The 72,089-nt window shown below is 33.1% G+C and overlaps 1 protein-coding gene across 1 annotated transcript; it reads left to right on the forward strand.

The window, feature by feature from the left end:
* The first annotated feature begins 17,910 nt into the window (after positions 1 to 17,910).
* Positions 17,911 to 43,117, forward strand: LOC117912470 (ras-related protein Rab5). Its single transcript, XM_034827052.1, has 8 exons — positions 17,911 to 18,119; positions 18,200 to 18,277; positions 18,616 to 18,783; positions 19,143 to 19,191; positions 20,948 to 21,021; positions 28,716 to 28,809; positions 42,632 to 42,732; positions 42,830 to 43,117. Exons 1-7 carry the CDS (start codon positions 18,081 to 18,083, stop codon positions 42,730 to 42,732), a joined length of 603 nt encoding a protein of 200 aa, XP_034682943.1. The 5' UTR covers positions 17,911 to 18,080; the 3' UTR covers positions 42,830 to 43,117.
* The last annotated feature ends 28,972 nt before the right edge of the window (positions 43,118 to 72,089 follow it).

The raw sequence follows: 72,089 nt of genomic DNA on the forward strand, positions 1-72,089 counted from the left end.
AATTAATTTTAATTATATTTAGTTTCATTTTGTATTTCTCATGGTTATAATATCTTACCAAAAAGCCAAAAATTGCCATCCTATACTATGGGAACTTTCCCAAAATAATTAAAAAAATTATATTGGAATACAACATAGAAGGAAAATCTTATACTATTAGTATATGTATAAAATTGTGTTCAATTTCATATGTGACAACTCTGTCAAAATCTCTTTGTGAATCAGACAAAAATCCACACAAATTAGATTTTTGTGTTAGGAAAATAAAAAAAAATGATAACTTAGAAAAGAGGGATCAAATTCAATATGAATTTCTTAATTAACGTTATAAATAAAAACCAATTAATTATATAATTAAATATAAATTATTTTGTTGGAAGAGGGAGGGAAGGGGAAGAAGTAAGAAATGAGGTCGTTTTTGGTCTCCGGAGTCGAGGTTCATATGCGCCCTTATATAGGGCTTGGGTCCTTACTTGACCAGTTCCCTTCCTATTATTGTCTTTAATTTTGACAATATGGCATTTCTTCCACATCTTTTTCAGCTCGGTTCTTTGGAAACTAGGGCGTATTTCTCCTTCGGGGCTTGTCAAATGCCAATATATCTCTCGGGTGGTGGTGGGCGAGAGTTGACAAGCTGAGAAGGAAGGTTAGTTGGCACATGCCTATCTCCACTAGCCTTTCATCTCTTAATTTATTTATCATGACATTTTTAATTAATAGTCTGAGTCTTTACAAGATTAAGAATACACTCAAATATATCCCAATCATGCCCACTAGATTTAGGTCATGATCATGATATCATTCATTCAATGACATCAATGTTTTTTTCTTATTCAATTTCCTCGATCCTCACGGCAGCATCTCACCCAAACCCATGAGAAGAGTGACAGCTGTTTGGCCCTGTGGAAAATGTCATATGGAAGTAGAAATGGACAAGAAAGTAGTTCCATGCCAAATATGATAAATAGAAATCAACAAGAAAATATTTTCATATCAAAATCTGTTACATAGGATAGGAGGAGAAAATATTTTGACACCAAAATACTTGTCTCATGCTGGTCCTTTCGGAGGGAAAGTGCTAAGTAGAAATGGACAAGAAAATATTTTTCCACTTAGGCACATTTAAGGTTAATATATCAACATTTGATAAAAGATATATATTAAAGTTTGTTTAACGGTTTTTCGTAAAAATAGTTTCCTATATATTTTTTTTCAAAGCCTAAGCCGATTTTATAAATTGAAAACAACTTTTGAAAGTTTATTTTAAAAACATGGTGATTTTTTAATATAAATTTTTTTTTGTACACATAAATTTCCCTTGAAAAAAAATGTGTCAAATTGAAGTGTGATTAATTTGGGGAATGAGATATAATTTATATTTGATCCTCTGATTATTCCAAGAAAGAATTTCTTGGGTCTTGATTTGGTTTGGGCATTTATGGATCTCGGATTTGGATTTGAGTTGAACTTTGGCATTTTCTGGGCTTGGGTTTGAATCTTAGCTCGGCTCATTTTTGAACTTGATTTTTGAATCTTCAAAATTGATCTTCAAATATTCAAGGTTGATGTTCAAAGATTTTGAAAAATTTTCTTGAATCCTTAAAGGGGTGTTTGGTACACGGAAATAGGGAGTGAGAATAGACATCTCATTCCTTTTCTCCCTTATTCCTATGTTTGGATAAATGTTAAAAAGGCGGAAATGAAATAAAACATTATTCCGGCAGAAATCAAATCCAACTTATGAGTCGGATTTGCATTCATTAAAAGTATGTGGTATTCTGATTCATTAAACCTATTTGATAATATAAAATAACCTAAATTACTATTTTACCCTCTTATCTTGTTTTTAAAACTCGATGTTTATCTTCTTTGTAAAGGTAGAGATCCATTCATCATCCACTTCTTATATTCTTTGCAAAGCTAGAGACCCACTCATCATCCAATTCTCTGCAACAAGTGATTCTTCCAAATTGAATCAATTAAACCTTCCACGATATTTAAAAAAAAAAAAAATCAATTTCTAATTTATAGGGTTTTGGATGTTCATTTTGATTGTTGGATCTAGGATTCGCCATTGTTTGCTGCAACTAAGTTCTGAAAACTCCCTTCTACATCTTCGATCAAGTTTACCTTATTTTCTCTTTCTTCTTCTACTTCTTTATATGTGTTTCTTCTTCTCTATAAATCGATTAATTTTTTTTTTATTAATTTATGTTTGGAATCTTTGATGTTTCTTTATCTTGTATTAATTGAAACTGGAGAGAAAAATTGAAATGGTTGGAAAAAGATTTTAAATATTATAATAAATATTTTTTTAAAAAAAAATGTAATTTTATAACTACTTAAGCATGACAAATTATTCAAATTTTTAATAAAAATAATAATTGAATATTTGTGCATTAGGGTTATACGATTTTTTATGGTTAATTTTTTATTTATTGAGTATATATATATTTTTTAGTCTTATTATTTAATAACAAAAAACCTCTCAAATTTTATTTTTTTTTTTAAATAAAAGTAAAAATAAAAAAATATTTTAAATTATATGTAAGGATATTATTGTAAATTTATTTCTTTTTCATTTCCATTCCTATTATTATCAAACATTGGAATGGAAACAAATAATCATTCCAATCTTGCATTCCTAAGTTCATCCAAATGCTAGAAATGGAATCATCAAATTCATTCCATTCCACTAAGAAATAGGAAAGGAAACAAAATATTATTTCCATTCCCTATTCCGACGTACCAAACACCCCCTAAAGGTAAATTTTCTCCAACTTTTTTCAAGTATAAAAGTATTTTGTATTGCATGATTTTGAAAGAAAGCTAAGGCGGCTCCTTATTTATTAAGGCTTTAGGAAAAACAAATTTCAATAGTTTTCTATGTAAATTTTATTTTTTTAAATCAAAGTTAACAATTTTTTAAAATTGAGATATATTTTGATGGTCTTGGCCCTTTAAATATTATTCTAATTAAAAATTAATTATTAGGAATCTTGACAAAACATATTTGGATGCTTGTTTTTAATTTTTTTTTTTTTTAAAATAAGAATTGATACTTACTTTTTAACTTATCAAATTTACTATTTTTAATTATTTTGATAATTATCAAAATTGTTATTTCTTCCTTTAATTTATCTTCTCCTGAATGAGCCTATGTGACATATGTTATAATTTTATTTGATGGGATTATTGTTTAGTAACAACTTTTATTTTGTTACACATGTTTTATCTGATATACTTTTGTATGAGACATGAATATTTTGTTACCCTATAATATAAATTAGTCAACAAATAGCATTAATTTTTCAAAGTTTCTTGAAAAAGCTTTGTTTTCTTTTAGAAATTAATGGCCATTTGATTGTATTTTCTAAAAAATTGTTTTTAAGATAGGGACAAAAAATAGTTTTACTATTTTTGAAAGGAAGAGTATTTACCCAATTATTTTTAAAAACAAAAAACAAAAACATGTTCGGAAAAAAGATTTCACTTTATTTTAAAAAACAATTTTATATAAAATAAATAAAGTTTAAATTATATATAAATTTAAAATAAATATTTTTATTATTATTAAACAATTTTTTTATTCTAATGAAAAAAAATTACTATAAAATTGAAAATAATTTTAATATTCACTTTTTAATGAGAGTTAAATAAGTAGTTGGATTGATTTTTTTTTTTTAATAAAAAAAAACAGTAAAAATGTTAAATTTAAAGTGTAGCAAAAATAATTGCAAACCAAGTATACACAAATTACTTCCAAGTCAATTATAATAATTAAACACGTTTTTACTATCCATAATATATTAAGACAACTATTTAACAATCAATGTTTACAAATTACTAACATAAGCATTTCATATCTGTTGTGAAATACGATCTTGATAAGCTGTCATAGTTATTGTTGTTTCATCTGATAAATTTGTTGCATGACTTATTTCAATTGTAACATCGTCTTTATCTTTAAATTCAAACTCTTCTTCTTCCTATTTTCTAAATATAACATCATTTTGAGTCCACTTATGAATGAAAATTATGAAGAGTATAACAAGTTATAACTATTAATGCTTGTCTATTTGGTTTGTAAGATGACATCATTTTTAAAATTGATAAGCATACTTTCAACATACTAAAACAACACTCAATTATATTTCTAAGTGGGAATGCTTATAATTAAAATTTTCTTTATAAGTCTTTGGTTGATGACCTCTACCACAATAATCTTGCAAATAATACATTTCACTTCAATATGGAGGAAGAAAATCCATAGTACAAAGGTATCCAAAATCAACAACGTAGCATTTACCTATTACTATGATACAACAAAAACAAAATAATAATCATATGGTTATACAAGTAATAAAATAGTAATTTAAATGAGTTAGTCATTTACCTTTTTTTCTTTCTTTTTTTTTGCGAAGGAAATTTATTTTTAGGTCTTGTAATTGCATTGAGAAAAACTCTTGAATCATTTGCAGTGTCTTTCCAACCTGTATAAACAAACATGAACATCATATGAAAATTGCATGCACATAAAACATTTTGAGTTATTACAACCTTTCTTCCTCTCTAGGTAACTTATTTTTCAATAGGAATTGATGCACTTGTATGTATGCCATCAATTGCACCATTGCATTTCCTTTTAACAAGAGAACACAATGACTTTGGTTTTAAAAGTGCAATATAATGTAATTAAAATACTAAAAAATTATATTATTTACATTTTAGAACCTTGGATAATACTTTGAATTGTTGATAACATGACAAGGCAATAGAGTTAGTATGAAAAATCGAATTCTTTACATGTTTACATATTTCCCTGAAAGTTAAATGAAATGTCTATCCATAGTATCAAGGGAATGCTGAAAACTATCCGCTATAACTCTCAATCCCACATTATGACCAACAATTATAAGAAACATAATAGGTGCTTCTTCAATTAAAACTTCTTTAATTTCTTTTAGATACCCTTTTACTTTTGACGTATACCAAAGGAGAAAGAAATCTAATTTTATCAATTCGAAACAATTCATAACATGTCCTTTCATGACCATTCAATAACTACTCCACAAAATCTTCACATCTCAAACTGGATGTCCTTTGAAGCATCTTATCCAAAAATATCTCATCATATTCACATAAATAAAGTAGCATCACAAAATCTTCAAAGTCATCACTACTTGAAGAAGATGACGAAGATGAATTAATAACATAACGTGAAAGTTATCATCCATTCAAAATTATTATTTTATCATATAATACATGTAAACATATTATCAATAACAACATAATAATCAATTATCAAGATAGAAGATAACAAGTTAAAATCCAAGTGCATTCAACCAATAAAAGTATCAAATATGTCATACTAAGTAAATCTATTCAATCACTTAAAATTTCAACAAATGCAGAGGCACGCTAATGAGTTGGGATAACAACCCATTGTTATCACACTAGTTGTTTTAAATTTCTATTACTTCGATTGTAAATGTTTTCTTATCTCTTTATAATTTAGGCCGTTATCTCTTATAGATTAACATATATATATATATATATATATATATATATATATATATATATATATATATCATATTGAATTGTATATGTGTGGTCTTTACCAATAACATGAGATCAAGGCATAGCAATTAGCAACTAACAGGGCTCCACATTGCCAGGTTGGCGCCTAAAAGTTCTCATTAGCGACTTAACACATAAAAAAATAAAATAATAATAATAAAAACGGTAGAAGCTTTAATCTTGTAAGAAGTTCTTTATAATAGAAGCCATTTTTTTAGCTTTTGTAAGAAGTTAGAGTATTTAAATTATTATTTTTTAAATGTTAATAATATCTCATAGTATTGACTTCAATTTTGGTTTATAATAAATAAATAAAAAATTATTCAAAATAGGCCAAACTGAAAAACATACCACCACATGTTCTATAATTTTGCATAAGATTTGAGATTGGATTGCGACATAAATGACTTCTCTCAATAAGAATCTCTTTCCAGCCTTGTTTTTTTTTTTTTTTTTGGAATTATGTTAATAACTTATCGACTATTTATAGATTATGATTATAAAGAATGTCTAGATGTCAAAATATTTGGAAAAAAAAAAAAAAAACACGTGTACTCATATACAAGCTTTCTTTCAATTATTTCAAAATAAAAAATATAGAATGCTATAAACACAAAATAAATCACTCTCAAACAATCATATTGTTTTTAATGGTTAAGCCTACTTGGTTTGAACTACTCTCATGTCGTATGATAAAAGCCAACCATAAAAAGAATTTCGAAATTTTTGTGGAAATATTTATGATAAGAAAGTTCTCTTTTGAAATTTATTAATTTTTTAATAGTGAAATTACTCAAGTCCCTTTTAATATGCACTTTTATCTTTTTATTTTCTAGAAAAAAAAAAGGTTGGAATTTTAGGTCTGTTTAGTTGTGTTTTTTTTTTTTTTTTATGCTTGTTTTAAAAATTATTTTTAAGTTAAAGAAAAAAAAATGTTTTTTAGTATTTTATAAAAATAAAAGTGTTTGACAAATTGTTTTTAAAAATAATTTAAAAAAAAAACAAAAAATTGTTTAAATAAGTTATTTTTAAAAATAATTTTTTTATTTTGATTTTGTAAAAACATGTTTTAAATTAAATTTATATAACATTAATTAAATTTCAGTAAACTCTTATTCAATATGAAAATAGTTTTGTAATTACAAATAAATTAAAAAAACAAATATTAGTTTTTTTAATTCCAAATTATTCTTATAATCATTAAAGAATTTAAATTATTAATTATATTTTACTTAATTCAAATTTTATCTACCTAGAGAGAAAATTCAAAAATATATTTGTATATATAGAATAAACAATAAACCATGACTCAAATAATATATCAGTTTTGATTTCTTTTTTTTTAACAATTAGATCTATTTTTTGAGTTTTAAAATCATTAATAAATTCAATACAAAATAAGAAAATTTATAAAAATATAATTATATGTAGAAAAGAAATAATAGGGTCATTATGAACCAATTTTTATCCACAAATTTATGGTATTAATGGGGTTATTATTTGAGTTTTAAATTATTTTTAAAAATTATTAGACTTATTAACAAATTTAACATGTTAGGTCTTATCTTGAAATTCATTCCCCTAGTGATTTTATGTAGAAGCGAATCAATAGAGTCGTTCTAAACCAATTTTTGTCCATAAATTTGTAGTGTTGATTGGTTCACTATTTGAATTTTAAATTATTTTTAAAAATTACTAGACTCATTCATGAATCCAAAGATTTAAGTCTTGTTTAATTTGTAGTTTATTTGCATATTGGAAAAAAAAAAATAATGATTTATGTAAAAGATAAATAATAGTCATTCTAGACCAATTTTTGTCCATAAATTTTTTGTATTAATTTATTCACTATTTGAGTTTAAAGTTATTTTTAGAAATTATTAGACTCATTAACGAACTCAATGCATTAAGTCTTGTTTTATTTGAAGTTTATTTGTCTAGTGAAAAAAGAATAAACTAACCCAATAATTTAAAATAAATCTTAGCCTATAACTTCCTAATGTTATTGACTTCCATGACTTTTTTGTACTAATTAAATTAGTTTTTGAGTTTCAAATTATTTTTTGAAAGTAAATAAATTTTATGTATCAAGATAGTTTGATTTGGAATTTATTTGTTTGACAAAAATTTTTAGGAAAGTGAAATTTTTTTTTAAAAAAAAAAACACATTTAACTTAAAGGAAGATTATATTTAAAGATTTTTTATATCGATCTTAGATCGTGGAGAGAGAAATTGAATGATATCATTTTCAATTTTATTCATTTTTTATGGTTTTTTTTAGAATTTCTTTATGCTTTTCTTTTGTTTTTAAAAACCAATGAAAACAACTTTCACTTATTCCCTAAAAACTGTTTTTGATTTCGCTTTGTTTTTAAAAACTATTTTTAGAGAACAACAACTAAACAATGTTATGAATTTCTAAAAACAGTTTTTCTATTTTTAAAAATAGAAAACAGTTGTTGATCCCAAATTTTTGACCTAATTTTTCTTCACTAATACCCACTTTCCACGACACACTTCCCTCATTCATTTTTATTTATTTTATTTCTTTTATTTCTTTTATTTCTTTCTCTCTTTTTTCCCATTTCTCTCATACCCACATCGTCTCTCACTTCTTGTCGACACCACTCCTCTCTCTAGCCATAGATCCGATCACACGCCACCCCAACATCCTACTTTCCCTTCTCTATCTTCCATCCACTTTTCCATTGTTGTCCTACCCTCACGTTGCCCTTATCCATGGTAGCCTTGCCACCAGCAATGCGCCCATCTCCAAGCTTGCCACCAATCACCATGCCATCCATATCAGATTTGCCACCCATTCTTCATCATCCTAGGGTTTCAAAAATAAGGCAAATCCTTATTATTATTATTATTATTATTATTATTATTATTATTATTATCATCGCCCAACCTTATTTTTCATCCTAGGGTTTCATAAATAAGGTACATAAATGTTGGTACCTTAGATCTAAACAATGGAAGCAATACCAATTTTTTTTTTTTTAAAAAAAAATGATCTTTTAGGGTTAAAGTACTAACCTTTAGGATTGAATGTTTCCAAACCTTAAATTCCAATTGTTGAAGACGACCTTAAAGTTTTTGGAAGTCTCATAAACCCACGATCTTCCACCCAATGACTCAACCTTATTTTTGGCACACTTCTGGTGGGAAAGAAAGGAGGGTGGAGGCTATGACTCTCTTTCTCTTTGGATGGTGGAAGACAAAAGTTATGGAAACCCTAAACCCTTAGGGGTATTTATAGGGTTCCTAATTGGGCTTAAGTGACTTGAGTTGACATAGGCTTAGGTCACTTAATCTAACCCAAAACGGGTCCTAATTAATTAATTAATCTAATAAAGCCTGCAAATTAATCAATTAGCCAAATCCAGAGACTTTGTTCACTTATCCCTATGCAACCTTATGTAATTACCAAAACGTTCATGTGCACAAAAGTGAACTTATAGCTAATTCGACCCTCATAATCCATGCCAACAAGGTATATGAGCCTAGAGTGGGGACCATTGGGACCCATAGGAGTATTGGCTCCCTCAGAATCCAATTCTGAAGTTGATTCAATATTCCACTACAAATAATCAATTGAACTCTAGTATCCTATGTAAATAACAATGAGACACTACATCCTCAGGTCCGTAACTTGCTATCCATTGTGTTTAGTCTCCCCATTAATTGGTGTTCATAGTCCAACAAGGTAAAAGCAATCAACCTTTCAAGACTACCTCTACTATCCTTGAGTTACACATCCTCCTATTGTGTATTCAATTGACATGTCTTAACTCTCAAAGAGCCTATGCCAAGTTCCACTTTAGGAACTAGTATGGTCATAGTTTCCATGAACACACCTTCTTAGGATCACCTAAGAGGACACACCATCTCAATCCTATAAAATATCATGGTGCCTCTATTAAAAATACCCATTGCTACCAGCTTCCATCAATAATGACCCAATCCATAAGGAATATATGATCAACTTACGATCTCACTCATAAGTCAAAGTCACTACTAACTTTAGTACAAGTTCAATATTCTCTCAAGGTTGAAAGACAACATAATGAAGCAATTTGGTGACTTCATGACTACTTGATAGTCTTAAGTTACGACTCACCATAAGTCATGTCCAATGTGTAACCATACACACTAGTGCACTCACCATGGGAAATTCATCTCGATAGCCAAAACCAACCATCCCTCCAATTAAGAGATGATGCACTACAACCTCTAATAGGTTGCTTAGACCCATGAACCAATTGTGAATAAGTTATCTATTTGCAAGAAACCCATGACGTAGATCTTATGTGCAACTCCTAATACACCTAAGTCATGTATAATGTAAAAGATGCAGACAAGAATGTTCATAAAGTATAATACATGGAATAAGGATAGATAAAAGTGAAATTGGAACATTATTAAATGAATGATGAATTCCAAATTTATTACATCATGTTATGCTTTTAAGGGCTTTATCTTAACATTAAATCCTTATTATTATATATGAGATCTACCACCCAACCTTCTTCATCATCCTAAGGTTTCAAAAATAAGGTAAATCCTTATTATTATCATCCTGGGGTTTTAAAAATAAGGTAAATCCTTATTATTATCATCATCTCCATAATTTTTGCTTTCTTTATTTTTGGATTTTCCTTTTTTTAGCCTATTTGAAATGAATTTGGGTTGTATTTCATATGGATTTGGATTTGGGCTTGTCCATTAATATTTAATTAGGCCTCAATTGTTGTTGGATTTCTTTACTTGGGCTTGTTTGGATATTATTTGGGTTATAGGTCTTTATTTAGCATTTGTTGAAATGAACACACATGCATGACAGGACTTTTCTTGAACTATGGAGCAAGATGGATGCTTTGGGTGGCAAGATTGACAAGAGGGCAACTTGATGAGAAGTAGAAAACGACTCTATAGAATTTTCGTGATGCTTCAGTATGGGACATTTGGCTATGTATTTTGAGAGGATGTAGAGTCTTGATGGAAGAGGATGAACACCCTATTTTGGGTATTTTTCTATGAATGTTTTGTGAAAGTTGAGAGTTTTGATATGTTTGAGCTTCACTTTGGAAGCTGTTGGAGAGTCACTACTGTTCTTGGGATTGCATTGTAAAGGTGTATATACTTATTCATCTTTGTCCTCATTTTGTTCTTGTACACATTGTATCTAGTTTTGTACATGTTTGTATTTATTTGTTTCTATACATGTTTGTGTATATGTTTGACACATTTTTATTATTTGTCCTGTAGATATATTATTGTTGTAAATATACTACCATTATTCCGTTACAGTTTTTGTTTATTTATTATTTATTTTGTTATTAAAAAGTTATTTGAATGAATAAGGATTTTTGGTTCAGTGTATCATATTTCCTTTTTTTTTTAAAAAAACAAATGTTCTAATAAATAAGTTTTCTTTCTCTTGTTTAAAATAAAAAAATAGAAACCGAATTTTTAAATGAACTAAAATCATGACAACTCCTTCAAAAATTATACAACATACGGATGAAACCGTTCAAATAAAGTTTAGTCCAACCTCTAGATATTCATTTACTCAAGAATTCTTCTCTACAAGACCAAATGTATTTAATTTTTGAAGCTCACCTGAAGATTTCTTGACAACAAAGAAAATTTTCACTTTTGGCAATAAGAAAACAATTGGGCGTCTACTCCAATAATTTGTGGCAACAAGTTTCAATTCTATGTATTCCAACAAGTTTCAAGTTCATCAAATTTCTCTATAAATAGAGCCATCAAGTTCATCACAAGCCAAAGGCGAAAAAGAGAATATCAAAGCTAGTAAATCTTTGTACCTTTCTCTCCTTGTATATATCCAGTAAAGTAAAAAAAAAAAAAAAAAAAAAAACAAGAAGAAGAACATTGATAGGAAAGTAGTAAGAATGTAAAGATGAACAACTTCCTTCTCAAGTTAGAAATGTTTTAAGAAAACAATATGAAAAATATATGCAACTAATTAGGATGACAATTCCCTTTTTTCACTAGTTTTTCAGATTTAGGAAAACCCTTAAAAGAATTGCAACATTAACCACAAAAGAAGCAATAGAAAATTCTCCACATAGTTGAAAAATTTTAAATCAACAGAATCCAAATCGAGAAGAGTCAAGTGAAACAAAATGGTATTAATCAAAATATGAATCAAATTAAAATATTTATTTATTTTTATTTAGGAATGTAAGGTTGGAATGATTATTTAATTTTATTTCAATATTAAAATATTTATTTTCATTTTTTTAAAAAACTCTCACACTATGCATAGTTTTTTTTTTTTTTTAAAAAAAAAAACTATTTTGGTGTGTGATTTAAAAACATATTTGGTTTAAAAATTTATACCACGATTGATTGTTGTTCTTGAGAAACAATTTTTAAAAACAAAGTACAAAGTTTAATAATTTTTAAAAATAATTTGAAACTCAAAAATATATATAATGATTATAAAAATTAATAGGAATAATTAATGTTTTAAATTCTTTAATAGATATTCTAATTCCTAAGAATAATTTGAAATTCAAAAATTGATTAATTAATTATAGATTAATAAAAAAAATCATAAATTAATAAAAAAATTTAGAATATCATATCCTTAGTTGAGTATTAAAGATATGCATGTAGTGAAAATTTTGATTCATTTATGCCTTAAAAAAATAAACTTTGTTTGTTTTTTAAATTCATTTAAAATAAAATAGTATTAACAATTATTAATTTTTAATTATTATTATTTATTTTTTTTAAATAAATCAATTATGTTTTAATAAGATATTAATATCCATTTTTATAATGTATATATAAAAATATAATTTATGATTTTATTATAATATTAATATTTAAATTTTATTAAAAACTATTTGTTTTTTAATTTATTTATAATTACAAAAGTATTTTTATTTTTAATAAGACTTGAATTAAAGTTAGTTAATATTATATCAATTGAATTTACATTTTTTTTAAATCTAAATAAAAAATATTTTTAAAAATAATTTATCCTAAAAAGTCTTTGATTTTTTAATTTTTGAAAAGTGTTTTTAAAAATAAATTGTGCTAGGAAATCAAAATACCTCATACTAAAAGATGAATTGAAATCCCACTTGTAAGTGAAATTTCATTTCCTTTGGAATCATTCTTGATTCTATTCTCATCTTTACTTAAGTTATCCAAACATGGGAATGGATGAAAAAATGAATGAGATCCCCGTTCCCACTCCCCATTCCCGCATATCAAGCATGGCATTATAGATTGTATCTCACTGTCTAATTCTATTTCAATATTTATGGTTTTATGATTTCCAAAAATTACATTGGCACTCTCATTTTTGTTTTCATATAATTTACTAGAGATTAGATATCTTATTGTTGGTTTATTTATCTAAGGTGATTCTCATTATGGTCTTAACAAATAGTCTTCTTCTACAAGTTTTGCTTCTATTCATATTTACACCTCTACTTCCAAAGGTTTTTACTATATCATCAACTTCCATCATACATTTTAGACTTAAAGTATTAGTTGCTTTTCTCGTAAATCCTATAACTATATTAAGGTTTTTACTATCTAATTCCATATCACATCCTTTAGTATTCACAATGATTTTTACTTTTTCTATAAATTCTTTAAGATATATAGGAAATTGAGCTATACAACCAATAACTACATGACTTTGGTTCATATTAACTTTCCACCAGCTAAAAGAGTTCTTCCTATTGTATTGTTTCTAGTATCTTAAAGGTTTATATTTACAAGAACTCCTATTTCTTTACAATGAAATTCTATTATTCCTATTAAGATTATTCTCAAATGCATATATTTATTAGATTTATTTTTTTTAATAGTTTTTGCTTTATTTATGAGGAAACTAAATCTAGATATATAATATTTCCTGCTTATAATATCTTGGTTTAGAAATGTAGTTATTTTACAATTTTGATTGAATTGTTTTATTTTATTTTATAAGGAGTTACTTCTTTTATTACTTTTTTTTCAAATTTTATTCTACAATTTTTTTTTTTTTAATATTTTCTCTTGGGTTGATTACTTCTATTATTTCCATGGTTTTATTGTTAAGATTTTTAGTTCAAAAGGATTTATTTTCATTTTGATCTAACTAAAATTTTCCCTCAAATACAACTTTTCAAACTATTTTAAAATGTTACTTATATTTAGTTCTTTAGGAAGTACTTGTTTTTTCAATTATTTGGTTCAAAAGTTTACCTATCTTTTTGTTGACTTTTTTCTAATAGTTTTTTTTCAGGCTTTGTTGTTCTATTTTTATTTGTTATATTTCTTTCCTAAGAAAATTTTCTTTTTTATCAGTCATTCTTTAATATAATCTAGGTTTTTTCTTAACAAATTATGGTTTTTAAAGTCTTTTAGCTTCTTTCCTAAGTTCTAAGGTGTAGGAAAACCTAAATCTTTCTGTCTCATATCATAGAATCAGGTTAGGTTCATGAAAAAACTTCCTAAGCTTTTCTAAATCCTATGCACATTAGAAAAAAAAATGTATTTTTAAACAATAACCAAATTCATAATGTGCATTAGAGAACATCATCTCATATTTGGACGTTCCCAAGTCTAATCCACATGGTGAAAATGAAGATTAAATCCATTAAAGGTCTCGAACACCTAAGATCTTATCCCTAATGACTATTCCTTGATCTTGACACTCAACCAATGGGGAAGAAAGGAGAGTAGATGTTAAGACCGTATCTCTCTGAAGGGTGGAAGATGACTTACTTCTAAAAGTGATGGAAACCCAACCCCTAAAGGGATATTTATAGGGTTTCCTAACTGAGCTTAAGTGACTGAAGCCTACTAAGGGCTTGAGTCACTTAATTAAGCCAAAAAGGGTCATAATTAATTAATTAATCTTGTAGGGTCATCTAATTAATCAATTAGTCTAATCTAATGACTTTATTCATTGACCTTTATGCAACTTTGTGTAATTACTAAAATGTATTTATACACAAAAGTGAACCTAAAGCTAATTCAATCCTCATAGACTATGCTATCAAAGTATATGAGCTCGAGTAAGGACTATTGGGACCTATAGGATAGTGTTGGCTCCCTTAGAATCCAATTTTGAAATTGATTCAACATTCTATTATAGGGAATCAACTGCATTCTAATAGTTTATGTAAACAACAATGAGACACTATGTGTTCGAGTCTGTGATTTGCTATCCACTGCATTTAGTTTACTCATGAACCGGTGCCCATAGTTTCACAAGATGAAAGCTATTACCTTTTCGAGACTACCTCTATTATCCTTGAGTTACAGATTCTCCTATTGTGTATTCAACTAACATATCTTAACTCTCTAAAAGCTTATATCAAGTTCCACTTAAGGAGCTACTATGACCATAGTTTACATAAATATGCCTCCTTAGGATCATTCAAAGGGACACTCTATCTCAATCCCACGAGATATCATGGTCCCCCTATTGAGAATACCTATTACTACCAAATCCATAAAAAATATATATGATCAACTTACGATCCGACCCATAGGTTAAAGTCATTACTAACTTTGACATAAACTCAATTTTTTCTTAAGGTTAAGAGACTTCATAATGAAACAGCTTGGTGAAGTCATGACTATTTGATAACCTTATGACATAAATACATTTCCTTAGGATCATTCAAAGGGACACTCTATCTCAATCCCACGAGATAGCATGGTCCTTTTATTGAGAATACCTATTGCTACCAAATCCATAAAGAATATATATGATCAAATTACGATCCCACTCATAGGTTAAAGTCATTACTAACTTTGACATAAACTTAATTTTTTCTTAAGGTTAAGAGACATCATAATGAAACAGTTTGGTGAAGTCATGACTATTTGATAACCTTATGTCATAACTCATTGTAGGTTTTGTCCAATGTGTAACCATATCATATCACGATGGCCAAGTCATTTACTTGCAATGAACTCGTGACTTAAATCTTTTGTGCAACTTCTAATGCATCCAAGTCACGTACGATGCAAAAGATGCAGGTCAAAATACTTACAAGGTATAATTCATGGAATTATAATAGATAAAAGTGAAATGAAAATTTTATTAATAAATAATAAAATTTTAAAAATTATTACATCATGTCATACTTTTAAGGGTTTTATCCTAACATAAGGTTATATTAAAATTTAATATAGCTCTTTATTTAAATTTTTTAACTTCTTTTAGATGGTTTATATTATTCATTTTTTCTTCCTGAGTTTGATTTTTGTATTCTTATAAAACTCTATTCGTTATTTTTAACTAATTGCTTACTAAAATTTTCAAGTATTTTTCTTCTTCTTTTTCTAGATGAAGGTTCATAGGTTTTTAAAACTTGTTTATTTATATAGAGGAACTAACATATAAATTATCAATATAAACTTTTACAATTTCTTCTTTAATCAAGGTTTTTATAATAAAAAGTCCATTATAAGTTTTGTTTATAGCTAACTCATATTCACTCAAATATTTAAGAGAAGTTAGTTTCCTAGTGTATTTGATTGAATTTTTTACAAGTTGCCTTAAAAGTATGCAATTTGTTGAATATTTGTCTAAATTCTTCTCATTGACTATATAATCTATCATTAAGTTCTCCTACACATTCATATTCTAAATTATAAATTTAAGGTGGATAAGAAATAAAAGACAGATCAATTCATGATAATACTAAGATTTCATAAAATAATCATAAATAAATCAATCAAATAACTTTGATAAGACTTTAATGGGGTAAGATAATGTTAAATGCTCTAAAAATTAATTGAGCTAAATAATTTTCCACTTTAACACTAATTATTGTAACATATACACATTGACTCTGATACCAAACTTTTATATAGAAAGTGAAAAATAAATTTTCAATGCTTTCATGTGGACAAAAAATAAACATAAAATAGTGACGACAAATTTTTTTGTGGAGAATATAATACTAAAATCAGAATTTTAAAACATAACTTCATATCACGATAAAACCCGTTTTTAGATTAGATAAAGTCCACCTAAAAATGTCATTTTTTTGGGGGCAAAAATGGGTTATAAATCAAGGTTTAAGACTAAACTTTTTAGAAAAAGTGTTTTCATACATTCATATGAAAAAAAAAACCACAACATAGAAACTCAAATTTATAAAATGCAAATTTTAAACAACAATCTAAAAATAATTATCATTTTATGCACTTTTTGATCAAATGTGTTATCTTTAACCATTCAAGTGCTACCTTATAATGATATAAATATTATTTTTGACCATCTTAGGTAATACCTTTAATCGATGAGTACATGAAACGTGAATTATTTTAAGAGAATTCTTATTTTATGGTTATTTTTATATAGGTGCGTGAAAAACTCATTTTTTTCCTTCTTAAAATAAATGTACTAAAATGAAGACAATGTAGTAAAAATATGAAATATTATATATAATTTAATATAATTTTAATTTTTCTTATTATATTTAACAAATGTTAACACGTAACATCATCTATAGGAAATACAACATGTGTAAAATAATAATTTATATACATATATATATATATATATATATATATATGCTGTTGTACATTAAGTATAGGTTGGCATCCATGTGTAATGTGATATACTATCCATGTGTAAAATACAACATGGATGATTTATAATTATTAAATCCATTTTTTGTTGTTATACAATAAACAATTTATATAATACAAAAAATGTTTTGAACAATATAAAAAATATTTTTAATTGAATCCTACTATAAAAAATATCAATTCAATTTATATCAAATAAACAAAATCAATCTGATCATGCCACATATACATTTTAGGTTCCGTTTCTTTATTTAAAAATATGATCTCATTGCTTTATATTTGATCTTATTTTTTTTTAATATAACTACCTCATTTGTTTCACTCTTATCAAATCCCACAAGTGAATATAAAGTTGGATTTATATCGGATCTCACTTGAATCGGTCTATGTATCATATTGGGAAGAAGTTTGGTTTCAAATGCAGGTTCGAATAGGAGGGGAGACTTAGATTTCATTGTAAAATTTTAAACTTTCTAAGTTATTGGTCAACTTTTCAATTTTATAGCGAGACTGGTAATTGTAAAGAAGCTTAACCCGAGAGTAATTTTATAGGTGGCAAGGGTTTAGAGAGAGTCTCTTGGTTAGCTTAATAAATAAATGAGATCTTATGACATGGAGTAACAATAAAGAGTAATTAACGAATGATATTGGGCCCAAAGCCCAAGAGCGGCCCATGAATAGGATGTTGCTTTCCCCGTTCGTCAAATTCCTTTTCTTGGAAGGAGTTGAACAAAACCACAAGGGTGAGGTCGTAAGCGAAAAGCAAAACAAATACAAACATCGCTTCCCGTCTTCCTCTCTATATCTTCTCCCTCACATCTCCTCAATTTTTCTGTGCAATTTCTCTCTGCATCCACCTCCATCTATTTCATCTTCTCTCTCAGGACCCGCTGATATCGATTCCATGGCGACCATCGGCCACAACAATCTCAATGCAAAATTGGTGAGTAGATGCTCCTTTAGGGTTTCGCTTTGATCCCCTTCCCCTTGTATCCTCTCTAATTTCCACGAATCCGATCTCAGGTTCTTCTTGGTGACATGGGAGCCGGAAAGTCCAGTCTCGTCTTGCGCTTTGTCAAGGGCCAGTTTCTTGAATTCCAGGTTAGTGATCTGGTGCTTGGCTATTAAGAAAGCTTAGATGGAAAAATAAAAGTGAAGAATTTTGAAATTTCCTTTTTTTTTTTCGTAATATGGTAAGAATCCACCTAGGTTGACGCTTTTCGAGTGTTTGAAAGAACTGCAAGTGTTGTGTTAAGGTACTTTCAGGCAGAAGAGATTGAGAATTTAGAAGTTCTTTATAGTGAATCAGAGGTTTTTGAACTTGGAATTTTTTAGTACTCTATTTTGAGTCATCTGGTTGTGTTAGAATTAGTGAAATTGAGGTTTTTTGATAATTTCTTTGTGGCTGTTGATGACAATTGTGGCGGTGGTGATGATAGGAATCTACAATTGGAGCGGCGTTCTTTTCACAGACACTAGCGGTAAATGATGCCACAGTGAAGTTTGAGATATGGGACACAGCTGGGCAGGAGAGGTACCACAGCTTAGCTCCGATGTACTATAGAGGTGCTGCTGCGGCCATAATTGTCTATGACATTACTAGCACAGTATGATTTTCATTGCCCTTACTTTTTTGTTAATTTTTTGTTAAAATTTTCTTTTTCTTTTTTCATTTTTATTTTCTTATTTTTTTGGTTGAATTTATACTACGATTTGGATAAGCTTTTGGAAGTATTGGGTCTGCACATAAATGGTTGAACTAAAAGCCAGGAGTTTTTGGTTTTTGATAAATTGTGTACTGTTTTTACACATTCTAGTTTGATAATGTTATTGCTGCTTATGCTCTATTGAATCATTTGTGTCTATTGATGAAACTTAAGTTGCTCCAGATGTCTTTAAAGTTTTGTTCTTCTTTCATCAAGCTTAACATTTCCTTATTCAATTTGTCTGCTTTCTGACATTTTAGGAGTCATTTTCACGGGCAAAGAAGTGGGTGCAAGAACTTCAGAAACAAGGTACATAGAGTTGAACTTGTTTGTTTCATTATAAAGAGTGTAAGGAGTAGGGCATACATTTCTCCTCCAGCACTTGTCTTGTAATTTAATTATTTTAATTAATTTCTTCCTTGTACTTAATTTTCATTTTTTTTTTAATTTCCTTGTTGTATCTTTATTGTGAGCTCTTCCTTTCTTTCTGATACTAATAAACTTGTATTTTATAAGAAAGTGGCAATTTATGATTTCTTTGGAAAAATTGTATGGAAAAAAACCACACATTAAAGCCTAAATTTTTTCCCACATCCTCAATGATTTCCATATTGAGGAAAAGATTAAGAAAATATTTTATATGAGCACATTCAAACACACCAGGATGATCAGAGGCTTCAAAATAAATAGTTTTGTGAAACATAGTTTCCAAGACCTTTCACACCTTTCTATGTGGAAAAACAAAACTAATTATCCATTTAATCAAATTCAAGCTTATGAGTAAATTGAAACTAAGTCAAACTCAATAATTCAGTTCCATTGAATCAAAATGCAGGGGAAAGCAGAATGAATTTGTAATAACAAAGATGCATTTTTCATTGGACAGGTTTTATAACTAAAGAAAGATTTTTTTGTTTTTTAATTTTTTTTTATAGCTAATAAACTGTAGTAAACAACTATAATGATTTATTTGCTATTTGGATCTATCTATGCTATCTATGACCTGGAAAAAAAAACAGATCTATCCATGCTGCTTTTGATAGATTAATGATCGAATTTCCTTTTTCGCTGCCTCAGCCTAAGTGCTTTTCTGGTTTCCCCTTTTTCCCTTGTGCACAACAACTTCAATAAAATCATATCTCACTGCTGGTGTTTTCCTTGTTCTCCATTACACATGTCCAATAAATGGTACATCTAGTCTCTCATAGATCCATTCATTTCATACTCTTATCCTTTTTCATTTTTTCATTTATTTATCTTAATATTCTTATTTCAGATATTGTCTATTTTTTACTATGATACTTGGACTCTTCTACTTACCCAACATACCATATCAACATAGAATGACAAGGGTTTGGGTGTAGGATCCTTTTTGGATGTTTCTTTCTGCCTTTTATATTTGCTGTTTGATTAGAAAAGAAAGGGAATATTATTTTATCAAGGATATGTTAATTATTTGATTTTAATGGACTTTCAATTGATTTTTTTTCTCATTATTATGTCATATCCAAGTGCCATTCAAGATCATTTTTCAGTTGAGTCCCCATTCACTTAGATTCACACCTGCACTTGACGCTTGTACCCAAACCCATAACGTGGATTCTATAACATTTTTCTTATGTGCCAAACACTTTTTACCACAAAGCAAGGTTGATAGTCTGTTAAATATTTTTCTTATTATGGTTTTTCAGCATCTTATAATACCCTAGAAGCACTTCTTAACTTTGACCACCTCGTTCTAACTCTATGAGTTATGTCCTCTTTTAATTGTTGTTGTTGATGACTGGTCCTGTGTAATGAAAATAGGCACTTTTTAGGTATTCTTGATATCGATTTCAAAATTGCCTTATTTCTTCTCAGCATTTCAAAGTTGCATCCCATATACTTCATGTTAGTCCTACTTATCCTAAAACCTTGAAGATTCCAAACTGTATCAGCCAAGAATTTCGTGAACTACACATTCTCTAGTTCTTTTCATTTTTTGTCTTTAGGAAGCAGATGGTAGGGGTGGGTTTTTCTGATTTGCCAGTTGGAGTTATATGGCTGTTTTGGGTTTGTTACACAGGTAACCCTAACATGGTTATGGCGCTTGCTGGGAACAAAGCTGATTTAGAAGATAAGAGGAAAGTGACTGCTGAAGTAAGTGCTATCTCTTTATTATTTATTGTTACTTGGTGTTCTTTGGGTTCAGTATGGACTAGAGATTCTTACTATAACTTCTTATCCCCAGCCCATCTTCTTGTTTTAACAGTTCTTTTTGTTGATAGACTGCTTCTGCCCTTTTGTTGGAGGGTGGTCTCATTTCTGTTTCATACTTAAATGTCCTCTCTCGCTCTCTCTCTCTTAAGAACTTTATAAATATGTTCTTTGGTCATAATAATTTCTGTTTGTAGCTACTGATGTGGACAGTGCATGAATACAACTTTTATGTGGAGTTCTGACATTAATTTGCTTGGAAATATTAGTATAGCTACTGTTAATACCTCATCACAATTCCAATCTGATAGGTATCTAATGGAGATTTATTATAGAATTTCAAGAAACAGGAGACCTAACTGATACTCAGATAGCGATTCGAGAGGCTATCACTCTCCTACCATATCCACACAATATCCAGCCCCCTAATTGAAATATTAGTATAGCTACTGTTAATACCTCGTCACAATTCCAATCTGATAGGTATCTAATGGAGATTTATTATAGAATTTCAAGAAACAGGAGACCTAACTGATACTCAGATAGCGATTCGAGAGGCTATCACTCTCCTACCATATCCACACAATATCCAGCTCCCTAATTCCCTTCTTTTTCCCTATTAAACACCCCCCCCTCCCCGAGCCCGTATCCAGATTGTGACCTAGCCTTAGTAAGGTTGTTATAACTAACTGCCAGGTGGCAGTACACTCTTCTTCCCTTTTCTAGTATACACATAACGTATGGGAGGCCTATCATTACCCCCATCAATGAGAGACACCTTGTCCTCAAGGTGGAAGTCAGGAAAATGTTCTTTAATTGTGTCAGCTGATTCCCAAGAAGCTTCAAACTGAGGAAGTCCTTTCCACTGAATAAGTACTTCAATATCAGGCTGATTGATATTGGGAGACTGGCGAATATTTAAGACTTGTTCAGGCTCCACCCGCCATTCCAAATCATTAGCAAGAACAGGGGAAAGTGGCTGACATAAATCAGCTGAACCAAGAGCCTGCTTGAGCTGTGAAACATGAAACACTGGATGAATAGTTGCCGAAGAAGGAAGCTCCAACTTGTACGCCATTGGACCAATTTGTTGCACCACCTTATAAGGGCCAAAATATCGTGGGAAGAGCTTCTCATTGGGTCGCTTGATAAGGGAACAAAGTCGATATGGACGAAGTTTTATATAGACAAAATCCCCAACTTCAAATTGAATTGCACGACGATGTGCATCTGCAGATAACTTCATTTTGGATTGTGCACAGCAGAGATGATCCTTCAGTTCATTTAAAATTAGATCACGCTCTTGCAATAACTGATCCACTGCCAGAACAAAGGTGGAATCTGATCCATAACGTAGCAATGGTGGTGGGTCTCGTCCATAAACTGCTCGAAACAGTGTCATATTGGTGGAGGAGTGGAATGTGGTATTATACCAATATTATGCCCATGGGAGCCATGTAGACCAACGTTTGGGCTTGTTATATGAAAAACATCGAAGGTATGTCTCCACACAACGGTTGACCACTTTTGTTTGTCCATCCGTTTGAGGATGATATGCGGTACTATGGCAGAGAGAAGTACCTTGCAACCGAAATAGCTTCGTCCAAAATTGACTAAGAAATACTTTGTCACGATCACTAACAATGGAACGGGGAATTCCATGTAATTTGACAACATCCCGAACAAAGATAGTAGCTACCGTTTGAGCTGTGAAAGGATGCTTGAGCAATGAGAAGTGAGCATATTTGCTCAATTGATCCACAACAACTAAAATGGAGTTATAACCCTCAGACTTAGGAAGCCCCTCAATAAAGTCTAGCGTCACATCATCCCATATTTTTTCTGGAATAGGTAGTGGTTGTAGTAACCCAGCAGGTGACAAAATTAAGGCCTTATTTTGTTGACATACTAGACATTTTTCCACAAACTCTTTGATGTCGTTCTTCATACCAACCCAAAAAAAATCTCGTGTGAGTCATTTGTAAGTCCGTAAGAACCCGAAATGCCCTCCAATCACACTAGCATGGCCCTCTTGAAGAAGTGCTGGAACAAGGGGTGAGGCCTTGGGAAGAACTAGGCGCCCCTTGTTATGGAGAATGCCATGGTCCAAAGAATACCAAGGATAAGCATCTGGATCAACCAGTAGCCTTTGCTGAATCTTAGCAAGGTGTGGGTTAGCTTCAACTTGTGAACTGATCAACGACGTGTCTAAGCGATTGGGAATCGTGAGGGTAGCTAACTCCATAGAAATGGGGATGCGAGATAAGGCGTCGGCTGCTTTATTCTCCAGTCCAAGCCAAAACTGAATTTCAAAATCATACCCCAATAGCTTTGCAACCCACTTTTGGTACGACTCATTCACCACTCTTTGCTCTAGTAAAAACTTCAAACTACTTTGATCCGTTTGCACAATAAAGTGGCGACCAAGTAGGTAGTGACTCCACTTCTGAATTGCTAAGACAATAGTTATTAACTCTCTTTCATATATGGACTTTTGTCGCTCCCTTGCTGAGAGGACTTGGCTGAAATAAGCTACTGGTCTATGACTTTGCATCAAAACGGCACCCAAACCATACCCCAAGGCATCCATCTCTACAATGAAAGGTTGACTGAAGTTGGGCAAAGCCAAAACAGGAATTGTTGTCATAGCTGTTTTCAATTTTCGGAAGGCCGCTTTAGCCTCTGGGTTCCAATTAAAAGCATCTTTTTTGAGTTACTGAGTGAGGGGCCAAGAAATAGCCCCATATCCCTTGAAAAATCGACGGTAGTATCCAGTCAATTCGAGAAATCCTTGTAATTCTTTAATGGATTTGGGTGTGGGCCACTCTACCATGGCTGAAATCTTATTGGGATCAGCAGCAACACCCTTGGTAGAAACCAAATGGCCTAAGTATTCCAGCTGTGGTTTAGCACAGAGACATTTCTTTCCATTGACGTGTAGTTGGTGGTTCGGTAGAATGGACAACACACTTTGCAAATGATCACAATGCTCCTTCAAGTCCTTGCTGTAAACCAATATGTCATAAAAAAATATGAGCAAAAATTTTCGAAGGTGTGGCCGAAATTGTGATGTCCCACATCGGATAGGGGAAAATGTTCCTGGCGCTATATATGTAGAGACTCCTCTTAACCAAGTAGACGCGTTTTAAAGCCGTGAGGGCCCCCTTGGGCCTAAAGCGGACAATATCTACATGGTTGGGTGCGGGTCGTTACAAATGGTATCAGAGTCGATCCCCGACCCCGGTGTGAGGGTTTGTTTGGCTCCGTAAGGGGTGTTTGTCTGTTTGGCCCCGCAATCCCATGGGACACAACGAGGACGTTGTGTCTGCATGGGGGGGGGGGGGGTGTTTGTGATGTCCCACATCGAATAGGGGAAAATGTTCCTGGCGTTATATATGTAGAGACTCCTCTTAACCAAGTAGACGCGTTTTAAAGCCGTGAGGGCCCCCTTGGGCCAAAAGCGGACAATATCTACATGGTTGGGTGCGGGTCGTTACAGAATTATATTGTTCATTAATGATTGGAAAGTCGTTGGTGCATTGGTTAGCTCAAACGGCATCACCAAGAACTCGTAGTGACCTTCATGGGTGCGAAATGCCATTTTGTGGATATCTTGTTGTCGGACTCGAATTTGGTGGTAGCCTGATTTGAGGTCTAGTTTGGAAAAAATGGTCGCGCCATGAAGTTCGTCGAATAACTCATTGATCACCGGAATGGGAAGCCGATCCGGGACTATAACTTTGTTGAGAGCACAGTAATCTATACAAAACCTCCATTCTCCATTTTTTTTTTAACCAACAACACTAGATTAGAAAATGGGCTTAAGCTAGGCAGAACAATTCCTGCCTCCAGCATCTCTTGCACCAATCTCTCTATTTCATTCTTTAGAATATGTGGATACCGATAGGGACGGACGTTAACTGGAGATGCTCCCGGATTTAATTGAATGACATGGTCAATATCACGACTTGGTGGTAACCCTGTTATTGGCCCAAAAACTCGCTGATGTTGAGCTAACATTTCTTTGACCGTTTTTGGAACCTCTTGTACCTTCTTCACTCAAATCTGTAGTGGTGGAAGTTTGATAGAGTTCCACCACCCATACCCCTTGGCTATGGTGCTGCAGTGCTCTAGCCATTGCCTTAAGAGACACCTCAGTCCGACTAAGGCTCGGGTCTCCCTTTAACACTATCACTGTCTTCCCCATTCTGATCTTCATTGTTAGCATCTTCTAGTTTACTTTCATGTCTCCTAAAGTCCCCAACCAAGGCATTCCCAGAATTACATCAGTGTTGCCTAATTCAAGTGGAAGAAAGTCTTCCACTACAGTGAGCCCCTACATCGAAATACAAACCCCCCTACAAATGCCCTTTCCTTTCACGGATATCCCGGTTCCCATCATCACCCCGTAACTGGTTGTTGTAGTTAATGGTAGTGCTAATTGTTGAACCAACTCAAGGGATAAAAAATTGTGGGTAGCCCCACTGTCTACAAGGATGATTACCTCTTTTGACCTGATCGTTCCTTTGATCTTCATAGTCCCCGGTGTAGTTAAACCTACCACGTAATTTAGAGATAATTCCACAACGTCTTTCAGCTCGACAAGTGAAGGTTCTTCGATTGCTCTGCCGTCAAACTGATTATCCTCCTCCTCCTTGCCTTCGTGCATCAATAAAACCCTTAATTCTTTCTTACAACGATGACCAGGCGAGAACTTTTCATCACACTTAAAACAGAGCCCCTTCTCTTTACGGGATTGAAGCTTTGATTCCGTCAGTCTCTTTATTGGAATCTCACGCCGGTGGCTCATCGTCTTCTCGCTAACAACCACTGCCTTAGTCTGAAAATTCTCCCCAATCTTCCAATCACCTCGATTTGCAGATGACAGTATTTTGGTGCTCTTTGGGTCCTTTGGTTCATGGGCTGACCTCATGGTTAAATTCCTATCTTCGACCCGTTAGGCCATTTCCATAAAGTGGCCTAGCCCATATGGTTGCAGCAGACGTAGCTCAACCCGAATCTCAGGAAGCTACCCATTCATAAACGTGCTTTCCATTACCTCCTCCGAAATCCCTTTCAGGGGAGTCGCTAGAATCTTGAATTCTTGCCGGTATTCTGCCACTGAACCCCGTTGTGGCACTGCTAGGAATTGCTCACAAAGGCTCCCTTCTTGAGTCGGATGGAAGCGAAGCAACAACCGCGTCTTCAAGTTTTCCCAACTCCCAAACGCCTCCCTCGAATCAATCCACTGGTACCAAGAGAGTGTGTCCCCATATAAACTCATCGCGGCGGCAACTAATTTCTCCTCTTCCGTGAGTCCGTACGTTGCGAAGTATCGATCGGCTCGGAAGATCCAGCCGTCCGGTTTTCTCCCTTAAATACAGGCATCTCCACCCGTCGGCCGCCATGCCATTCCCCTTTTCCACCTCGCCTCGTCTCATCCGATGCTGTCCACCCCCCACTGGGTTCCCCAACTCCAGGGATATCTTGCATGGTCTTCTCGTTGTGCAGTAGTCGTCGTGACCCGCCCCGATGACAACGCCGTCACCGCCTTTTGTGTCTCTTCGAGTGACTGCAAAACTCGCACTATGTTTTGGGCAAGGTCCATCACCGCCTTTTCCATTCCTGGTAAGCGCTGCATCCCCTCTCTGATTTCTCCAACTTCCTTCTCTAGAAGAACCACCCGACCTTCATTCTTTTTTTGAGCCATTTGGATTGATGCTCTGATGCTCTGATACCAAATTGATAGGTATCTAATGGAGATTTATTATAGAATTTCAAGAAACAAGAGACCTAACTGATACTCAGATAGCGATTCGAGAGGCTATCACTCTCCTACCATGTCCACACAATATCCAGCCCCCTAATTCCCTCCTTTTTCCTATTAAACACCCCCCCAACAGCCCGTATCCAGATTGTGACCTAGCCTTAGTAAGGTTGTTACAACTAACTGCCAGGTGGCAGTACACTCTTCTTCCCTTTTCTAGTATACACATAACGTATGGGAGGCCTATCACAATCATTCTGATTGATCTTTGTGGAGAAATTGGCATGATGCTCAATGTTATTGGGCAATCAAGCTGCCATGGCAACCATGCGAAGTTTTAATTATGAACTTCAAGTTGAACTTTAGTGAGTTTAGAGGTGGACAATATTCATGAACCTGCAAATGTACATACCTTGACTTCAGAAAGCTTGAAACATGACTGTCCTCCTTTGAAGGAATAATTTTGGTTCTGGATACAGATGCAAAATATAGAACCTTGAGGTGTTGATGTATTGTTTGATGCGAGGAATCGGAGAATTTTATGTGATTTGTATTGCGGCAAAGAGATCTTTGCTAGATTTCTTCTTCTCCATCTGTTGTTGGAACTCAATCCATTGTCAAATGGATCTGATGTGCTAAAATTGTTTTTCATTGAATTTTTGTTTTTAACTTGCATGTTTTGGACAAGCTAGAAAATTCCTTCTGTTTGCTCATCTGTAAATTGACATGGAAAAGGAGACCATTTTGCTGCAGAGGTGAATAGTGTGCTATAGAAACTTATTCTTTCCTTGTTCATCATTCTACCCAAGAAGTGTAAAGTTGTCTGGTTTGTCTTCTCTATTCAAAAGAAGTTATCAGTGCGCTTAGGAGAAAGCATAAAGAGAAGCATGTATCTCCTAGCACCAATGCCATGTTATTGTTACTATTGCAAAGTCAATTATGCTTCCTTCTTTTGTTTTTCTCTGGTCTCCCTCTGGCAATGGGATAAACTATGAGCTCTTCCTTTTTTTGTTTTTCTCTGGTGTCCCTTAGGCAACTGGATAAACTATGTTCTGAACTTTAGTAGTTCTCTCTCTCTCTCTCAAGGTTTTCTTTCTTACCCTATCTAGATCTGTTTTCTCTATTTTATCCTCTTTTGCTTTTCTAAATTTTCCTCATGTCACCTTAGCTGCAGGTCAGTACACTACAGTATGGTCTTCTTCAAGATTTGAAATTTAAGCAATTCTTTTACATGTTCAGAAGATTCAATCTTTTTGTGAAAGTGTTTTTTTGTTTACTTATAATGATAGGTAGAAGAGTGGAACCAAAGTTTGTCTGTCTTAAAAACATCTCTTGCTGTGAGACTTCCTTCATTGATTGCCAAGATTTTTCTAATTTCGGTTGTCTAGCTTTTAAAACATATTTGGACCCATCATCTGTTGGATCCCACTTAGATGATCAGAATAAAAAATATTTGATGTGCATATTTGGACTTATTTAATGAAACATTTTCTTTTTCCTGGTTCTTTTGTTTTTCTTTTTCCCTCCCTAATTCATATATTAAGTTCCTGTTGTCACATGGAGGTTCTGATCCTGTTTGTATATTTCATGGTGAGGTTAGAATCTGAGCTATTAGTTGCAGGAAGTATAAGTATTTCATAGCAGGACCATGACTCTGTTTCCACGGTCTTCGACTTGAAGGTTACAGCGGAACAATTGTATTGTAACATGTTATGAAATTCCTAATTTTCAACTGAATTTTCATCAGTTCTAAATGGTTTTGGACTGTAATGTTATCTAAGAAAACAAATGGAGTTGAATTGGGCTGTCTCTGAAAAGTATCTTGTATATTTAATTTAGTTACCTGCTAAGCATTTTGCATATTTTGCAGGAGGCACGTGTCTATGCTGAGGAAAATGGCCTTTTCTTCACGGAGACCTCTGCCAAAACAGCCGTAAATGTCAATGATACATTTTATGAAATAGGTATTTAATTTTCTTTCCTTCTGAATGGGACAGTAGCATAATGTTGGCTGCTATAATTGGTTTGAACTTTGTGGTTGCAATTCTTTATTTTCTCCTTTTCCACTGTGATTATATTTCCTTCATTGTTATAGAAGGTTGTTTGTTTTCTTTTCTCTATTTTTGAATTTGCTTGTCTGATATTGTGCAATTTTACCCTCATTGCTAATAGTTTGGCATTGGCTTTTTCAACTTCTAATTTTTTAGTTTGCTGTTTTCTTCATAATGGTTCTCTTTGAAGGACAGTTCTTCCCCAACTCCCAACACACATGCACATCCACAAATAATGAGCTGTACTGAGCATCCATCCCGTCTAGTTCACATCTTTTTTTTTTTTGATAGGAAACGATAACGGAATATATTGATAAAAAGAAGATACAAATAGAAGGATGAGAAATCCTCCCACCAAAGAAAAACAAGACTACAAGTAATCAAATATAAGATATACAACGAGAAAAAGACTAACGGCCTATTTACACACCGCTAACCAATCAAGTTGTAACACGTTAAGAGGTATCCCCTTAAAAACCTTAGAACAAAAAGCCCATAGAGAAGCCAAAAAACGAATAGAATCCCAAAGATACCCTGAATTCCTTGCTTTATCCTCAAAAATCCTTGCATTCCTTTCCCGCCACACCACCCACATTAACGCGATGCACGCGTCTTGCCATAAAACAACCCCTCTCTTAGAAGATCCGAAACCATTAAAATTAGTAAAAACATGTCAGATATGCTCCTTGGGGAGACCCAATCCATCTTTGCTAACTGAAATAATCTGTGCCACAACCCCTTGGTCAAAGAGCAATGGAGGAAAAGGTGATCTACTGTTTCTCCATGCTTCATGCACAACTTACATATGTCGGGACTAAGTGCTTTGTGGGGTCTCCTCAATTGTAGCAAGTCATTAGTATTAACCTTCTTGTGCGCCACCAACCAGACAAAGGACTTGACTTTGAAAGGGACTTGAGAATTCCAGACAAACTTAGTAGGGAACACTGGAGGCGACTCAGAATATTGGGATAAGGCCAGAAAGAAAGATTTGACTGTGAAAAGACCTGAAGGAGATAAGGACCATGATCTCTTATCTGGAACCGAAGGAGATATGTGTAGACGATCAAGAGACCGCATAAGGCTTTCTAAATCTTCTATCTCAGGATCAGTAAGATTTCGGCGAAAATTGAAATTCCAAGAGAAAGGACGGGAATATCCGAGAATTGATGAAATAGGAACATTTTTATCCGTGACTACGCTAAGTAATCTTGGATATTGTATTCCCAAAGGTTGATCCCCCCACCACAAGTCATCCCAGAACCGAATTCTATCCCCGTCCCCTACCACAAACCGAGTAAATTTGGAAAACTCTTGGAAGACTAGTGCAATGGCCTTCCAAGGACAACGATGAGACCACCTAACAATATTGTTGACATCCCAGCCATTGGAGTGAGAACCATAAATGCTTAAGATAACCTGATGCCACAGAGCAGAACCCTCCCTAGGATATCTCCACAACCACTTCCCTAAAAGAGCGACATTCCTCATAGAAATCTTTCCGAAACCCAAACCCCCTCTCGACTTCGGTTTGCACACAACGTCCCAATTAACCAAATGGTCTCTTTTGCCTTCCCCTACGCCTGACCAAAGAAATTCTCTTTGCATTCTCTCAATTTTGCTGCCACAGAAGCGGGAATCTTAAAAAGGGAGAGAAAGTAACAAGGCATATGGGTTAGACAAGATTGAATGAGAGTTATCCTACCTCCAAAAGATAAATACGCCTTCTGCCATCCATCTAATCTCCTTGATATCCTCTCAATCACAGGATCCCAAAAGCCACTCGCCTTAGGATTCCTTCCCAGAGGAAGACCTAGGTAAAGTATAGGCCACCCAGAAGCCTTGCAGTCAAGCATCTCGGCCAGCCTAGAAAGGTGATTCTGTTCAATATTAATGCCATAGATGTTGCTTTTATCAAGATTAACTTTCAAACCAGATATATATCCAAACACTAGCAGAACATTCTTAAGCGTCATCATATCCTCTTCTCGAGTACTGGAGAAGAAAATGGTATCATCTGCAAATTGTAAATGGGATACCCTTGTTCTGTTCCTACCCACCCTGAATCCTTCCAAGACGTTTCTCTCCTCAGCTTTCAATAACATCCTACTCAATACATCTGCCACTATAGTGAACAAAAAAGGTGATAAAGGGTCGCCTTGTCTTAAACCTCTAGATGCCTTAACCCACCCTTTCGCATTACCGTTCACTAGGACTGCATAAGAAACCGAGGATAAGCAACCTCTCATCCATTTCCTCCATCTAAGACTAAACCCTTTCATCTCCAACACATGATCCAAAAAATCCCAACTCACATGGTCATAGGCCTTTTCAAAGTCAATTTTAAATACAACTCCTTCCTCCCCTGTTCTTCTTTTCTCATCCACTATCTCATTGGCTATGAGAACTGCATCCAAAATTTGTCTCCCTTGCACGAAGGCTCCTTGAGTGGAATGGATAGTCTCGTGAAGTACTCCTCTTAGTCGCCCTGCTAACACTTTGGCTATTATCTTGTAAAGACTAGTGATCAAGCTAATGGGTCTAAAGTCTGAGATTCTCCTTGACATGCTTTTTTTGGGTAACAAAACTATAAAGGAAGCGTTAGTGCTCTGATTGATAATTCCGCTCCTATGGAATTCTGCAAACACTCTCACTATATCCTCCTTTATCACATCCCAACAGTCTTGAAACACTGCAATGGTAAAGCCATCCGGCCCAGGAGCCTTATCCCTATCCATTTGAAAAATGGCCTTATAAATCTCTTCTTCAGTAAAGGGGGATTCCAATCTAGACGCATTCTCACCAGAAATAGGGGACCAATCTAAGCCTTCCACTCCCCACGATTCTCCAGAAGGACTCGCGTAAAGCTTTTCGAAATACCTTAGGATCTCCTCTTTTATACTCTCTGGATTATTCAACATTAGACCACTTTCATTCTCCAACTCCTTGATAAATTTCCTATTTCGCCTGCCATTGGCCACCTTATGAAAAAATTTTGAGTTGCAATCCCCTTCTTTTACCCATTTCACCCTAGCTTTCTGTCTCCAATGTATTTCTTCTCTCAAAATCAACTCCTCTAGCTCCCCTTTTCTTAAAGCTCTTTGGACTAAAAGTTCATGGGATAGTCCCCCTTCTTGCTCCAAGGAATCAAAGTTAGCTAAGACAGATAATATATCTTTTTTCTTTTTACTTATCTCTCCAAAAGAAGTCTTATTCCACTCTTTCAATTTGGCTTTAACGAACTGTAATTTCCTCATGAACTTGTGTCCTTCCCACCCATTTCCTTGAAACTCTCTCCACCATCTTCCAAAATTCTCCTTAAAACTAGAATGTTGCAACCACATATTCTCAAACCTGAAAGGCGTTGGACCCCACTTGAATGGATTGGTTTCCAAAACAATCGGCCAATGATCCGAAGTCCACCTTGGCAGTACTCCTTGAAGACTTTGAGGAAATACTTGTTCCCACTCATTTGAGTACAAGAAGCGATCTAATCTCTTGCATACTGGATTCTCTTGCATGTTTGACCAAGTATATGATGCGCTCCTTAAAGGTGAATCTATCAATTCGCAATCTCTTATGAAGTCATCAAAATCCTTCATGCTTGGAGTTAATCTAGAACCACCCAATTTTTCTGAACTTCTCCTTATAACATTAAAATCACCGCCCACACACCAACGCGGATGAGAGAGCCCAACAATGTCTGAAAGCTCCACCCAAAAATCCTTCCTTAGAGCTGAGTTGTTTGGGCCATAAACTGCAGATAACCACAAAGATTCGCATCCATCCAACGCGAACTTGATTGAGACCGAAAATGAGCCTAACACTACCTCCTCCTTACGCAACTTTTTAGAGTCCCATATTACCAAAATCCCACCCGAAGCCCCACTTGCCGGAAGGGCTGCCCAATCTTTATTTCTGGCTGACCAAACACTACCCACAAACCTTCTGTCGCACTCCTCCTTTTTAGATTCCTGAATCATCACTACATCCGGCTTTTCTGATCTCAGAAAATCCTTAACCACCCTTCTCTTTTTCTTAGAACCCAAACCCCTGGTATTCCAACTGACTATCTTCATATAAAACTCTCTGACCCTGATCCCGGACCAAATCCAGTTGGTCTCACAATCCTGTAGAGCATCTGCTCTTCCTCCTGGAATATACCTTGATATCCAGAGACTTTAAAACCTCACGTACTTTTGCCATTTTCCTAGGGGATAGTCCTTCTATTTGGAACTCGCCTGGAGGAGAGCCCGCACAGGCTCCCAGATTAACTGCAGCCTGACTGGAAACTGAGAGAGGGTTGACGCTCTCGCACATCTGGTTGGGACAAGCAGGCTGGGTCACCTCCATTTCTGAAATAGGGATATCAACAGGATTTTGACCATTGAAAGCATCGTTGACTCTTTTGAAAAAAGATTTGGAATTTACTCGGTTTTCCGTAGGAGCCAAAGATTGAGAAACTGAAACGGGAAGAATGGGGGTAGAAGGACTCAGAATGGGGACGGAAGGGTTCAAGAGGGAATTAGTGAAGCCACTAGAAGAGGGAATAAGTTGCTGTGAAGACTGAAAAAGTGAAGGAGTTACCTCCAGAGACTCCACAACCATCGAACCACAATTCCCCAACAAGTTAGGCCCTTTACCTCTGGTTTCTGGCAAAGAAGGCATAACCATGGCTGCTGAGCCACGAGGAACAGACCCCACTCGGCCCAAAAATCCTTCCATATCTTCGTCAGCTGAAGCTTTGTTCGAAATCTCTTCCTCTCTCGGCTCCGAAGCCCTTTCCCCTAAATTTTTCTTGTGAATCCTTGGAAATCGAGGAGAGAAAAGAGAGCTTGCACTTAAATCTCTTTTCGCCTGAGATTCGGCACCTGAATCTTCTGCCCTTAAGTCCTCTTCACTATCCACCTTGATTTTTCCGCGCAAAATGGGTTCGCTGCTGCACCGTAATCCCCGTCGGTGCTCTGAGCTTGGGGGAAAGAAAGTTGCCCACAGCTTCCTTGAACCTTGCATCGCCTTCTTCTTCGCTATCCTGCTCGACTGGACCTCGAGGAGTCCGGGGTCTGATTTCCCCTTCTCGTTTGCAGAAGACGAGTCTTCTTCCTTGCGTAACGGAGCCCCAGACTCAAATGGAGTGAACCCTTCTGGGCTTAGGCCCAACCCCATTGGGCCTTTAAGCTTGCAGCCCGTTGTATCTACTTTTAGCCCAGGCCTTGCCAGCGACTGGGCCCTCCTCTCACAGGCCCGACAGCCCACATCGTTGATATCTTCGTCTTCTCCGGCCCACTTTTCTCCTGCTACTTCGATCCCGTCCATCCCATCTGTTTTCAAACACGACTGAGACGGGAGTTGGTAGCCCTTGTCACATTTGCCGGCTGAGGTAAGCATGGCCTTACCCTTTTCTCCCTCCTTTCTTTGTCTGCTGTCTTCCCCGACACGATATCTCTCTTCCGCCGTTGATCTTCCACTCTCCCCTCGTCTTCCTCCACCTGTCCCCGAGTGAGAAGCGACAGCCACCCGAGTCGACTCACCTTTTTCGCCACCTCTCCTTCTTTCTTCATCTCCGATCACTACGACGACGACTGTAAACACCCAATCCCCATCAGACACTTCTATCAGAGCTGGAAGGATTGCCCTATCCCTCATTGTGATCTTTAACCTCGCCCTTCTGAGATCGAACAGCTTCAACGTGCGCCAATCGATTTCATTTACTGTCCCCCATTGTTCCACAATCTTCTTCAGGTGTACCTCCGACCATAGGTGAAATGGCAGCCCCCTTAATTCGATCCAGCCTTCTCTAAACTTCCCGTCTATTTCCGCGTTCTCCTTCGGCGACCATCTTCGCAACTGGATGAAGTTCCTTTCCCCAACCTTTATCATCCTCAAATCATGGAGAAATATGGCTTCCTCGATTGTTTCAACAAAGAAAACACCATTTCTATCTGAAATGGGTACTACCGTTACAACGCCTTTCTTCCCTAAGCTTCTCGCCACTGATCTTCCAACCTCAGCCCAATTCTCCCTGTCAAACTTGCTTTCACACACCACAGCTCGTGCCCATCTCCCAATTGGGACTAGACCACCTCCTCTTGGTCCTTCATCACTGACTACCTTCGCAAATGATCTGTGCATCGATCCTTCGTACTTGTGAGGCCAGCTTTCCCCTCTTATATTCCTTCCCTTTTCTGTTACATTCGGATAAGGGGCCATCAACAGAGACAATAACGCATTTTTTATATTCTCCCAACCTCTGCCCTTGTCACCCTCAGGAATGATCAGAACGGAAGGCTTTTTGTTGGTAATAAACTCCGAGATCCTAATAAACCTTCCATGGTTGTTGAAGCCAACTTCCATCAGATGCACCCTGCTTTTTCCTCTGAATTTTTTGTTGAACCCCATGTGACTCTTCAAAGTTAAAGCTTTCGTCAAATAATCAACCAACCACCCAACAGCTTCCCTTTCAAAACCTAATGCGAAAACAGAGCCTCTACTTCTCTCTGTTATCGAGCACCATTCGCCTCCTTGCTCGCCTTCCAACCTGATCAGGAAAGTCTTCCTCTCAACCAATACCTTCATCATCCTCTAATTCCTTTCGTTGTCACTAGGGTCTACATGAGTTTGTTTATTTTCTCCTCCAAGTCCAGTTACAAGTGTCCTCTTGCATTGAAAACCAGCCTATTTTGTCTAGTTCACATCTTTGAAATCTGATTTATATCACCTGATGCCATAGCTCTAGTGATACGACTTTTAGGTATATTACCCACTTTCCATTTAGGTGATCCTTTCTTAATTGCTTCCATTTCTTATTTGAGTGATGAGCCATACAAAGCAAAAGGAAAAAAAAAGGGAAAAGCATTAGAGGGAAAAAAAAAAAAAAATTCGGAGAAGGAATAAGGCATTGTGCAGGAAGGAGAGAGAGAGAGAGAGATTTTAAAATTGGTTAAAAAAAAAAAGAGGTGGCTGTTTCGAAGGAGCTCCATGCATAATGTCCATAGAAAAACAAAAGAATAGAAGTGTGTTAGATTAGATACTGATGAAAAAACTAGTGACACTTGTTGCCTTGTTAGAAAAGTGTATGATTTCTTTAGAATAATGAAAACTATAATTGGCTTTTCTAATTTCAGAAAAGGGATTTTGTGGGGGATGGGTAATCATCCAAAATTTGAAATTTAAAACAAAATAATTAAATCTTAATTAATGATTGAAGTCCTTTGTATGAAATTCAATCTACCTTCTAGATGAAAGTACTTCAGAATAAAGAAGACTTTCGAATCTTCATTAACTGATGAAGTCTTCTATAAAAATTCAATCCCTATCTTAAAGAGGTTTCTCCAGTTTTATAAGTATTATAGGTCTGATGGAGATTGTTCATATTTTAATATTTAAATTTTGGAAAAATAGTCTTAGGAAGAGTTAGCCATTTTTGGGTATTATCATCTATTGGGCATACTGGTGGATGTCCAACTGCAATTTCAGTTAAATGAACAAAAGAGTTCTATGGGTTTTATTGGATATTCTAAAACTAAGCATCACTTTTATCTATAGAACTGACGCATGGAAAAGGCTTTTCTTCCTAATTTAAATCCATTTTCAGTTGAATGAAGTAAAGAATGCTTCAATTTTGTGGGTTCTATGAGGCTCATAGTCAATTTTCCAGAATTCAAACTTAAAATCCCTTTTTCTTGAAAAGAAAAAAATTGCAAAAAGGATTAATTTTAAATTTCCTAAAATTTATGAGTTCTATGGGTTTATAAGACTTATAACTAATTTTAAAAATCATTTTTCTTTAAACATATTAGAAAGGATTAGTTTCACAAACTTAGTAGAAAGGATAATTTTTTTTTTTTTTTTTTGACCAGAGTAGGAAGGATTATTTTCAGGTCCCTAAAATTTTATAGGTTCTATGGGGTCCAGACCCAATTTTAAAAAATCAAATTTAAGAATTATTATTGTTATTATTATTATTATTAATTTTTTTGTTTTCTGGGACATAATAATTTGAAAAAATAAAACCTCTAAACATACACACGTGTGCATATGTATTTGTTACAATTTATTTGAGGTGATGTGTTGTAAATTCAAATAAATAAATAAATAAATAAATATTCTTCCAATCTTGAATTGGATTGATATCTGGCATAGATTAAACTAAGGTGGGGAGGTTTTGGGTTGTGGGGAATGGACCACAACTTTCAGTGAAATGTTTATCTCATTTGAATAAGTAGGCCTTACATGATTTATAGTTTTAAAAAATCCCGCTTTGTAAGAAGGGATTCTAATTAAGAACTATAATATTTTCAACATATTTGAAAACATTATGATTATTATGCCAAAATGGTTGTTAGGTAGACAATTTGATGCCCTTGAAAGGTTATTACACTTGTTTTACCTTGATTACCTGTTTTATTTGTTTCTCTATGGGGGATAGCTTGAAAATTCATTTTTAAGAAAATAATTGGCAGGGCAAGCTATCTCTTAGTTTCTAGTTTCCAACCATCTTTAGGGCTATAAGAACTAGATATATATATATATATATATATATATTTTTTTTAATTTAATTAAATTTTATTTATAATTTATTTCTTTTATCTTAGGCCTTTCCTCTTGCCCTTCTTCATAGAATTTTAATTTCTGCCACAACTTCTATGATCAGGAATTTAAGGAGCTAGTGATGGGAATCTACATCAACTAGCGTGTCTTATATTCTCACTACTATGGTTGTTTTTTTTTTTTTTATTTATATTTTTTTTATGATAACCGAGGAACCTTCCATGGCTGAGCCCTTAGGACTCTTCTCAAGGACCAAAATCTTGGGGTGCTGATTGTCCCGACAACAACTAGCACCAGGCAAATTTAGGATATCATTAGTGGTAGGATTCAAACCCTAGACCATGTGCCACTTATTGGGACCACACTTCCTAGTGTTCGCCCTGACCAATTGGGCTACCTTGGCGGGTTTATATTCTCACTACTATGTGCATCTTTCACTTTTTCAGATGTGAGAGTTTGGGCTTTGACCTATTTAGGCAATTTTTTTTTTTTCAATTAGTTCCTCTCTTAGAGCTTTGTTTGCTTCTATTAATTTGACACCTCTTCTTTCAACTAATTCATTTGAAATTTAAAAGTACTTCATAAAGTTAAGGCCTTTGTGTGGCTTGTGGCCGATAAAGAAGTTAGTTCCAATGAGATGCTCGAGGGGAGGGGAGGCCTTTCAAAGCCCTTTCTCTTGATTGTTATATTACATGCTTAGCTAATGGGCAAATAGCTGACCATCCTTTTTTTACATTGTCTATTGGCGTTGGTACTCTGGAAAAAGTTGTTCAGACTTGCTAGGATTGATCGGCCCTAATAAGTATTACAAGGATGGATATTATTTCCTTTAGAGGCTTTGAGGTTCTTTTTAGATGTCGGTTCTATGGCATGCGTCTAGTGTCATTGTGATCCAGATTATTTGCCGAAAAAGAAATGCCAGGATTTTTTAAGATAGATGAAGATCTATGGAGGCTTTTTGAAGCTTGGTTGTACTTCTTTGTGGACCTCGAGGATTGTATTTACTTGTACCCTTTGAGTTTGTTAATGCTAGATTGAAATTTCAGTTGTAGATTTAAGAATTTAGGTGGGAAGTCTCAATGTATATGGATTCTTTTTGCAGTGGGTTATATCTAGTTTAATTGTGACAAATGTTCCTCGGGTAACCTTGGATGACTAGGGATTGAATGAGTGTTTAGAGAACTAGACCACTTTCCAAACTAGTAAGAGAGTGTCTAATTGTTGAAACTGAAATTCAAGCACCTTTAAAGGTTTTGTTGTAGATCAAAGTTTTAAGATTTTTACATTTATAGGTGAGGGTGGCTCCGTTATTGTCATTTCATGGGTGTTCAAGTGAGAAAGAAGTCCATGGAAGTATTATGCGTGGATCTATCAAATTGTTGATGTTGCAATTGGGCTTTGTGTTGCTAACCAAGAAGTGTATCGTTTAGCCTAGTGAAGGGCTAAACACTTGGTATCCTGGGGATTTTTTATGCCCTTGACATGTGCAATGTGGTCATGTTTGTACATTGTTTTGGTTTCATTTTTAAGATATGTAGTTTGTTTTGCTTTCTTTTGGAGGTATAAATGTACCTTCCTTTTTATAAGTCTGTTTGTAAATCTTTGAAGAATTTCTCATCTTTCGTCATATTTATCGAACTTATCAAGTTCAACACAATGAATTATTTGTTTTGTATAAAGTTTTTAAAAAATTATTATTTATTATTTAGGTGTTGTTTGGATACACATCTTGTTTTCTATTTTTCTTTTAAAAATAGTAATAATTCTGTCATAAGAACTCTTAGAGACTTATCTTAAAAAGATAATGATTTTTAAAAATTATTTTACCATCTTAAATTTTAAAAGTTTTAATAGTGATTTTTAAGAGTATAAGATACATCCATACATTGTGTAAGAGTTCTTACATTTATATACAATTTAGTACTATTTTTTGTTTTTAAAAACAAAAAAAGGGAAGGGTATCTAAACAAGCACTTAGTTATTTACTTTTTTCAACAAGTCTGGCCTACAAACTAATAAAATCTTGTACCTATTGTGGGTATAGGAGAAATTAATTGTGTTGGGTGGAAGTTATTACATTTTTGTTGAACACATAGCAAGAGCTATAGGAGATTGATCCCTCGGAAAATTAAGGGCTTATTTGGTTGTTGTTTTCAAGAATTGTTTTTTGTTCTTGAAAATAAAAAACACTAAAAACTTATTTGATAGAGGAAGTAGTCTTTGTTTTTATTGTTCCACGTGTTCTCAAAATGGCTCCTTTTAGAAAACAAAAAAAAAAATGTTGTTTTCCTTGTTTTTTGACTGTTTAAAGAACAAAAGAAGATATTAGAGAACATTTTGTTCTCTGTGTTTTTCTTCTCCCTTATCTCACCTTTCCCTAGTGGTTTCTCCTCTAACACTGTGGTTTCTCAACTACCAAACAGAGGTATAATTCAAATTGCTCAAACCATAAACCAAATCGACTTCAAACATTCTAGAGAACTAAAACAAAATGAATAAGACCATTACAATAAAAAGAATTCCAAATTAAAAAAAAAAAGGAAAGAGTTTCCAAGAAACAAATAAAAATGGCGAATATACCTTTGATCCCTAGAGATGTTTGGCCTGAGCCAACAACGATCAATGCGTGCTTGATCTGAACCAACTTTACCGAAAGACTGTCTCGTGACATACAAAGATGTGAGAAGATCGAAAATGTGACTCTCTGCATGTGAATCTAGTGAATCAATTACTTACCTGAAATTGGTGAGGGAGAATGAGTATTGACTGTCTCCCATGTTTGTTTACCAAGAAAATCTAGAGAGGGAAAGTAGAGAGAAAAGGGATTGAAACTTGATGTTTTGGAACTGAGATGGAGGAGAAAATGGTTTTAGGTTTCTTGCTAGAGAAGAAGAGAAGTATGGGCTTCGGTCTTTGGACTAAAACAAAGCCCATAAAGTCCATTTAGTTTAAATGGTATAATTTTTTTTTTTAATTTAAATGAATTATGCATATAAAAATTATTTATATATTTGTTATATCAAATTAATTGAAGACAACACTTATTAATTGGAAAAAAAACAACATCCAAACATAGTTTTTGTTTTACTTTTAAAAAACTTTTTTATTAATTCAACCAAACATGTATTATTTTTTGGTTTTCAGAAAAACTGTTTTTCGGAATTCAGTTCCCAAACTTATATATATATAATTTTTTTTCCCCTGAAAACACCAAAAATTGTTTCTAAAAACTGTTCTAAAAAATTGTTTTCCAGAATAGTTTTAAAAAACAACCAAAAAGGCCCTAAGCTTCTTTTATTTATATACTTAGTTGCATGCCATTTTATTTTCTTCCTTAATTCTCAAGATCATCTCCTTCTCAGTCCCTTTCTCTTCTTTTACACCTTTTCTTTGCTCGATTTTATTTATTTATTATTTATTTTTTGATTTGATTTTATTTTATTTTATTGATGGGCATTCTTCTACACCTTTTTTCCCCTCAGGAATAACAATCATTCCAGTCTTCTCTCTATGAGAGATATCTGTCACTTCAATGTATTTTCGTCTTTTGATTCAAGCCATAATTGTTAAAGGCCCACCTCGTTTGTTAAGGTGGTGGCCTTGTTTGAAGAGATGTGTTTTGTCATTCTTTTCCCATTTTCTTTTTCTAAACGCATGTTAGAATGATGTCATTTTGGTCCTCTAAACTGAACATGCTTAGTGATGTATGAGTATATGATAAATGTTTGCAGGTGTAATTTTATAGCATCTTATAGAAGTCCACATCTGCCTTAGGTCATACTTTGCTTTACTCATGCACATGGGTCGCTTTATGCCTTGCACCTAGGTTTGCCAGGATATTTTTGCACTTTAGTGGTGCCTTTTGGAACTATGTTTCAGACAAATCTTCACTGTCAAGATAGGAAATTCCCCGTAGCTGTTCCACAGGCCAGGCTGCTCCCCATTGTTTAAATGCTTTGAAATTTCTACCAACTTACATGTGTCAAAGGATACTAGATAGTTTCTCCTGGGCTCTGACACTACGTTTCCTTGTCAATCTTTGCCAATGAATTTTTCATTTTTCTTACATTAGGCTTCTGAGGAAACTATGGTTTGCTCAAGTCCCAATTGTCAATCTAAGATAGGTGTATTAAACTGCTAATAGACAGGTATTATTTCAAGCAATGGATTTGCTTCTAGATCCTTGAGTTTTTCAGCATATCATAGATCTTCTTCAATCTATTTGGGTTCCAGTTATTCGACGAAGTAAAAAATCAATTAAAAAAATTATAAAAACCCCTAAAGAATTTAATAAGTTATGCTGATGCATATCACTATTCCCAATACATGCAGCCATCTAACATGCAGAGAAATACTCTGTGGCATTCAGCACCAGCATTATACTTGGTACTATGCTTTGAGGAAATTCATCCATGCCGAGAGGGTTGTGCTTGCTTGATTATCTAGAAATTAATTAATGTTATTAATGGTATTTTGGCTCATCAGATGAAACTGAAAATTTATCTTTGGTTAGTGAGGGTTTCTTTGCAAAGCAGCAGCTAATATTACTACTATTTTGTATAATCTATGCATCTCGTTTATTGCTCATAAAATGCAGAGCCATGGCATTCTGTTGTCACCTTCTGGAGAAGTTCATTTGGATTTGAATTGATGAGGTTGCTAGTTTTCCTAGAGAGTAGCCATGTTGAGACTAATATTGCACAAGTAACCAATTGAAGCATCATTTCTTTCTTCTTAAGGAAGTTGTTTGGATTTTGGACAAGCTTATGGAGTATAACTGTTGGTGGTCCTAAATTTTTGTCCAGATTTCAGGATGATGAATAATGCCCTTGATTACACTCATCTGGTTCCTTAGCTTGTTATAATTGAAATTATTTTAAAATTTATAGAGGTTTTATGAAAGTTATTATCTTGACTGAAAAGCTTTAATTTACAAACATATTTACTATTATCAGGGAAATATCTAGGGAAAGCATTTGTGAGTATTAAACATACCCTCTGCAATATGTTCCTTGGTTTCGTTTTTTTGTTTTTATATATTTTGTTGAGTCACAGTGTATTAGACAATTAATTGTGATTAGTCTTTCTTTATACAACATTATACTTATAAAAGCCTTCTATTACCCTTTGGAACACATTCAAACTCTTTTGTGGTCTGTGACTTGGGATTTCGTTTGGTGTAAAACAGCTAAGAGATTGCCCAGAGCTCAGCCTGCTCAGAATCCAGCTGGGATGGTTCTGGTGGACAGACCAGCAGAAAGTTCCCAAGCTGCATCATGCTGTTCCTAAGTATTGTCTTATATGCTCTGCTCCTTTCTTAGATTCTCTTTCTTTGTTTTGTTCCTTGTTTTATGGCTTCTTTGTGGGTTGTTTTAACATATTTCAGTGGTGTTGCCTCTCGGAATTGAAACAAGCATTTGTAACTAATGATGCATATAAGGAAACAATCATTCACTGTGGAATAGATGCTGTGAAATATTTAGAATACCATGTACATGGGCACTTCTAAACGAGTGAAGAACCTGTGCCAGATGCATATTCTACTTGTGTAATAAGTACTTTATTCTTATTCTTGAGTTCTCCCTCCTTATTTGGTTGTTGGCTATCATGATCTGCTAGCTGAATGAACTTTGTATCGGATCACCAAAGCGTTTTATGAAAATGTATTTGAAAATAATGTAGCACACATTTCAACAGGTGTCAATTTCACAGCAGGGGTGATGAAGTGCTGTTTGAGAACTTTCTTTTTGACCTTCTCATGTTGTAAAGATCAGGGATGGTATAAAAGGGGAAAAAGAGCAGCATAGCATTTCCCATTACGCCTGCAAGCCCTATTTATGCGTAAGCATAAAGTTATGAATAAGACGTGCAGAACGCCCACACCCATGCCTCTGTGCGATATGGATCAGCTGTCGGGTAGCCACGGTGTGGTCATAGTGGTAGTGGTTAGTGGTGCTGATGTGGATGGTGACCGGTGACATCTTAAATTTAAAAAGTTGGCATTTATTGGTGGGACCAAAGGTTGGTAGAGGCATTATTGGAAAAAGACATTTTAAAGTAGGCAATGATGTGGTGTGTCGTGTCTGGTGCTTTTTGGTAGTGGTGGTGAAATTCAAGAGAAAAGATCAGTCCTAGTAGGGGCTATTATGGGAGAAGAAACTTGGATAGGGTGAGCGGGTGAAAGTGCGACACCATGTTTGAACTTTCAAATTTATTGCAATTTGTGAAGAAATTTCAAACCTCCAATGAAATTAACCCTTAATCAAGTCCACCATTGTGCCTTTGTGTTCTTGTTCTTGGACATGATGGATCTAACACCTGGCCACTTTCCAGATGTGAAGCAATTTGGGCAATTTCTATAGCCCTATAACTTAAAAATTGGTGACTAGTGACAATCAATTTCTATGGGCGAATAACTTTATATGATGGTTGAACTGAATTGACATTAGATGCACATCTTAGGCACCATGGTATATCTGAAAGTAAGCGAAAAAATTGGGGCTCCATATCCAAAATTTCCCCAAAGTGGGGATATTTTCGTCCATGGTTGGGGGAACAGGGCACATGTCAATTGGAAATGTGGGAGAGGGCAGATGGTTATCCTTCCTATCCATCAATCCAAAATCGTAAAAGCCAGTTGCTGTTCCAAATTATTGATCTTGAGGCAATTGCCACGATGAATTCTATGGTGGTTGCTCGCGGCCGGGACGGCCAGTGTTTTTGGTAGGTTTGAACAATGACCCATTCCGAATATTGGTAAAGCTTATCATTCATATTTGAGTGCCACGATTTCCTGCGTTTGTTTGGTTGCCCTTCTCTTTATATTTCTTATTTTCTTAATTTTTTTGAAATAATTTTTATATTTGATGACTCATTTTCACCTTTTACTTCAAAATTTGATAGCACAAACTAAGAAGGAAAGTTTAAACAAATTTTAAAATGGGAATTAGAACACACTGCTTTCAATCTCATTTTTTTTTCTACTTAACAAATAATAAAAAAAAATGAAAAAAATCATAGAAATTATGAAAAATCTTAAAAAAAAAACATAAAAATTATCTCAAATTCATTAGAAAGTTTTTTATAACAACTTTTGTTTTATAATTATCAATCATACCTTGGCTTTTTATTCTTTTAAAACAAAAATCAAAATAAAAACAAACATGTTAATGTTTATATATATTTTAAGCATAATTAAAAAAAAACTTATATTTTCTAAAAATAAAAATAGTTGATCCAAGACTACTTTAACTTTTGAAAATTAAAATGATTAAGAGTTAGAGAGGGTGGTTGGCAAATTTTGTGTGTTTGATTATGTTCATGTTCAAAGTGTTTTTAGTAGAATTATTTTCTCTAAAAGTATTTTTAGGAAAACCACCAATCAAGTGCTTTTCTAGGAAATAGTATAAGTATTTTTCAACTTTTAAAAAATTTATCGAATGCTTGATTTTTCTTCAAAAACATTTTTATTTTGCTAGAAGTGCTTTCTAAAAGTACTACCAAACGGACTCTTTATCTATTATGTATAAACACATCTTCTTCAAGTTGAGCCTACTAGCTAGCTTTTTGGAATGACTCATCCAAGCTCTGATCAAAGTTAGTTTTACAGAAGTCTTCTACAACTTAGAGCTTGGAAGTAGGTTACATTGAAAGGTAGTGTTGGGAAGTGTATCGAATTCTTAATTGGAATATATTTTTATTTTTTATAGGACTATGATATAAAATATTTTTTAATTTTATATATATGATTATAATTAGATTCCTTATAAAATAAATAAAGCTAGTAAGGATATTTCTATGAACTTTCTAGGTTTAGGTCATGAGGGGAAAAAGTTATGAGAAAAATATGAACTTGTGAATACTATATATGGTGAATAGAAACGTGAGGAAGAGTGAGAGACACTTGATAGAGTATGAGGGTTGTAATATTCTTTATTGAATACTAGAATGCTATATCTCATTTGTGGAGGTAGGTATGGTCGATCGAACCACGTTAAAATCTTGTGTACCTTTATGTGTGGATTATTTTATTTTTGGGCTCTTTTATTAATATGTTTGCATTGAAGCTTCCATTAACCCAACAAATGGTATAAGAGCCATTGTTGAAAATGTTCATAAGAGCTTTGGTTGAAGAAGTTTGGAAAACCCTTGATTAAAGATGTTTGAAAGATCTTTGATTGAAGATGTTTGGACATGCCTTGTTTGAAGATTTTAGGAAGAGCAAAGAAGAATAAAGCATAAAAGAGGTTTGAAAAATGGAATTTTTGTTAATGTGATAAAAGAAACAAGAGGACCATGATACATGACAATACTATGATTCATGAAGGGAATAGTAGCACATTAAGAAAGCGAGGTGCATAAAGAAAATGTATATCATGGAAAGATGGAGGATTCACTTGATGAAATTTGATTTAAGGTGGAGATTGTTAGGAAGTGTCTCAAATTCCTATTGGAATATGTTTCATTTTATAGAAGAAATATTCTATAAAATATTTCTTAAGTTTATATGTGATTATACTTAGATTCCTTATAGGATAAAGAAAACTACTAGGAATATCTCTATAAATATTATTGGTCATGATGGAGAAAAAGTTATAAAAGAGATATGAATTTGTGAATGCTGGGAACTTCGGATTACTTGGTTTCCTTGCCTTGGATCTTGTGGGGTGCATGCTATCTATCCTTGAGTATCTTTAAATTTATTTCAGAGGAATAATATGAGAATAAAACCCATTATTAACTATAGATCTAGAGATATAGTACTTATAGAGATATAGTACTCATACTTGTGATTTGGTTGTTCCTAGATCAAATTTGTGCGGTGAAGAAAAAACCTATAGTCTACAGAGGTCTTGCACACCCAAAGTCTTTTGCCTAATGACTTTGACCATGATCTTGACACTCTAAAGGGTGGGTTTTGAAAGAGAGGAAACTTTGACTTTCTCTCTCTAGAGGTGGAAGATGACTAACTAGAAACCCTAACCTTTGAAGGGGTATTTATAGGGTTTCCCTACTAGACTTAAGTGACTTGAGCCCATATGAGCTTAGGTAACTTAATCTAACCCAAAATGAGTCATAATTGATTAATTAACCATAAAAAGCCATCTAATTAATTAGTTAATCCCATCTACAAACCTTGTTCACTATCCCTTGTGCAATCTTGTATAATTACCAAAATGCCCTTCTGCATAAAAGTGAACCTAGAGCCAATCCAACTCTCATAAATCATGTCATCATGGTATTTGAGCTTAGAGCAGAGACCATTAAAACCTATAGGAGTATTGGCTCCCTCAAAATCCAAATCTAAAGTTAATTCAACATCTCACTACAAATAATCAATTACATTCTAGTACCCTATGTAAATAATAATGAGAAGAAGCTCAGGTCTGTGACCTATTATTTACTACATGTAGACTTTCCATGAATTGGCATCGTAATCTAATAAGATAGTGTTATCACCTGTCAAGATTACCTTTCCAATCCTTGAGGTACAGATCCCACTTATTATGTGATCAATTGACATACTCTAGGTCTAAAAGGCATATGTCAAATTCTACTAAAGGAATTATTAAGGCCACAAATTTCATGATCACGTCCTTTAGATCATCCAAGGGGACACGTTGTCTTAAACCCATGAGATATTATGGTACCTCTATTGAGAATACTTGTTGCCACCAATCTCCATCAACAATGACCCAATCCATAAGGATATATAACCACATTAGGGTCTCACCCATATGTTAAAGCCTTTTGTTGATTTTAGCATAAAGCTGAATATCCTAGGTTAAGAGTCCATATAGTATAATAGCTTAGTGAATCATGACAACTGATAGCCTTACCTCATGATTCATTATAGGTCTTGTCTATTTGCATCACATAAACTAGTGTACTCACCATGGGAAACCTATTTTGATGATTAAAACAAGACATCCCTCTTATTAGAAGATAGTACATTATAATCTCTACTGGATTGCCCAAATCCATCAACTGAATGTGGATAACTCATCTATTTACAATGAACCCATGATTTATATCCTCTATGGAAATCCTAATGCACCTAAGTTATGTATAATGTAAGAGATATGAACTGAATGCTCAAATCAATGTCAATGCATAAAAGGGATGACAAAGGGATAATTAAGTTTGAATTTGTTAATCCCAACAAACTCCCATTAGCCCTAAAAGAAAATTGGGCACCGTAGAAAAAAATCTACTTTACAGTCACATTATCTTTCTTAACTATCTCACAAAGCAAGTAGTAATTCCTTTATATGCATTTTCTGTTCTAGTGGTACCTTGATTCTTTAGATTATGCCACCATCCCACCGTTATAAAAAACAAGATCTTGGATGATACAACCAAGGGAACTACCCTTAAGCCAAATGACTTCCTTTGTTACTTTAGAAGCAATAAAAACCACTTAAAGTAAACATATACCTAGAGGTAAACCTACGACAGTCCTCATTAGGCTGAAGGTCTAATTCCTCGCACCTAACGAGTACCAACTCATTGCAAAGACTCGCAAGCATATAATCCCTCATTCTCCAAAGATACTTGAATATATTCTTGACATTCGCCTAAAACTCTAATCCTGGATTGTGCTAACATCTACTCACTATTCCTACAACAAAGTAAATATTCGGTCTAACACATAGCCTCACATACATGAGGCTATCCATAGCTAAGGCAAAAGTTACTACCTTAATGAGATTTTTCTCCTTAGATGTCCAAGGTCATTGATTCTGACCCTTCTTAGAGTTTTGCATCATGCACTTGACCAAATGCTTTTTAGTGTAGGTTAAACAACACAATTTTCCAATGCTTGTAGTCCTAAAGGACCTTAAACCCAAGAATATATCTCTCACCTTCTAGATTTTCATCTAGAACAGAGTAGACAAATAGATCTTGACTAATGATAACATTCCTATGAGTAGATTTCCATTTGCCTACAAGATTTAAGAACACTACCATGCTTCCCCATGTTTTCTTGTACACTCAAGACCATTTGTTATGAAAATGTCTGGTTGTTGTATCTCATAAATGAGATGCATCGAAATAGATAGGAGTACTCTGATGGATTTGAGTATTGCTACTATTGAAAAGGTTGTTTATAGTTGAAACAAAGTTTCAAACTATAACCTTTAGCTACAAACTACCCACATAAAACTTAAGCTTTCCATTTACTCATTTGTTCTGTTTCTAAACCAATTTACACATACGGGTTTTATCCCTTTAGATGCTTCTACATGAACCCGAGTTATGTTAGAATACAAAGATTATAACTATCTCTTGATAGCTCATTGCTAAGAATGAGCACGAAAACCATTCACTACTTCATCATAATCCATAGGATATAAACCTCCCATTATGATGATGTATTGATGTACTAAAATTCATAGGAATGGTATGTCTCTAACCTTTTGGATCCATATTATCTTGTGCAAAAGTGAGACTATCTTCTAATGTATCCTCTAATCCATATCACTCTTTGCTTTATTCCTTATTATATAGTTTTCATCATATATCTAACATTTGTGCCAACAAATATCTTTTGATGACCTTGACTACAAAGGTAATAACCCAAAACTCCTCTTAGATATCTTATAAATTAATATACCTCTTAGGAAAAAGAGGTATTACACAGTCTCTAAGACATAACTCCAAAAGAATATGTAAAGTAATGATAAACCAATCATTAACCTCACTATATCTATCAAAGTTTGATATGTTCTTTTCACCTTTCCATTTTGTAATGGAGTCCTTGGTGTGCATAATTGGGATATAATCCTATACTCCTTATGAAAAAAAATGAAACTTACTAAATATACCACCTCGATCTAATTGAAGTGCCTAGATATCTTTACCTAATAGGTTATTTGATTACACCTTAAATTCAATGAATGTATTCTATCAAATTTCCTATACACATATCAAAACCTATAGTAGTAAACATCACTAAAAGTGATGAAGTACCCATATCCTCCTCATGCATGAATGCTAAAAGGTCCACACATGTTAATATACACTAACTCTAAACATTCTTTAGCTCTAGTCCTCTTGGTCATTTTGCCATCTATGTAAGATTCATAGATTGGAAGATCTTTTAGAAAAGAGTCCAAACTTGATTAGTCTTTGGATCCTATTTAGATTAATATGACCTAGGTCTACTTTGTTGACATCTTAGATCTAAGCAACGAAAATAATACCAATTTTTTTTTTTAATAAATTGATCTTTAGAGTTAAAGTACTAACCTTTAGGTTTGGATGTTCCTAAACCTTAAATTTCAAGTGTTGAAGACGACTTTGAAGTTGTTGGAAGTCTAGTAAACATATAATCTTCTGCCCGATGATTCAACCTTGTTCTTGACACACTTCTGATGGGGAAGAAAAAATGGTGGAGACCATGACTTTATCTTTCTCTTTGGATGGTGGAAGACAAAAGTTGTGAAAACCTTAACCTCTAAGGGTTATTCATAGGGTTCCTAGCTAGGATTAAGTGACTTGAGCCCATATAGGCTTGGGTAACATAATCTAACCTAAATTGGGTTATAATTAATTAATTAATCTCATAAAGCCTACTAATTAATGAATTAGCCCAATCCAGAGACCTTGTTCTCTTATCCTTATGCAATCTTTTGTAATTACCAAAATGCCCTTATACATAAAAAGGAACATAGAGTCAATCCAACCCCCATAACCCATGCCAACAAGGTATATGAGCTTAGAGCGGGGACTACTAGGACCTATTGGAGTATTAGCTCCTTCATAATCCAATTTTGAAGTTGATTCAACATCCTACTACAAAGAATCAACTAAACTCTAATATCCTGTGTAAATAACGAGACATTATGTGCTCAGGTTCGTGGCTTGCTATCCATGTGTTTAGTCTTCCCATGAACCGATGTTCATAGTTTAACAAAGTAAAAACTATTAGCCTTTCAAGACTACCTTTAACATCCTTGAGTTATAGATCTTCTTACTGTGTGTTCAATTGACATGTCTTAGCCTTAAAAAAGCCTATGTTAAGTTCCACTTAAGGAACTATTATGACCATAGTTTCCATGAACACACCGCCTTAGGATTACCAAATAAGACACTTTGTCTCAATCCCATGAGATATTATGTGCCTTTATTGAGAATTCCTATTGCTACTGACTTCCATTAATAGTGACTCAATCCATAGTGAATATATGATTAGCTTACGATCTCACCCGTAGATCAAAGCCGCTATTAACTTTAGCACAAACTCAATATTCTTTCAAGGTTGAGAGATAACATAATGAAGCAACTTAGTGAAGTCATAACTACTTGATAGCTTTAAGTCATGACTCACTGTAGGTTTTGTCCAATGTGTAACCATACACACTAGTGCACTCACCATGGGAAACCTATCCCAATAGCTAAAACTAGCCATCATTTCAATTAGGAGGTGGTGTACTATAACCTCTAATGGGTTGTTGAAACCCATGAATCAGTTGTGAATAAGTCATCTATTTGCAAGGAACTCATGACTTGGATCGCTTGTGCAACTCCTAATGGACCCAAGTCAAGTACAATGCAAAAAATACAGGTAAGAATGCTCATAAAGTGTAATGCATGGAATATGGATAGATAAAAGTGAAACTGGAATATAATTGAATAATGAATTTCAAATTTTGTTACATCATGTCATTCTTTTCAAGGCTTTATTCTAACATGCATACCAAATGTTTAATTAGTGCTAGGTTTAATCATAAGATTTGAATATTCTCATCACTTGGCAAAGTGATAATGGAATACATATAAAATGGAAGATATTATTTCCTACTAACCTACACAACTAATCTTGAAATTGAAGCAAAGGTAAGTACAATCCCATCATTTCACCTTCTCACTTGTTGAATACCCTATAAGGGCTTACAGATAATGGGCCTAGAATCTATCCACCATAAATGGTGAAATTCACCACTAAATATTCAACAAAGAGAAATGATGTATACTTTCCTTTTGTAATTTCCTTAGGTAAACTAGACGTTCCTTTTCTAGTGTCCTAAAAGGTCGACTCACTTACCCCTGATCTTATTCATTCTCTTGAACTTTTCTTATTTGGTGTTATTGTTCTTCTTCTTGGTAGAAAAACCTAAAGAAGCCTTGACTCTCATATGAACACCCCTATATTATTTGAGAATCCCTTTAGCAATCTTAAAGGAAATTGATAAGGTCTCTAAGATCATATGAACTTTGGTGTTCATACTAGTCATAAGGACAACTTTTCTAGTTGACTTGCCCTTATCACCAAATAATCCTTGCAAACTAGAAAGAGAATATCAAAGTCCTTGTTAATAGACATGTGTTGCTATAAACTAGAAAGAGAATGTCAATGTCTCTGTTAATAGACATGTGTTGCTATCGCAACATATTATCTAAAGATCCAAGTATTAGACACTTGGTCTTTTAATCCATCTAATGTCATATTTGATATACCACTCTTTCTTTCTTATTAAGTTAGTTCATAGGGAATAGCTACCTCTACCTAAACTAGCTTTTATACAACTAGTTACAATATCGATATTATAATATTAGTCTAAGTAATTAGTTGGTCTAGGTTTATTGTGAGAAAGAAAGTGATAAAGTAAATATAACTGACATGATATTTGTAACAAAGAGAATGACCATGCATATATCATAATTGAGCATTCAAGGCAATTGGTAATTAATTTAATAAAAATATAGTGCTCTCAAACTACATGTTTTTTTTGCAAGGTATCCTAGTATCATAAGAATCAAGCCTACGTGGGGCAAGTCATGACCTTATTACTAGTTGAAGACCCTCTCAGATTGATCTCCATACCTTAACTATGAAAGATTTCTAAAAGCACGATCAACATACCTTTTAAGTTTGACCCATTGACTATGCAAGTAAGACTGTGTGGGGTAGTTCTACTGCTTTATATCTAATGTTAAGTGTATACCATTGTCTTGTCACCAACTAAAGAATCTCATCATGCTCTCACTACAAACATATCTAGTCTGATCCATATGAAGAGTCTTTATCTCTTGGTTCCTAGGTCCTAACCTACCATAGGGGTGGTGACCTAAATCAAGATGGGCTCAACAATGAAGACTACAGGTTTGCCTAAAGCCTTTTCCCACTTAATCTTTTGAAATAAATAAGAGTATTTTAAATCATTAGTAATTACCTTGATGAAAAAATTATCTACTTTGAGAATTTCCAAAAATATTGATTTCCTAATTTGAAACTTAGTGTAATATGAGGATATCAACATGGAAAATTTAAAATTTCCATGAGAGTATTGTTTCAAAAAGAATTTTGATAAAATGTCTACTCTCAAGATTTTAAAATCTATTTTCATGAAATTCTCATTCTATACATAATTCCAAATAATAAATATTTTTATCTAGAAAATGTTTTCAAAGAAATCTATTTCTATCAAATTACTAAGCCTTTAGGTAATAACCTTTAATGATAAATTATCTCTAATGAAAATTTTCATAATACTTATTTTCCAAATTGGAAACTCCAGTGTAATAAGGAAATTACCAATTTATGAGATTTTGAAAATCTTGAGAGCACCTTATCCACTAAAGGAAAGTTTGCTTCTCATATTCAAAATTCCTCACAGATTTGTTTTCCTTATCCCTACATCTTTCCAATTTAATAAATATTATGTTGAAAATTTCATAACAATTTATTCCATTAAATGCTAGTAGAATCACAACCTTGTAGTAATTTCTTAATGGATAAAATATTCTCCATGAAAAACTTCCAACATTGTTTATTTCCTTATAAGGAATTCAACAATCCATTTTGGAAAGTATTTTCAAAATATTTTTATATCTCAATTAAATTACTAAAACTTTCAAAAATATTTTGGTAACCCTTATAAAAATTTTTCTATTATGAGATTTTCCAAATCTGTTGTTTACATTTTAAATTGAGACTTCTATTTTAAAAGAATTTCTCTTATTCCTTATCCATGAACTATCCATACCCAAACTAAATGGTTTTCCTCTTTCTCTTGTGGGGGAGTGCCTCGAGGACCATATAGGTGTAGTTCTCCTTAACTCGGGTGGGGGAAGGGGGGGACCACTTATTCATAACCAAGTATATAGTTCCCAAAGGAATACCATTCTCATTAGGAACAACTAGTTTAAATAAATAATCTTGGAAAAATTTTCTTATAAAAATTCAATAAGAATACCAAAACATTTTTCTAAAGGTTTTAATGCTTATTTTAGTAATCTTTTTAATTATAAATTATCTATAACGAATTTCCAAAATTAACTTACTTCCTTTAAATTGGAATCTTGTGGAAAGTGGGAAAATATTATTTTATAAAGATTTGGAAAAATAAGAGCTTTGCCAAAAAGGAAAAATTCTTTATTCTTAGAGATCTCAAAGATTTAAGGAATTTTTTTTTAAAAAATTAAAATATCTAAGAATTTCTTTTAAAAAGGAAGAAATCTATTAATTATTTTCTATCTTATCTTTTTTCTTTTTTAAATAAAATTTCCTAACCATGCACATTTCAATTTAAATAAATTTTCTAATTTTGAAAAATCCATGAAAATTTATTTTTGATTAAGAATACCAAAATATCTTAAGGCCACATATGCAATTAATAAAGATAGAATAAAATAAAAATAAGGAAATAATTAAATAAATATTTCCCATGGCCTTTAGAGATCGTGTTGCATATTTGGTAACTAAAAATAGGGTAAATTGAGCCCAAACAATAAAAAACAATTGGGTTTGAACTCAATCCCGAAACAACATGCTTTTTGCACAACCTTGCTTTAATAGGTCATATCTTCCTTGTTTCAACTCCGATATATGAACCGTTTGAAGTGTTGGATTCCTAACTTCTTAAGCTTCAAAATAATATGTGGTTTGCTTCAAGAAACTCATGGGAGGTAGCCCTTATTTTGAGTCAAATTAATGTGATTATGCTACCATGGATCTCAAAACAAGAAGTTCTAAGAATCTTTTTTCTTAAATCAGAATAGGATCTTTAAAAAAAAAATAATTTAAAATCTTTCTTTTATCTTGGGTCACCATAAATGGATAAAAAAAGAAATATTTTTACAATAGTAAAAAAAGAAAGAATCACATGCTCCTATAATGGAGCTTGCCACCCATCCATTGAAAGAAAAATGATTTTTACAATAACATAAAAATCCTATACCCTTTATGAGATGTAAAACTCAATCTATAGAATCAAAGGTAGAGATCACATCTCTTCATATTCATAAAATAAAAGAAAAAAACTTTATGCATCATCCCTTAAGGCCATGGGAAGAATAAAATAACCATGTAAAATAGAGTTAATACACCTGATAAGAGATCTAACATGCTAAAACTTACCCTAGGGCTTTGATACAAGTTGTTGGGAACTTTGGATTACTTTGTTCTTGGGTCTTGTAGGGTGCATGCTATTTATCCCTAGACATCTTTAAATTTATTGCATAAAAATAAAATGATAAAAAAACCATTATTAACTATAAATCTAGAGATATAGTACTTATACCTTTGATCTAGATGTTCCCAGATTGAATCTATGTAGTGGAGAAGAAGCTTGCAATTAGCAGAGGTCTCATATGCCAAAAATCTTCCACCTGATGATTCTAACCATGACCTTGGCACTTTAAAAGGTGGGCTTTGGAAGAGAGAAAGCTTTGGCTCTCTCTATCTGGAAGTGGAAGACGACTAACTAGAAACCTTAATCCTCAAGGGGGTATTTATAGGGTTCCCCTACTGAGCTTAAGTGACTTGAGCCATATGGGTCAAGCTCACTTAATTTAGCCTATAATGGGTCCTAATCGATTAATTAACCACATAAGACCATCTAATCAATCAATTAACCCAATCTAGAGACCTTGTTCACTATCTTTTGTGAAACCTTGCATAATTCGCAAAACACCCTTATGCATAAGAGTGAACCTAGAGCCAATCCAACCCTTATAAACTTGCTATCATAGTATATGAGCTTAGAGCGGGAACCACTAGGACCCATAAGAGTATTGGCTCTCTCAGAATCCAAATTTGAAGTTGATTCAACAACCTACTATAACGAATCAATTGCACTCTAGTACCTTACGTAGATAACAATGAGATGAAGCTTGACTCTATGATATACCATTCACTGCATGCAGACTCCCCATGAACTGGTGTCTGTAGTCTAATAAGGTAGTTTTATCACCTCTTAAGATTACTTTTTCAATCCTTAAGTTATTGATCCCACTTATTATGTGATCAACTAACATACTCTAACTCCAAAGAGCATATGTCAAATTCCACTCAAGGAATTACTATGACCACATATTTTATGATCGTATGTCCTTTAGATCACCCAAGGGACGCGTTGTCTCAAACCCATGAGATATCAAGGTGCTTCTATTGATAGTACCTATTTTCACCAATCTCCATCAATAATGACTTAATCCAGAGGGATATATGACCAATTTAGGATTTCACCCATAGATCAAAGCCTCTTATTAATTTTACACAAGCTTAATAAACTTTCAAGGTTGAGAATCCATGCAGTATTATAGCTTGGTGAATTATGACAATTGATAGCCTTATGTTATGATTCACTATAAGTCTTGTCTACTATGCATAACATACGCTAATGCACTCACTATGACAAACCTATCTCGATGGCCAAGAAAAGACATACCTCAAATTAGGAGGTAGTGCATTGCAATCTCTACTGGATTGCCCAAATCCATAAACTAATTATGAACAACTTATCTATTTACAGGAAACCTATGACTTGTATCCTTTATGCAACTCCTAATGCACCGAAGTCATATAAAATATAAGAGATATGGACTGAATGTTTAAATCAATGTTAATGCATAAAAGGTATAGTAAGGGGACATTCAAGTTTGACTTTGTATGTCTTGCTTTTAGGGGCTCAATCTCATTAGTGAAGACTATTCGTGGTGGATAGAAATGGGATGAAGAGTGGGAGACACCTAGTGGAGTAAGAGGGTTTTTAAGGTGGAGATACAAAGAGTTAGGATACGTGATATGTTTTGAAATCTAATAATTTCTTATGCTTTTATCCTCTATAATATTCTCTTTTGTATAGTAGAATGTTATCTCTCATATGTGGTAGTAGACATGATTGACTAGACCACGTTAAAACCTTGTGTATCTTTGTGTGTGGATTGCTTTATTTTTTGGTTCTTTCATTAATATGTTTGCATTGAAGATTCTATTGATCTAATAAGTGGTATCAAAGCTTTTTTTAGCCTAACAAGAAATCATCATGATGTTTTTATTGTTAATTATTATCCACAACAAGTTTTGGCTCACTTGATAAACTGTTAGATAATCTCATTAGGTTGCATACCTAAATTGAATAAAGGAGTTACTTCCACCTTTGGTAGAATCGATCAAACACTTATATTATCCTATGAAAGTGACATAACATCTCTAGAATGAGTATATGAAGTTAGTGTGGAGATGAAAGAACCATGAAAGACCTAGTTCATGGAAGCTTGGGGAGAATGTCACACTTAAAAGCACATCATTCCCTTTCTTTATAGTTATCTTTTTTATGTTTAATGCATAAAATTATCATATGGGTAAGTAGTTCCATCATAGAATTTGAAGCATGGAATGATGAATCCATATTGGCGTTATCGGGAAAGTAGTTCCAACAAGGGCCTTTTAGGTTGCTAGGATTAATCTTTGAACAACATTAAGCTTTAGCTTTAGACCTAGGTGTAATCCTTGGGTGCTACTTCGCTTTAAGGTTTTCTAACGACTTGCTCCTAACCATGTAGATATTGTCTACTTTAGGCTCAAAGGGACTTTCATGGTTTTAAAATGCGTTTACATGGTTAAGAGGATCCTATACATATATAACACTAATTTTTTTTCTCATATCCAATTTAGGATATCACAATCATCTCCCATGCATACACAACACCATCGTTGTGTTCTATGGCATTGCAAGACTAAAAAAACAGGTACTCATCCCAGGCCTAAATAAACTCTCACACTAGGATTGGAGATCAACCTTAATACCATTTGTAATAACCCACTCTCAACCATGTAGATATTGTTCATTCTAGACCCAAATAAGCCTTCATGGCTTTCAAACACATCTATAAAATTAAGATGGGCCCATAAATATATAGCCATGAACTTTTTCCCTTATTGAATATAGGATATCATAGGTCTTGTGAGGCTTTAGATGTTGAAGTGTTAGGAGTAGTTGTGTTTGTCACAACACTAATGAACGATTTGTGCATTAATACGAAATAGAGGTAGATTTCCTTTGAGATTATGAAATGGTTGTTGATTCCACATATAGGGTGCTACTTCATTCATGCTTTAAACACCTTATTTTCCTTTCTAAGATATATTATAGTAATAGTAGGGCCTTAAACTACTTCTTGGGGTCAACTAGTTATTCCTCTAGTTAGATATAGATGACCTTCTATAAATTTTTCCATGATGAACCCATCTCTAACTTCCAAATCGGGTTTTAATTTCAATATTTTCTTCTACTTAGTGTAACAATCCAAATGAAGTATGAAAAAGCTCCCTTAAAACACCTCTCACAAAAACCTTTATGGTTCCCAAATTGAGGCCTTAACCTATTTTCATGTGAAAGCATCTTAAGTAGGAGTTAATAATAACATTGTACCGAGATTACAAAATCTACATGCTAGAGTGAGAATCCATGTAAGGGCTAATGGTAGACAAATTTTGATAGAGAAATTTACTCTTTATTATAAGAATTAACCCTGATGTCTACACAACTCGACCTCTTTGAGGAATACAAATGCTTCTTGACATGAGAATCCATCCTTAAATTTGCCTATCTTTTCCCATTCTAATTTTTCTTTTCTCCATTACTTTCTTCTCTTAAGCTCTAGAATTGATATCACATTCTTTTGGGAATTTAATTTTCGGTGAAACATAAAAGAAATTACTTGGAAAAATACATCAAAAGCTTAGTAAATGTTAGAAGGTCGTGAAGGGAACCTTAGATCATACATGTGCATACAATCTACCTTAGGCTTCTCTAGCAAGTAATCTAAGTGGACACATGGTTTCAAAAGCCATTTAGATCAACAAAACTAGAGAAAAAGTAACTCATACCTGGATCTAGATGTTCCTAGATCAAATCCATGTAGTGACAAAGAAGTTTGAAATATTCGAAGATCTTGTGCACCTAAGATATTTTGCTCGATGGCTTTAACCCGATCTTAGCACTCCAAAGGGTAGGCCTTTGAAAATAGATGAGGCAATGATTTTCTTCTCTCCGGAGGTGGAAGAAGATTCACTCAAAGTCTTTAGAAACCCTAACCCCTAAAAGGGTATTTATAGGATTCCCTGATTGGGTTTAAGTAACTTAAGCTTACTAAAACTTAGGTCACTTAATCTAGCCCTAAATGAGTCTTAATTGATTGATTAACCACACAAGATTGTCTAATTAATTAATTATCCAAATTTAGAGATCTTATTCACTATCTATTGTGCAACCTTATGTAATTACCAAAATGAACTAATGCGCAAAAATAAACTAGAGCTAATCCAACCCTTATAAAAAGTGCCATCAACGTATATGAGTTTGAACGAGGATCATTGAGACTTATAAGAGTACTAGCTCCCTTAGAATCCAATTCTGAAGTTGATTCAACATCTTACTACATAGATTCAACTTCACTTTAATACCTTATCTAAATAACAATAAGATGAAGTTTGGGTCTATGACCTACTATCCACTGCATGTAGACTCCCTATAAACTAGTATTTGTAATCTAACAAGGTAGTGTTATCACTTATCAAGATTAATTTTCAAATCCTTGAGTTACATATCCCACTTATTATATGAACAATTGACATAATCTAACTCCAAGGAGCATATGTCAAATTTCCACTAAAGGAAACGTTATGACCATAGTCTTTTAGATCACATGTCCTTTGGATCACCCAATTAGACACACAATCTCAATCTCATGTGATATTATGGTAATTCTATTGAGAATACTTATTGTCATTAGGCTCCATCAATAATAGCCTAATCCATAGAGATATATGACCACATTAGGGTCTCAACTTTAGGCCAAAGCCTCTTATTGAGTTTGACACATATGCAATATCCTCTCAAGGTTGAGACTCCATGCAATATAGAATCTTGGTGAATCATAATAATCGATAACGTTATATCATGATTCACCATAGTTTCTATCTAATGTGCAACCATATACACTAATACATTCACCATGGAAAACCCATCGCGATAACCAAGATAAGACATCTCTCCAATTAGGAGATAGTGTATTACAATCTCTATTGGATAATAAACGAGAAACAAAGAAAAATAGATAAATAAATTTATAAATGAATCTCAATTTGTTACATCATGTCATACTTTCTAGGATTCAATGCCAACAAACTCCTACTAGCCTTAAAGCATGCTGAAAAAACAACTGGCACCTAAGCTATCCTTATGACCATCAAAGGCTTTTTTGTAAACAAAGTCTTCATGAAGGGATCTGCTAGGTTCTCTATAAAAGTGATATTTTTCACAACCATATCTCATCTCAATACTATCTCACATATCAAGTGATACTTCCTTTAATTGTGCTTACCCTTTCGATGGTTTCTTGGTTCCTTAGATTATGACATCGCTCCATTGTTATCTTAAAAAAGTACCAGGGGTGATACAACTGAGGGCACTACCCCAAGTCCTATCAGGAACTTTTAAAACCAAACAACTTCATTTGTTGCTTTAGAAACAGTACTGTATTTAGATTCCATAATGGAGTCAACAATACAAGATTGATTCATACTTCTCTAACTAACAACCCCATTGCCTAGAGTGAACACAAGTCTAAATGTACACTTACAAAAGTCTTTACCAAACTTAAAGTCCAAATTCGTATACCCAAGGGATAATGACTTATCAAAAAGATATACCAATATATAATTCCCTCGTTCTCTGAAGATACTTGAGTATATGCTTGATCGTCGTCCAATGCTCCATGCCTAGATTGGACTAATATCTACTCATGATCCCTATAACAAAGCAAATATTTGGTCTAATCCATAGCATCTTATGCATAAGGCTACCCACTACTAAAGCATAGGGTAATGCCTTCATGCGATCTTTCTCCCCAGTAGTCCAAGGACATCGATCTTGAGAAAGAGAAAATCCATGCTTGAAGGGCAAAAAACCCTTTGTAGAGTCCCACATCACATACTTGACCAAAATCTTGACAATGTAGGCTGAAGACAATGTAATCTTCCTATATCATGATGAACCTTAATCCCAAGAATTTATTGCACTTCACTAAGATATTTCATCTGAAACTGAGTAGATAACCAAATCTTAACTTCTGACAATAATCCTACATCATTCCTAATGAGTAGAATTTCATTGATGTACAAGACCAAAAACACCACCATGCTTCCCTGCATCTTCTTGTACACATAAGGCTTATCCTCATTTTGATCAAAATCAAGAGTCTTGATAGCCTGATCAAAACACCTATTCCATAAGTGAGATTCTTGCTTCAATCCATAAATAGATATATGCAACTTACACATAAGGTGATCTTGGTCCTTTGCTATGAATTTATTTGGTTGCATCATACAGATGTTGGAAACCTAGGATTACTCCATTCTCATGCCTTGGATCTCATAAGATGCATGCATCTATCCTTAGGAATCTCTAGATCTAATACAACTGAAAATAATGGCTTCAAAACTATTTTAGAATAAAGATCTAGAGATTTGAAACTCATACATGTGATTTGGATATTCCCATATCAAAATCCATCCAATGAAGAACATGCTTGAAAAATTAAAGGTCTTGTACACCCAAGATCTTCTGTCGGATGACTTAAACCATGATCTTAGCACTCCAAAGTGTGGGTAATGGAATAAAGGAAGCTTTAGTTTTTTTTTTCTTTCTCTCTCCCTGGAAGTGGAAGATGACCTATTGAAATTCATTAGGAAACCCTAAACTATAAGAGGTATTTATATGGTTGCCCATTAGGCTTAAGTGACTTGAACCCGTCAAGGCTTGGGTCACTTAATCTAGCTTAAAACGACCCTTAATTGATTAATTAACCACATAGGGCCATCTAATTAATCAATTAACCCAATCCAAAGGCCTTGTTCATTATCCCCCGTGCAACCTTACGTAATTACCAAATGCCTTTATGCACAAGAATGAACCTAGAGCCAATCCAACCTTCATAAACCATGACATTATGGTATATGAGTTCAGAGTAGAGACCATTGGGACCCATAGGAGTATTGGTTCCCTTAGAATCCAATTCTTAGAAACACCCTCAAAGTGGATACAAAGGCAATAATGCATGAAAAGAAAATCAAAAATCAATATTGATCATCATGTACAATGCCTCAACTTTCAAAAGAAAAATAAAAATAAAAATAAAAAACAAAAATGAAAGAAAAAATGATATTAAATTAAGGAGTCAAGTTGTGTTGTATGTAAATCAACGAGGCCGTGTTAAACAGAAATTCGATGATCTTAGTTCAAATCAACTGGATGTGTTTTTTAATTTAACCAAAGACATGATTGGATCTCTTCTAAGTGATCAATTTCAAAATATGGAACTGGATAGTAAGTCGTATTCCTTTGAATATCAATACTCATGTTTCTATATTGGCTCTCTTATACATTGATGGTTATGCATTGGGCTTTTGAAACTGAGATTATAATTAACTTTGACCTTTTTCTTGAAATCTCATTTTTGATAGATTGATGTGTATTATCTGAATTAACTTACTTAAGTTATTACCAATCAATCTAATATTGAGAGTTTTTGGACTTAATTATTTGCTCATTTTGATTAATTCTTAAATTTTGCTTTAATTAGTGTCAATCATTGTTTCTAAGTTAGTTAGTTGAGTATTCTATCCCCTATTAGAATTGAAATTAGGTTCAAACAACTCGAGTGTTGCATCCAGCCTCAAATGCCTCATCTAGCAGAACTATTTCTCAAATGCTCTTAGTTGCATTTTGTAACGAATCTATTAAGCGTCCTGCTTAAGCACTGATTTGTATTTAGTGCCGCATTTGATTATAAAAACCCATCAAACATGTTTTTTTTTTTTAAGTTCAAATGTTTTCCTATTCTCTCAAGCACTTTAGGATTCCATCTCTTTGATATTTGAGGTTAGGTTTCATCATTTTTTGAGTTTTCGACTTCATAGTATTGTTCTACACTTTGTTTAGAGCATTTCTAGCGATTTAGATTTTCGTCATAATTTTCTTGATTTTTGTATCCTTTAGCATTCCCTTAGCTATATCTAGTAGGCATCAATGAACGATGACTCCTCTTGGGTCACCTAAGCTCATTTAGGGCATTGCTCTTTAGGGTCCTTTTAACCTTTCTAATCTTCCTATGGAGTGTTTCCACTCTTAGGAGTCACATGATCATTTTTATGCCCATTTTCAGAGCTGTCACATCAAGGTTGGTTTTTCTATTGACCTTTGTGCCTTTTATGATACTCTTCTTCCTGCCATTCTTAAAGAAAAATGGTGGAAGTCCTTGTTTACTTTGCAAGGTTCATATTATCATTTTTTAGTTCACATGTTCTATACGAACATGCATACTGTTTCTCCTGTTTGCTCATTTTGGGTGAGCATACTGTACTCAACATGCCTTGACTTGATGTGTGTCTCCCTTCCTTTCTCTTGGAGGTTCAGTCTCTTACTCCTCGAGATATTTTTTCGATTCCAGTTTCCTTATACGATGCTCTTAACAAGCTTCCAGTGTATATTCCTCAGGTTGGCTTCTCCAAGCCAACTTGAATTCTTGTTACTTTTCTTACATATTCATTATATCTCTCATTCCATCGTATTGAGATTCATCATTTGACTGCTTGATTCATTTATGGCATCTTCATATGATAACTATTCAATATGGGACAAGTCATCATCAATACCATTACCCTCTATGATGATTTTTCCTTCCGTCGTGGTGCATTTCCTTTTGGCTTCCTCATCTCTCAATTGTTGGAGCATGTTGGATTTGAGATAGGCATTACACAAAGGGTCCAAACTGCTCATACCCTATTGGATGAGAGTTCATGAGCCAAACACAACAGCTATGTATATGGTCGCATGGCTCCTCATATTCCCGATGGCTCCTAGGATATTGCACCAGCTTAATAGGTTGTTCCGGAAGCACTTGTAGAGGAGGACGAGATCTGTGCCATGAAGCAAGATGCATCTGTACCAAAGGTTGCTCCTAGGACTCTCTCTAATCAAGGTCATGCTTGATCATCTAGAGTTTCTCATTGAGCATTGTCTTTTATAAACCCTATTTCTCTGGAGATGGATCACATGACTCAAGTACTACAGAGGTTGGACTCATATGACATTTAACTCTATTAGAGTCAGGGTTAGTTGACCTATATTATTTCTTAGATCCCTACTTAGAGTGGTCTGAGGTCTTTCCCTCATTTGCCTCCTCTTGATGTTTAGTGTTTTTGTTTCTATATATGTATTTTTGTTGATCTGGATGTTTATTCATTGTTTACCTTATGTATCTAGAACCAATTTTTGTTATATATATATATATATATATATATATATGATGCTTGTATTTCTCCTTATTTCTTGTGTGATTTTATGTGTTTATATTTCAATTGCTTTGACATTTTAATGACAAAAAGGGGAAGAACATTGAATATTTAACTCACTTAAAATAAAAAAAGGAGATCATTGAATATTTAATTCATTTAAAAATGGGGAGTTATAAATAAGAGGAGATATGGTTATCATAGAAACTCCTTAATTTAGGGGAAGTTAATATTTTTTCGAATTTTAAATTCTTTAAATTTAATTCATTCATTAATTAAGGCAAGTTAATTGAAATATTGGAGGAAATTGAACATGAGACATTGGAGTAAACCAAATTAACCTTAGGAAGCATGACTTAGATAGTTTAAAGAGATACATAACACGAATGTTTCCTACAAATAATTTCTGTTTGAATCGACTATCTCTATAAAACTAATCTTAGTCGCAAAAGCTTCTTCCTATGGTTATCACTACCTATTTTCTGATTGAAGATAGACCTTTAGGCATTAGTATTGATGTAATGTGTCTTATCAAGATTTTATTTTTTGATTAGATTTGCACACATCTATATTCCTCTCAAGCTTTCCTTTGTACCTTTGTGTCACTACAGGAATTTGTTCATTTTTCATGCTTTCATTAGGCATTAAGCAAAATCTCTAACTATCCTATTTTGTTTTCATGATATTATTTTATTCCTCACACTGTTTTACCTTTAGTATAGTTTTCTATATGTGTGTAGGTTATAGGGTTGGAAGATAAGTACTAAAAAGCGTTGTAAATTATTCTCTTAGTTTATTTTTAATTGAGCATTAATATGTGTTAAGTAAACTCCATTATGAGAGTTCGAGTGGGTTTATATAATGATGTTTTGTCATAAAATTGCAAAAGAGGAAGATTTTTAGGACATTGAGTCTTGTCTATATATTGGCAATTCTGTTCTTTTTTATATTTGGCTATAAAAGTCTTTTTAGATAGTGACTTGTTATCTATTGAAGATTAAAGGTTACTACTTATCCAACTAGGAAGTCATAGGTACGTCTAAAAAGGTTTGACTTGTGACATATAAGGCTTCTTTGAGATATAAAATGTTCAATATCATTTTTGTAGTTAAAATGTTTTAAAATGATTTTTCAAAAGAAGTAGGGGCCGCTCAAGTGGTTAATGTCGCCCAAGCGGTCTTAGTCCGCTTGAGTGGTCATGACAGTCCTATCAAGTTTAGAAATGGATTTTGGATGAATTTTATTCAAACTCTATTTTACTGAGACTCTTTTGATATTTGCCTATAAATACTTCTCTAATAACCCTTTGATGGTAAGAGATCGAAGGTCATAGAGATCTTAGACATTAGAGACCTCTCATTCTTAAAGAGAGGGACTCCTTGAGAGAAAGCCTAATTGCCACACCATTTTCGATCTCTTTTTCAAGGATTTGAATCTTTGAATCATGGGTTAAAGACCTTAATCCTTTCGGAGTACTGACCGATCTACTATGAAGCAATAAGGAGTTGTTGTATTATGGACGTGGCTCAAGTTATTATTGTTAGAGATTAAGTCTTTAGGGTAAAGTGGCTAGGTAAATATATGTAACTTGATTTCAAATGATGGATTTAAATTGGTAAGCCTTAGACCTTGTGGTTTTTCATATTTATAGTTTGTGGGGGTTTTCAATGTAAAAATCTTTTGCCTAATTGCATATCTTTTTATTAGTGCTTATATTTTGATTGATAATATTGATAACCTTATGATTGATTGGTTAGTTGGTTATTAAGGTTGTTAGGTTGGTTATCTTGGTGGTTATACTTCTAACTGATTATTATTTTCCCTAACTACTCTTAGGATATCTTTGTTGATTTGTTGGGATTGTTATTGAGTTTGTTAGTTTGGTGGTTATTATTATCTCTAATATATCTCAATATATATTTTAGACATTAATAAATATATTACTTTATCCCTAACTAATCATAGGGTATCAATTAAACATAAAAATCAAGCTATTATCAATGGAGATTTGGGGTGAACTCCTGATCACTTGCTTTTTGGTCGTTTATTGGATAAAAACAAAATTTATAACCTAATTCACTATTCTAGAGTAGCTTGTACCCGATAAAAAATGGTTTTAGTACAAACTATTGTAGTATAGTGGTTTTTAGGTGTCGTCCACTATGATGGATTATTTTCGGTAATTAAGGCTTGAATGAGAGGATAAGAAATGATTGTGATCAAGTGAAATTGATTTGAAAATTCATGGTGAAAAAAAAAAATCAATTTAACAATGGTCTCAAATTGAGAAGAAAAATTAAATGTAAAATAGAAGAAAATTAATAGAAAATGAAATTCTCGGAGTTAGGATTTTCTAGAAAACAATTTCCATGGTGAATAGATGTTAAGATCTAATTTTCATCAAGTTAGATTGACAACCTAAATTTTCATCTAAACTAATTTTTGATTTAGCTTTAGGTCAAGATCTAATTTCTCTTCAAATTAGGTGATTTAATCTAAGAGATTAATTCAAATCATATATTCAATTCATCTTAAATTATCTTCCAATGATTCACACAATGCAACTATTCAATCTTATCAAATCTACCTTTAAGAATTTAATTAATCTACTTAGTTTGCATTGTAGTAATCATCTAAGACAATTTGAAGAGAAAATTCCCCAAAATTCAATTAATCAATCAATTAGATCAAATTACCTTTGCAATTCAAGCTCATTTATCTAATTCACCATAAATCTTGCCTTTAGATCCTCATTCCTCTGAGAAAAACGAGATTTAGCCACTCATGCTTGGAGATTTGGTCTCACAAGGCATGTTTGGCTAGTGAGAAAATGAAGGAAAATAGAGAATTCTATTGAGAGAAAATTTGAAAAATTCTACAATTAGAAATGTCCAAAAAACCCTTTAATGAGAAAATCAAGTTTCTATTTATAAGCCAAGGATAAGTGGACACTTGGCATCATCTAAGAGGTCTTCCAAAAGCTTCTTCATCAAGCAATCTAGAGTTTAGTAATAAAATGGCCATTTCGCATGGTTGTGCGCAATAAAAAATTTAGCAACAACAATTATAGCTTTTTGGAGCATTTCACACCACTGTGCGAAATTTTTGCATGATCATGTGAAATCAGCTTGACAATTCTCCTTTAGCCTGCAACATAATTCCACCTCTTGGTCCATTTCGCATAGTCATGCGAAATTTTTGCATGATCATGCGAAATGGAAATATTTGATTTTTAAGCTTTCTTTTGTCATTTATTCCATTTCCTTATCTTGATTCCACTTCAACTACCTCTAAATCAACTTCAAATCCTGGTCTAAACCAATTGCATTACTTCTTTCATTATGCATTTGGATCATCATCAACTTTATTTGTTCTCTTCAATTTGATTCATCTCTTTTGTCACTAATTTATCAAAATCATACCTTGAAATGACTCCAAAACTTCATAAAACTTGTTAGTAACTCTTTCAAGGGCAACAACATGTTAATTGAGTGTTTTAAGCATAATTACTATTCAAAAGATGTGAAACTCATGAGAATTATTATCTAAAATATGTTTTTTTTAGTAGTAATCAACTTCTTTTTTGATATCCTGGATATCCCTGTATTATCTTAGGAAAAGAAAAATTGAATATAACATATAAATCTTTATTTAAATTTTCAAATCACCTATTCATCCCCCTCTTCCCTCTTTAGCTGTTCCCTATTGGACTTTTGGTAGTTTTTCAAGTGGTATCAAGTGTTTTACCATTTTTCACCATTAATGATTAGTTCATAATTTTTTTAATCCTAAGCTATTAGATATTTGAGATTTTTTATCATTTCATGAATGACATTAGTTTATTTTTTAAAATTAGAAGTTGTTAAATATTTGATATTTTTTATGATTCCATGAATTCCATGAATTTCATTAGTTTATTTTTTTTAAATCATAAGTAGTTAGATATTTGGGATTTTTTATGATCCTATGAATGCCATTTGTTGGTTTTTTAATTGTAAGTTGTTAGATATTTGAGATTAGTTTTATGTGTTGATTAATGCCTATTATGACTAGGATTAGATTTGTTGTCTTTGGTGTTACTCTCACTCAATTTAAGCCCTTTGATTATGCATGATAAGTGACTTGGGGCTACTCAATTTGGTTTTTTCTTGCTCTTGGATCTTTTTATAGATGTTTAAATGCATGCCAACTAATCATCTTCATACCTTGCATTTTCTTGGGGTTGTTTGTATTTAATATTTGTATGCTTTAATACCTATAAAATTACTTTTTAAAACCTTTTCCAATCCTTAAATTTCTCTTAAAAAAAAATCATCTTAGGCCATTTGGGATTAAAGAAACATCTTTTTATTTTAAAAAAAAGTGCAACCAATTTCAATCGGTATGCATATTTCCACTATTTTTTTTTTTTATAATGAATTTCGATTTTTGACACACAAATCCAAATTTATGGTTCCAAACAAAAATAGAATGATTCTTAGCCTTGATGAACTTACTAATGTTCATATGAGGTTGAGAATGCATGAATTAAACATGTATAGTAAATAGGGACTTGGTGAGGCCTCACATGCATTCAATTTTTTTAAAAAACCTAATGCCACTATTTAATGTATTTTTAACTATTGAATTGAAAAATTAGAAACGAATGGCTTAGCTTTTTTCTAAAATTTGTTTCATGATTGAAAAATGTTCCTAACTTCTTAAACTTGTTAACTGAACATTGTTTGGGCTTAAAATCAATTTCCAATTATGAGAACCTAGTTGCTTTTTACACAAGTCTCATTTTGGCCTACCCTATTCAGAACACCTGAGCTAATTTTGAAAAAACAAATTATTTTCTATCTCTTTTGATTGTATTCAATATTTTTCCTTTATTATAAACTTCTTAAAATTAACTTTAAATCCTTAATTTATTGAAAACCAACTCCCCAAGAGTGAGAAAAAAAGAAGTCCTTTTTGCACCTGCTACACCAGCCCTATTCTACAGTCATGATAGGTTTAGCTTAATTTAAAAAGCCTACTTATTTGATTTCATTATGCTTCTATTTTTCTTGTAAATTAGGAATCTTGAATGAATTGTATGAATTTTGATAGGATTTTATCATGATTTCAAATAGGCTAATTAAATTAGTCTTTATGTGTTATTGAAATCTGCTTTATTTCTAATTGATATGCTTGTGATTTAATCTAATATTAATTGGGATATAGTTTAATATTTTAGATTTTTGGGTTGTAATCTAGACACATAGAAGATGTTTCTTAATTTTTTTCATGTTTAAATTCCACTCTTAAATATTGTTTTAGGATTTATTCTATAAAATCCTTTGTTCTAATCATATGCTGGTTGTTTTGTAAAGGGACCATATTGTGATTTAATTTGGTATTAATTGGTATCTAATTAATTCATTTGGGATTTGGAATGTGATCTAAACTTATTGAAGATGTTCCTCATTTTTTATTTTGATGAAATAGCATATTTAGTTATTTATTTAAGAATTATTTTTTTATGTACTCCTATTCTACCCTGTTGATGAGACTTCGTATATTTTTTATAATTCAATCTCCTTTATGCTTTTTATAATTCAATCTCCTTTATGCATGGTTGTGAGTTCTTTTGAATATTAATTCATGTTGTAGATGTATTATACCCTTTAGTTGAATATTCCTTTAGATCAAAGTTCTTCATTTGATATTTTATGTGGACTAACTCTTATAAGTGAATGTATGTTAGTCAATTCTGAATTTTTTATGCAAGATTGTTATATTTTGTTTATTTGTATTCATTCCTTGTCATATTTCATTTCTTGATTTGAGATGTGCAATATATATTGTGGGGTTAGGCCTATGATTTTAAATTCATCATTATTATTTGTGAATCAAACCAACTTTTTTATGAAAGTGCCTCACATGCTATCAAGGTACAGTTCCTCTTTTCCTTATCTACTTAATTCTATTAGTATGTATGTTTTGTCCTCATGATTGATCCATTTTTCTCTTTTTTATTCTCATAATTTTATATCTTTGTTTCTTGATTTGGGTAAAATACATTTTATGTATATTTCAAGATTATTTCTTGTGAACTAACTCTATTTTTTTTTTTTTATAGGAGCACTCAATATGCTATTAAGGTACGTTCTTTCCCCTCTTTGATTATTGGTTCTTTGAGTGCACATGGCTTGCTTGAGTGTTCTTTGATTATGATTAAATTATTGTTTTGTATATATTCCTTGATTCTCGGTATCCATTGATTTATAAATCAATTGTCATAGTTACCTTAATTTAATTAGTAGAGACCTTTATTATGATTTAGAAGGATGTTATCTTATTAGCACCTTCTCAATAAGTAACCTAACTCTTGGATTTAGACTCGAGCTTTCAATGACATGGTGTTCCAAATAAGGACTCACTCTTAAGGTTTTATTTCTTTTTTTTTTTCCCTTTAAAAGAAATAAAACAAGTGGCAACTCCACCTTTTTCAAAAATCAATTTTGCACTAGAAAAGTGAATCTTGCCATTGAGTGAGGATGCATGTGAAAAATGGGGGTCCACAAAATTATGACTCCTTTAGGGATCTAGAGGGTCAAGCTTGAACTTAAGATTGAGGGAAATATAGCATTTGATTAGTTGATCAGTAGGTACCTCGTCTTTATGCTTTTGTATGCTTGAGTGTTCATAACACATTGAGAGCTTTGATATGATAACAATCTATGTTGTATGTTTGATTATTATATTTGAGATCTTGACATGATTATATTGATTGCTTCTTTTGCATATTTAGCATGATTTTTAATCCTATTGTATGCTTATCCATATTTTCTTATCCTTAGCTTGTGTGTAGATATGGATGATTTATACATATTTTACATGATTGACTATTGGATAAACACCTTTCTCTTGCATGGCCACATGTTGCTTGTCCATATGGGACACATGTATCCCCTTATCTTCAACTCTTTAGTTTTGGTCATCCCTTATTCCTTTGCTTTCACATTTACTATATGTGAGGCCTTGTTTATGCTTGCTTTCCGAATGAGCTAGTGATTAGGAGCAGGGTTGTGGACCTACATTTTTCATGTGCGTCCCTACTCAATGCCAAGAATCAAGTCCAAGTCCAAGTCTGGGTCAAGTTACTTATCAAGAAGGTACAATAAGGTAGTGCCTCTCTAACCCTTAAATAGGTTTCTACTAATTAAATTTAGGTAAATATGACAATTAATTTGTTAATTAGTAGATACCAAGAATCAAGGAATATATCAAATGAATAATAAAGGCATAATTAAAGATTGATCAAGCAAGTCATGCACACTCAAAGAATCAATAAACAAGGAAGGAGCTTACCTTGATAACATATTAAGTGCTTCCATAAAACATCAATAATTAGCTCATAAACATATTACATAACAAGTCCCATAACATATAATATGCACCTCAGCCAAATCTAGAATCAAAGTAAGAATAATATGGAAACCGTGCAAAGCAAGATGGAGCAATCATGAGAATATTTAATAAGCAAGGTAAAAACATCAATGCAAGCAAGTGGATAGGGAGGGGAAAATCATACCTTGATTGCATAAAGCACTTTCATAAGATAATGAGGTTAGTTCAACAAGCAACAATGAATAAGAAAGAAGAAGTAAAATACAATAATCAAGCTTGAAGAAAAGTAATCATTAATACAACCTCAAGACGAATTCGAATAAAATATCAAAAAGGAAAATATGATAAAAAAAGATTGATTTATCATATACAATATATCTACAAAGTGAATCCATAATCAAAAGAATCTTAAGAGTGTTTGGAAGTGATCAAATTATCAAAACACACAAACAATCACTAACAAGGTAGATTAGAGGTATTCAAAAAATAATTCCTAAATAAATATATAGAAATTTTATTTCATCAAAATAAAAATTGGGTAACATCTTCAACATGTCTAGATCATTATTCAAAAGGCCAAATTAATTAATTATTTCTTATTTATTACCAGATTAAATTGCAATAGAAACACTACCCAGAATAATCAAACATATGATCAGAATAGAGGATTTTAAAAAATAGA

This window comes from Vitis riparia, chromosome 4 (genome assembly GCF_004353265.1).
Source record: "Vitis riparia cultivar Riparia Gloire de Montpellier isolate 1030 chromosome 4, EGFV_Vit.rip_1.0, whole genome shotgun sequence".
In the NCBI taxonomy this organism is placed as follows: Eukaryota; Viridiplantae; Streptophyta; class Magnoliopsida; order Vitales; family Vitaceae; genus Vitis; species Vitis riparia.

Excerpts from the sequence above, each read along its gene's own strand:
- LOC117912470 (XM_034827052.1), top strand. The coding sequence starts at position 18,081 with ATGGCGACCATCGGCCACAACAATCTCAATGCAAAATTG. Across the intron at positions 18,120-18,199 it reads ACAATCTCAATGCAAAATTG|GTTCTTCTTGGTGACATGGG; the intron begins GTGAGTAGATGC and ends ATCCGATCTCAG. Across the intron at positions 18,784-19,142 it reads TCTATGACATTACTAGCACA|GAGTCATTTTCACGGGCAAA; the intron begins GTATGATTTTCA and ends CTGACATTTTAG.